Source organism: Salmo salar, chromosome 11 (genome assembly GCF_965601325.2).
Source record: "Salmo salar chromosome 11, fSalSal1, whole genome shotgun sequence".
Taxonomy (NCBI): Eukaryota; Metazoa; Chordata; class Actinopteri; order Salmoniformes; family Salmonidae; genus Salmo; species Salmo salar.
The window spans coordinates 124,717,228-124,789,316 of record NC_138301.1 but is presented as its reverse complement, the minus strand read 5'-3'; the positions used below and the strand labels follow the sequence as shown (position 1 = coordinate 124,789,316).

At 42.1% G+C, this 72,089-nt stretch overlaps 1 protein-coding gene across 3 annotated transcripts; it reads left to right on the top strand.

The window, feature by feature from the left end:
• The first annotated feature begins 17,144 nt into the window (after nt 1-17,144).
• On the top strand, nt 17,145-56,489 carry birc2 (baculoviral IAP repeat containing 2). 3 transcript variants are annotated; one of them, XM_045690312.2, is made up of 17 exons: nt 17,145-17,447; nt 17,815-17,940; nt 19,005-20,222; nt 23,629-23,743; nt 25,488-25,653; nt 28,403-28,518; nt 31,995-32,169; nt 40,865-41,156; nt 41,682-41,781; nt 44,143-44,221; nt 44,512-44,560; nt 45,313-45,425; nt 46,294-46,423; nt 47,575-47,673; nt 48,458-48,610; nt 52,394-52,435; nt 56,152-56,489. In XM_045690312.2, the coding sequence occupies exons 3-17, from the start codon at nt 20,129-20,131 to the stop codon at nt 56,343-56,345; spliced, it is 1,917 nt and encodes a 638-aa protein (XP_045546268.2). In that variant the 5' UTR covers nt 17,145-17,447; nt 17,815-17,940; nt 19,005-20,128; the 3' UTR covers nt 56,346-56,489. The 3 variants fall into 3 exon arrangements, with proteins under 3 accessions (XP_045546268.2, XP_082814475.1, XP_045546269.2); XM_082958349.1 differs by lacking the exons at nt 48,458-48,610; nt 52,394-52,435; nt 56,152-56,489 and adding an exon at nt 48,162-48,393; XM_045690313.2 differs by lacking the exons at nt 48,458-48,610; nt 52,394-52,435; nt 56,152-56,489 and adding an exon at nt 48,014-48,066.
• The last annotated feature ends 15,600 nt before the right edge of the window (nt 56,490-72,089 follow it).

The window sequence follows — 72,089 nt, the reverse complement described above, 5'->3', positions numbered from 1 at the left end:
CTGTTACACCTGCAGAGTGGTGAGTCTTACTACTGATGACCTCCCCTTTAAATGCACCTCTTAAAACTGCTACACCTGCAGAGTGGTGAGTCTTACTACTGATGACCTCCCCTTTAAATGCACCTCTTCAAACTGTTACACCTGCAGAGTGGTGAGTCTTACTACCGATGACCTCCCCTTTAAATGCACCTCTTAAAACTGCTACACCTGCAGAGTGGTTGTAGCCATATGATAACCAGATATCGTTACCCCATTGATTTTTCCAAAAAGATAGATCGGAAGAACAAGCATGAGTCTCTTGTAAAAAGTAAAAGTCTGCATTAAACCGTTTTCAAGACAGGAAAATAGCCTTACGTTTGAGTAAATGACGAATACCCCTGACATTAATTAAACAAAGAGATAAAGACATAAACTTCATCCAACAACCTTGTTATGCTAATATGAGCTTTTCCTAAGAATATATATAACTCAAAAGGATTTCCATCCCATTATTAACCTCTCCAACAAAAACACAAACAAATACTGGTCATAAAGTTACCAAAGTATTGTTACTCCCACAAGGGGGAGACATTGTGTAGACTTTACAATAAGCAGTTATTCTCCCATAGTTAGTGTTTAGTTGACCAGTTCTCAGGTCAGCCTTTTCTCATTCAAGTGTTTGGGTCCATTTTTTATAATAAAAGGCTGCTTTTCACCTGGTAATCAGTTTTTTTTTGGCGTGACAGTTCTGTCCGAGTTAGACTTTGGCTTTCTCTCAAATGTTCTGATTTGGCCGCGTTTCTTTCCCATCGATGAGCACTCTTTCACTGGTTAAAAAAATGCAGTTTTCCCTGCCTTTCGAGCTGCAGCCACCATCGGCCACAGTTTCTCTCTTGTCAATTTGTCTGCTGAGGTCAGATCCTCCGTGAACCTCAATTTTTGCTTGATGGAGGAATTCACAATTCTTCGCTCGCATCCAGAGAAGATCCCGTGTAGATCTGTTGGTGAACCGGATGATGGTTGTCCTCGGTCTCTTGTCTTGATCCTTGAGTCTTCCCAAACGATGAACGATGTCTACATTTCCCTGAAGTTTGGCTTTTGATTCGGGAATGACAGCTCCACAGATGTCAACAACTCTGCATTTGATGTTCTCACCTGCCTGCTCTGGAATTACATGGAGCCTCAGGTTCCACCTGCGCTGGTATCTCTCCGCCTCATTCACCTTTTGCTCGAGTTCAGCCAACTTCTTTTCATTTTCCTGGCAGATAACTTCCACTTTCTTTATGAACATTTTGAAGTTTTTCACTTCTCCAAAGATAAAGTCAACAGATTTTTTTATGGCCTCAGTTTTCATCGTATTCTCCCTAACCGTGACCTCCAAGCCATTTGCCCTTTCATCTATCTTTGCTGTCAAAAGCATTACAATATTATTTTGCATCTCAAGAAGTGACATACCCTCTTGGACTCTCATCTTTTTCCCCTGGGGCTTGACTGGAGTGCCGGGGTCGTAAGGTAACGGCCTGACCTGGGGACTGGAGGGGCGCAAGTTGTGAGCATTGTTGTCCGTGCTCACCACATTTTCCTCTCCCATTGCAGTATTTCCCCCCCACAGTTACATTCTGAAGAGGAGTACCCAAAATCATACCATCTTTTGTGGTTAATTGTCCATCTGACGATCTCTCCATTTCTTTCCTTTTGGTTCTGGTCGTGGCAGTTTCCATGTACATTCGACAAGCTAGTTTTTGAGCTAGCTAGCTAGCTTATCTGGCTATCTAGTGTTGTCGCAAACTTCGTTTTAGAGGTGAATAACTTGCAGAAAGTAATCAATTACTTTGGTAAACAAACTAAACCATATTCATACAGTGTTTTATGACCGTAGAAATGACCCAATGGTCATATTTGGGTAAGGAAATCCAATAATTCCTTCAGCTACCAAAACAAATTATCTGCACTGACCGCCATCTTGCGGTCACAGCAGGTCACGGTGTGTAGGCTGCCTGTTAGCTAGCTAGCTATCTACAGCAGGTTACTGTGTGTAGGCTGCTTGTTAGCTAGCTAGCTATCTACAGCAGGTTGCTGTGTGTAGGCTGCCTGTTAGCTAGCTAGCTATCTACAGCAGGTTACTGTGTGTAGGCTGCCTGTTAGCTAGCTAGCTATCTACAGCAGGTCACAGTGTGTAGGCTGCCTGTTAGCTAGCTAGCTATCTACAGCAGGTTACTGTGTGTAGGCTGCCTGTTAGCTAGCTAGCTATCTACAGCAGGTCACAGTGTGTAGGCTGCCTGTTAGCTAGCTAGCTATCTACAGCAGGTTGCTGTGTGTAGGCTGCCTGTTAGCTAGCTAGCTATCTACTTTACATACTGTAACGACCCTGGGTTTATTAGCGCGGATATCGACTCTGCCGCTTGAGCATGCATTTCCTGCACAGTCGATAGCGTGCTGGACTCCGGGCTAGAAGGTCGAGGGTTCCAGACCTGCTCTCTGCCTATTTCATTACAATACTATAGCTAAGAGAAATATCATCAGCTAGTTAAAGTCATATTAGCTTGTTATCTTGATGTAGGCCTATTTATTATTGTAAATGAAAAACTCGTCCTCCAATGCAATTGTAGATAACAGCAATGGAAGACAGCAAAGACTCCAGCCACCCTAGTCATAGACTGTTCTCTCTGCTACCGCACGGCAAGCGGTATCGGAGCGCCAAGTCTTGTTCCAAAAGGTTCCTTAACAGCTTCTACCCCCAAACCACAAGACTGCTGAACAATTAATCAAAATGGAACACCCGGACTATTTACACTAACAGCCCCCCCACCCCTTTGTTTTAACACTACTCCTACTAACTGTTTATTATCTATGCATAGTCACTTTACCCCTACCTACAAGTACAAATTACCTTGACTAACCTGTACCCCCGGACATTGACTCAGTACCGGTACCTCCTGTATATAGCGTCGTTATTGTTATATAATTGTGTAATTTTTTATACATTTTTTTTTTTTACTTTAGTTTATTTAGTAAATATTTTCTTAACTCTAAGTAAGCATTTCACGGTAAGGTCTGTTGTATTCGGCTCATGTGACAAGTACAATTTGATTTGATTGAGGTTTTATGGGTATTATGACATACTGTGATACTCAATTGCCACGTGTGCTCTAGCCAACAGCGCTATCTGCACTCTGTTGGCTAGAAAGCATGTATAGCCTACATGATGAGATTATTATTATGAACAAATGAGCTGGATCATTTTTACTCGTCAAACGGCAGCCAAGCATCGATTATCATCTCATATAATATAATCATATAATCATATATATATATATCATATAATCATATAATCACATATATATATATATATATATATATCATATCATATCATATAATCACCAGAATAAGTGTCACACCCTTATCTGTTTCACCTGTCTTTGTGATTGTCCCCCACCCCCCTCCAGGTGTCGTCATCTTCCCCATTATCCCCTGGGTATTTATACCTGTGTTCTCTGTTTGTCGGTTGCCAGTTCGTCTTGTTTGTTCTAGTCAACCAGCGGTTTTGTCTCAGGTCCTGCTTGTCCCCAGTCTCTCTCTTTCTCGCCCTCCTGGTTTTGACCCTTGCCTGTCCTGACTCTGAGCCTGCCTGCCTGACCACTCTGCCTGCCTGCGTCCTGTACCTTTGCCCCACCTCTGGATTATTGACCTCTGCCTACCCTGACCCTGAGCCTGCCTGCCATCCGGTACCTTTGCCCCACCTCTGGATTATTGACCTCTGCCTACCCTGAGCCTCCCTGCCATTCGGTACCGTTGCCCCACCTCTGGTTTACTGACCCCTGCCTACCCTGACCCTGAGCCTGCCTGCCTGCCATCCGGTACCTTTGCCCCACCTCTGGATTATTGAGCTCTGCCTGCCTTGACCTTTGCCCCTGTTGGATTATTAAACCATTGATTTAATTCAACGTTGTCTGCATCTGGGTCTTACCTTCATATTATCATTATTATCATATAATATAATCATATAATCACATATATATATATATATCATATAATATAATCATATAATCATATATATCATATAATCATATAATCATATATATATATCATATAATATAATCATATAATCATATATATATCATATCATATAATCATATATATATATATATCATATAATATAATCATATAATCATATATATATATATCATATCATATAATCATATATATATATATCATATAATATAATCATATAATCATATATATATATCATATCATATAATCATATATATATATATATCATATAATATAATCATATAATCATATATATATATAATATAATCATATATATATATATATCATATAATAAGACCCTCGATATTTATTGGAAAGGAGCATCAAGCTCATCACCTTGAACTTTCACCACCCTGTGAAGTTCATCATAATTCATTAAATCTGTGACACTGTTGTCCTGTTGAGAAGCTTTGCTGGTGACACGGTCTGTGATTTATTTAGAATTCAATTCAAATCAAATCAAGTTGTATTTCTCACATGCTCCGAATACAACAGAATACAGTGAAATGCTTACTTACAAGCCCTCAACCAACAATGCTTAAAGAAGTTTTAAGAAAAATGCATAAAAGTTAGTGGCATGTAGAAAATAGAAAATAAATGTAACAAATAATTAAACAGCAGCAGTAAAATACAAGCGAGGCTATATACATTTACATTTAAGTCATTTAGCAGACGCTCTTATCCAGAGCGACTTACAAAATGGTGCATTCACCTTATGATATCCAGTGGAACAACCACTTTACAATAGTGCATCTAAATATTTTAAGGGGGGGGGGGGGGGGTTAGAAGGATTACTTTATCCTATCCTAGGTATTCCTTAAAGAGGTGGGGTTTCAGGCGTCTCCGGAAGGTGGTGATTGACTCCGCTGTCCTGGCGTCGTGAGGGAGCTTGTTCCACCATTGGGGTGCCAGAGCAGCGAACAGTTTTGACTGGGCTGAGCGGGAACTGTGCTTCCTCAGAGGTAGGGGGGCCAGCAGGCCAGAGGTGGATGAACGCAGAGCCCTTGTTTGGGTGTAGGGCCTGATCAGAGCCTGAAGGTATGGAGGTGCCGTTCCCTTCACAGCTCCGTAGGCAATCACCATGGTCTTGTAGCGGATGCGAGCTTCAACTGGAAGCCAGTGGAGAGAGCGGAGGAGCGGGGTGACGTGAGAGAACTTGGGAAGGTTGAACACCAGATGGGCTGCGGCGTTCTGGATGAGTTGTAGGGGTTTAATGGCACAGGCAGGGAGCCCAGCCAACAGCGAGTTGCAGTAATCCAGACGGGAGATGACAAGTGCCTGGATTAGGACCTGCGCCGCTTCCTGTGTGAGGCAGGGTCGTACTCTGCGAATGTTGTAGAGCATGAACCTACAGGATCGGGTCACCGCCTTGATGTTAGTGGAGAACGACAGGGTGTTGTCCAGGGTCACGCCAAGGCTCTTAGCACTCTGGGAGGAGGACACAAGGGAGTTGTCAACCGTGATGGCGAGATCATGGAACGGGCAGTCCTTCCCCGGGAGGAAGAGCAGCTCCGTCTTGCCGAGGTTCAGCTTGAGCTGGTGATCCGTCATCCACACTGATATGTCTGACAGACATGCAGAGATGCGATTCGCCGCCTGGTTATCAGAAGGGGGAAAGGAGAAGATTAATTGTATGTCGTCTGCATAGCAATGATAGGAGAGACCATGTGAGGATATGACAGAGCCAAGTGACTTGGTGTATAGTGAGAATAGGAGAGGGCCTAGAACAGAGCCCTGGGGGACACCAGTGGTGAGAGCACGTGGTGCGGAGACAGATTCTCGCCACGCCACCTGGTAGGAGCGACCTGTCAGGTAGGACGCAATCCAAGCGTGGGCCGCGCCGGAGATGCCCAACTCGGAGAGGGTGGAGAGGAGGATCTGATGGTTCACAGTATCAAAGGCAGCAGATAGGTCTAGAAGTATGAGAGCAGAGGAGAGAGAGTTAGCTTTAGCAGTGCGGAGAGCCTCCGTGACACAGAGAAGAGCAGTCTCAGTTGAATGCCCAGTCTTGAAACCTGACTGATTAGGATCAAGAAGGTCATTCTGAGAGAGATAGCAGGAGAGCTGGCCAAGGACGGCACGTTCAAGAGTTTTGGAGAGAAAAGAAAGAAGGGATACTGGTCTGTAGTTGTTGACATCGGAGGGATCGAGTGTAGGTTTTTTCAGAAGGGGTGCAACTCTCGCTCTCTTGAAGACGGAAGGGACGTAGCCAGCGGTCAAGGATGAGTTGATGAGCGAGGTGAGGAAGGGGAGAAGGTCTCCGGAAATGGTCTGGAGAAGAGAGGAGGGGATAGGGTGAAGTGGGCAGGTTGTTGGGCGGCCGGCCGTCACAAGACGCGAGATTTCATCTGGAGAGAGAGGGGAGAAAGAGGTCAAAGCACAGGGTAGGGCAGTGTGAGCAGGACCAGCGGTGTCGTTTGACTTAGCAAACGAGGATCGGATATCGTCAACCTTCTTTTCAAAATGGTTGACGAAGTCATCCGCAGAGAGGGAGGAGGGGGGGGGGAGGGGGAGGAGGATTCAGGAGGGAGGAGAAGGTAGCAAAGAGCTTCCTAGGGTTAGAGGCAGATGCTTGGAATTTAGAGTGGTAGAAAGTGGCTTTAGCAGCAGAGACAGAAGAGGAGAATGTAGAGAGGAGTGAGTGAAAGGATGCCAGGTCCGCAGGGAGGCGAGTTTTCCTCCATTTCCGCTCGGCTGCCCGGAGCCCTGTTCTGTGAGCTCGTAGTGAGTCGTCGAGCCACGGAGCAGGAGGGGAGGACCGAGCCGGCCTGGAGGATAGGGGACAGAGAAAATCAAAGGATGCAGAAAGGGAGGAGAGGAGGGTTGAGGAGGCAGAATCAGGAGATAGGTTGGAGAAGGTTTGAGCAGATCGAAGAGATGATAGGATGGAAGAGGAGAGAGTAGCGGGAGAGAGAGAGCGAAGGTTGGGACGGCGCAATACCATCCGAGTAGGGGCAGAGTGAGAAGTGTTGGATGAGAGCAAGAGGGAAAAGGATACAAGGTAGTGGTCGGAGATTTGGAGGGGAGTTGCAATGAGATTAGTGGAAGAACAGCATCTAGTAAAGATGAGGTCAAGCGTATTGCCTGCCTTGTGAGTAGGGGGGGGAAGGTGAGAGGGTGAGGTCAAAAGAGGAGAGGAGTGGAAAGAAGGAGGCAGAGAGGAATGAGTCAAAGGTAGACGTGGGGAGGTTAAAGTCACCCAGAACTGTGAGAGGTGAGCCATCCTCAGGAAAGGAACTTATCAAGGCGTCAAGCTCATTGATGAACTCTCCAAGGGAACCTGGAGGGCGATAAATGATAAGGATGTTAAGCTTGAAAGGGCTGGTAACTGTGACAGCATGGAATTCAAATGAGGAGATAGACAGATGGGTCAGGGGAGAAAGAGAGAATGTCCACTTGGGAGAGATGAGGATTCCAGTGCCACCACCCCGCTGGCTCGATGCTCTAGGGGTATGCGAGAACACGTGGGCAGACGAAGAGAGAGCAGTAGGAGTAGCAGTGTTAGCTGTGGTAATCCATGTTTCCGTCAGCGCCAGGAAGTCTAGGGACTGGAGGGTAGCATAGGCTGAGATGAACTCAGCCTTGTTGGCTGCAGACCGGCAGTTCCAGAGGCTGCCGGAGACCTGGGGGTATATACAGGGGGTACCGGTTAGTCGAGGATCAATGCACACTTAACCAGCATGGCTCCCACAGCATTCTGCAGCGATACGCCATCCTATCTGGTTTGAGCTTAGTGGGACTATCATTTGTTTTTCAACAGTACAATGACCCAACACACCTCCAGGGTGTGTAAGGGCTATTTGACCAAGAAGGAGAGTGATGGAGTGCTGCATCAGATGACCTGGCCTCCATAATCACCCGACCTCAACTCAATTGAGATGGTTTGAGATGAGTTGGACCGTAGAGTGAAGGAAAAGCAGCCAACAAGTGCTCAGCGTATGTGGGAACTCCTTCAAGACCATTTGAAAAGCATTCCAGGTGAAGCTGGTTGAGAGAATGCCAAGACTGTTGAAAGCTGTCATCAAGGCAAAGGGTGGCTACTTTTAAGAATCTCAAATATAAAATACATTTTGATTTGTTTTAACACTTTTTTGGTTCCTACATGATTCTTTTTAGTTTTGATTTCTTCAATATTATTCTACAATGTAGAAAATAGTAAAGATAAATAAAAACCCATGAATGAGTAGGTGTGTCCAAACTTGTGACTGGTACTTGTATACAAATATTTAGATACAGACACAACACAGAGATATGAAATGAAAAATTGCTAATTTGAGAAATTTACATCCATATGCATTCATATCCAACTGGCACCATCAATAAAGGACTGATATTGGTCAATTGAGCCACATTTTACGTGTCCTTAAAAACAGCCTATAACAAATTACCAAAACACTATTCCTTGTGTTTCGATGTGTAGCGTATGCAAAACTTTACAGACAATTTTTTATTGTTTTTTTAGGCATTATCTCGGTAGATAATGCAGTCGGCATTTGATTGTAAGGAATTCTAGGTCAGGTGGACAAAAGGACTTTAGTTCCTGTATGTTGTTATGATTACACCATGAGTCGTTAATCATAAGGCATACACCCCCGCCCTTCTTCTTGCCAGAGAGATGTTTGTTTCTGTCGGCGCGATGCGTGAAGAAACCGGGTGGCTGTACCGACTCTGACAACATATCCCGAGTGAGCCATGTTTCCGTGAAACAGAGAACGTTACAATCTCTGATGTCTTTCTGGAAGGCAACTCGTGCCCTAATTTCATCCACCTCATTGTCTAGAGATTGGACATTGACGAGTAATATGCTCGGGAGCGGTGGATGGTGTACTCACCTTCTGAGTCTGACCAGTAGGCCGCTCCGTCTGTTGGTAAATTGACGTCATTTTTACATTCAATAGTTCTTCCCGGCTGTATGTAATAACACTTGAGATTTTCTGGGTTAACAATGTAAGAAAAAATATGTAAACTAATTATGCATAGTTTCCTAAGGACCTGAAGCGAGGCGACCATCTCTGTTGGTGCCATCATGTGACTCACCACCTGGATTCGGTCTTATGTAGCAACATTTTAAATGGTGTTTTTTACATTGGATAAAAGTAGACTCAGAGCTACAAAATGGTATATCACACACTACAGTTTAGGAAACAATGGGAAAGTAATTCTGCTTTGAAAGTTGATAAACTTGTAAACTCACTTTTGAGAAAATGGCCTTTGAATGTTTTGGTACCTACTGGAGAGCTCTTCTTTGTCTCCACCCATTCAGCATCGTTCACACCCTCTTAAGCTTTAGCCCCACCCATCTCGTTTCACTCTCGGAGCGTTCAGACGCTCTGGCCAATGATTTGTTTACCTCTGGATAACATGAAAACAGCCTAACCAGCTCTGCTGGCAACAATTTCATTAAGCTTTTTTGCCGAAGTTTACTGACACCGGCCATATTCAACGGTTGCTGTACACTTTAGCTTAAGACATGTAGCTAGTTAGCAAGATAAACAATGAACCTACCTAGGTAAACAATGAACCTAGCTAGGTAAACAATGAACCTAGCTAGGTAAACAATGACCCTAGCTAGGTAAACAACGTGTAAGATCACACACGTCACATAACGTTAGTTAACGAGCCAGCCAGCTAACGCTAACTAGTTAAAAAACAATGAACATAGTGCCAAATCATGTCGTTATTGCCCTGCATCTGCTGGAGGCTAATCAACCAGGTTTAATGTTGGCTAGCTAACATACGGCTCTAACTAGAAAAGAAAACACCTCTGGTATACGAATAATAAAGTCAGCTAGGGAGCCAGCCAGCTAACGCTAGCTAGCTAGCTAACGGTACACTTTAGCTTGAAATTAAACCACTTTCTGTCAAAATTAAAAATGTGTAGTATCTGAAAATGTAGCTAGCTAACGCTAGACTATCTTACCTGTATACATCATCATGCATGATGGACGCGTCTCCCTGTCACGGACGCCATACCACAGTTGCCCTTAGTTTAAAGATGTAATCCGGAGACAGGTGTTTCCTCCATCTCTTTAGCTATCACACTCTAATTCCACTGATTTCAAAACTTGATCCTCCAGAAAGTGGAGTGCAACACTTATGCAGCTCCACTTTAAAATACATTTTAACAAAAGCTGCGCTCAACAGTATTACCAACACAGACTGACCAGCTCAAATATGGCAGACCAATCTGAACTCCTCTCTCGGCATGTCCAGCCCACTCATTATCTCAGCCAATCATGGCCAGTGGGAAGGTTGCCGGCTTTTTCTGTGGCTAAACCAACTAGGCTCGTAATTTAACAATTTCATTAGCATTTACAGATGGCATACAAGTTTATTATTAAGCACATGAAAGTTCACATGTTCCAGAAGGCATTTCTGCCTCCCCCCCCCCCTCAATTATTATTCTTTTTTTTTTAAATGGCTCTCCTGTGAAGTCGTGACTTCCGACATATGCCTAATTTCCTGAAACGGGTCACATATCAAAAGTAAGTCAAGTCATTGTTTATAGGGAAAATACGAGCAGAAGAGCTAATGTAAACCAGGGAAATAATGCACTACCATGCCCTGTGCCCCCCCCCCCCCCCAAAACCACACAACCCTCCCCTATTTTGGACCACCCCTCCCCCTGTAAATGTCGATCTGTCCCTAAACGAAAATGCTTCTTTGTAAATTATGTGTTATACAGTGGGCTCCAAAATTACTGGCACACCTGACTGGCAATGCACAAACAATACTTAAACATATATAAACAATATAATTATAGAGATAAACTCAAAATACCAACATGTGAAAAATACTGTACTTAATTAAATTACTTAACGTAATTTTGGAGCCCACTGTAAATTATGTCTGAGTGTTTGTATTTGTATTTATTATGGATCCCCATTGGAACTCTTCCTGGGGTTCAGCAAAATTAAGGCAGTTTATACCATTTTAAAAGCATTACAATACATTCACATATTTCACAACAGACTGTGTGCCTTCAGGCCCCTACTCCACCACTACCACACATCTACCGTACTGAGTTCCCTGAATTCCTATCGGACCTTGTAGTCATAGCAGATAATATTCAAATTTTTGGTGACTTTAATATTCACATGGAAAAGTCCACAGACCCACTCCAAAAGTATTTCGGAGCCATCATCGACTCAGTGGGTTTTGTCCAACATGTCTCTGGACCTACTCACTGCCACAGTCATACTCTGGACCTAGTTTTGTCCCATGGAATAAATGTTGTGGATCTTAATGTTTTTCCTCATAATCCTGGATTATCGGACCACCATTTTATTGCGTTTGCAATTGCAACAAATAATCTGCTCAGACCCCAACAAAGGAGCATTAAAAGTTGTGCTATAAATTCTCAGACAACCCAAAGATTCCTTGATGGCCTTCCAGACTCCCTCTGCCTACCCAAGGACGTCAGAGGACGAAAATCAGTTAACCACCTAACTGAGGAACTCAATTTAACCTTGCGCAATACCCTAGATGCAGTTGCACCCACTAAAAACTAAAAACATCTGTCATAAGAAACTAGCTGCCTGGTATACAGAAAATACACGAGCTCTGAAGCAAGCTTCCAGAAAATTGGAACGGAAATGGCGCCACACCAAACTGGAAGTCTTCCGACTTGCTTGGAAAGACAGTACCGTGCAGCATCGAAGAGCCCTCACTGCTGCTCGATCATCCTATTTTTCCAACTTAATTGAGGAAAATAAGAACAATCCGAAATTTCTTTTTGATACTGTCGCAAAGCTAACTAAAAAGCAGCCTTCGCAAATGGAGGATGGCTTTCACTTCAGCAGTAATACATTTATGAACTTCTTTGAGGAAAAGATCATGATCATTAGAAAGCAAATTACGGACTCCTCTTTAAATCTGGGTATTCCTCCAAAGCTCCATTGTCCTGAGTCTACACAACTCTGCCAGGACCTAGGATCAAGGGAGATACTAAAGTGTTTTAGTACTATATCTCTTGACACAATGATGAAAATAATCATGGCCTCCAAACCCTCAAGCTGCATACTGGACCCTATTCCAACTAAACTACTGAAAGAGCTGCTTCCTGTGCTTGGCCCTCCTATGTTGAACATAATAAACGGCTCTCTATCCACCGGATGTGTACCAAGCTCACTAAAAGTGGCAGTAATAAAGCCTCTCTTGAAAAAGCCGAATCTTGACCCAGAAATTATAAAAAACTATCGGCCTATATCGAATCTTCCATTCCTCTCAACATTTTTTGAAAAAGCTGTTGCACAGCAACTCACTGCCTTCCTGAAGACAAACAATGTATACGAAACGCTTCAGTCTGGTTTTAGACCCCATCATAGCACTGAGACTGCACTTGTGAAGGTGGTAAATGACCTTTTAATGACGTCAGACCGAGGCTCTGCATCTGTCCTCGTGCTCCTAGATCTTAGTGCCACTTTTTATACCATCGATCACCACATTCTTTTGGAGAGATTGGAAACCCAAATTGGTCTACATGGACAAGTTCTGGCCTGGTTTAGATCTTATCTGTCGGAAAGATATCAGTTTGTCTCTGTGAATGGTTTGTCCTCTGACAAATCAATTGTAAATTTCGGTGTTCCTCAAGGTTCCGTTTTAGGACCACTATTGTTTTCACTATATATTTTACCTCTTGGGGATGTCATTCGAAAACATAATGTTAAATTTCACTGCTATGCGGACGACACACAGCTGTACATTTCAATGAAACATGGTGAAGCCCCAAAATTGCCCTCGCTAGAAGCCTGTGTTTCAGACATAAAGAAGTGGATGGCTGCAAACGTTCTACTTTTAAACTCAGACAAAACAGAGATGCTTGTTCTAGGTCCCAAGAAACAAAGAGATCTTCTGTTGAATCTGACAATTAATCTGGATGGTTGTACAGTCGTCTCAAATAAAACTGTGAAGGACCTCGGCGTTACTCTGGACCCTGATCTCTCTTTTGAAGAACATATCAAGACTGTTTCAAGGACAGCTTTTTTCCATCTACGTAACATTGCAAAAATCTGAAACTTTCTGTCCAAAAATGACGCAGAAAAATGAATCCATGCTTTTGTTACTTCTAGGCTGGACTACTGCAATGCTCTACTTTCCGGCTACCTGGATAAAGCACTAAATAAACTTCAGTTAGTGCTAAATACGGCTGCTAGAATCCTGACTAGAACCAAAAAATGTGATCATATTACTCCAGTGCTAGCCTCCCTACACTGGCTTCCTGTTAAGGCAAGGGCTGATTTCAAGGTTTTACTGCTAACCTACAAAGCATTACATGGGCTTGCTCCTACCTATCTTTCCGATTTGGTCCTGCCGTACATACCTACACGTACGCTACGGTCACAAGACGCGGGCCTCCTAATTGTCCCTAGAATTTCTAAGCAAACGGCTGGAGGCAGGGCTTTCTCCTATAGAGCTCCATTTTTATGGAATGGTCTGCCTACCAATGTGAGAGACGCAGACTCAGTCTCAACCTTTAAGTCTTTACTGAAGACTCATCTCTTCAGTAGGTCCTATGATTAAGTATAGTCTGGCCCAGGAGTGTGAAGGTGAACGGAAAGGCTGGAGCAACGAACCGCCCTTGCTGTCTCTGCCTTGCCGGTTCCCCTCTCTCCACTGGGATTCTCTGCCTGTAACCCTATTACAGGGGCTGAGTCACTGGCGTACTGGTGTTCTTCCATGCCGTCCATGGGAGGGGTGCGTCACTTGAGTGGGCTGAGTCACTGACGTGGTCTTCCTGTCTGGGTTGGCGCCCCCCCCCCCCCCCCCTCCCTTGGGTTGTGCCGTGGCGGAGATCGTTGTGGGCTATACTCTGCCTTGTCTTAGGACAGTAAGTTGGTGGTTGGAGACATCCCTCTAGTGGTGTGGGGGCTGTGCTTTGGCAAAGTGGGTGGGGTTATATCCTGCCTGTTTGGCCCTGTCCGGGGGTTTCATCGGATGGGGCCACAGTGTCTCCTGACCCCTCCTGTCTCAGCCTCCAGTATTCATGCTGCAGTAGTTTATGTGTCGGGGGGCTAGGGTCAGTCTGTTACATCTGGAATATTTCTCTTGTCTTATCCGGTGTCCTGTGTGAATTTAAATATGCTCTCTCTAATTCTCTCTTTCTCTCTTTCTGTCTTTCTCTCGGAGGACCTGAGCCCTAGGACCATGCCTCAGGACTACCTGGCATGATGACTCCTTGCTGTCCCCAGTCCACCTGGCCGTGCTGCTGCTCCAGTTTCAACTGTTCTGCCTGCGGCTATGGAACCCTGACCTGTTCACCGGACGTGCTTGTTGCACCCTCGACAACTAGTATGATTATTATTATTTGACCATGCTGGTCATTTATGAACATTTTAACATCTTGACCATGTTCTGTTATAATATCCACCCGGCACAGCCAGAAGAGGACTGGCCACCCCTCATAGCCTGGTTCCTCTCTAGGTTTCTTCCTAGGTTTTTGGCCTTTCTAGGGAGTTTTTCCTAGGGAGTTTTTCCTAGCCACCGTGCTTCTTTCACATGCATTGCTTGCTGTTTGGGATTTTAGGCTGGGTTTCAGTACAGCACTTTGAGATATCAGCTGATGTATGTAGGGCTATATAAATACATTTGATTTGATTCTCTGTTTGTCTGTTGCCAGTTAGTTTTGTTCGTCAAGCCTACCAGCAGTTTCCCCTTGCGGCTGTCTTTTTCTACTTCCTGTTTCTGGTTTTCCCCGGTTTTAACCATTCTGACTGCCCTGACCCTGACCCTGACCCTGCCTGCCATTCTGTACCTTGTCACACCATCCTGGATTATTGACCTGCCCTTGACCTGTCATTTTGCCTGCCCCCGTGTTCTAGTAACAAACTTTTGTTTCTTCGACACTGTCAGCATCTGGGTCTTCTCCTGAAACATGATAACGTGTGTGTATAGTGTGTGTGTGTGTGTGTGTCTGTGTGTGTGTGTGTCTGTGTCTATGTTTGTGTTGCTTCACAGTCCCGCTGTTCCATAAGGTGTTTTTTTAATCTGTTTTTAAAATAAAGTTTTATTGCTTGCATCGGTTACTTGATGTGGAATAGAGTTCCATGTAGTCATGGCTCTATGTAGTACTGTGCACCTCCCATAGTCTGTTCTGGACTTGGGGACTGTGAAGAGACCTCTGGTGGCATGTCTTGTGGGGTATGCATGGGTGTCTGAGCTGTGTGCCAGTAGTTTAAAACAGACAGCTCGGTGCTTTCAACATGTCAATACCTCTCATAAATACAAGCAGTGATGAAGTCAATCTCTCCTCAACTTTGAGCCAGGAGAGATTGACATGCATATTATTAATAGTAGCTCTCTGTGTTCATCCAAGGGCCAGCCGTGCTGCCCTGTTCTGAGCAAATTGCAATTTTCCTAAGTCCTTTTTTGTGGCACCTGACCACAAGACTGAACAGTAGTCCAGCTGTTAGAGCCGATTTGGACATATTTGTATAAAAGACAGAACATTCAGAGCTCCATGTATATTTGTGTAAATATGAATGTATATGATGAAATATTAGGTACGTACCTGTATGATTTATATTTACCTGTTTGAGATGTATTCATTTGTTGTTAGTGTAACTTAGTTTTTGTCCTCCCCCCTCTTGCCCATTCATTGTACTGCAGTAAGTGTGTTAGGATAAAAGCAGGAAGTTGGGGGGAGGAGTCCTTGCTAGACGCGGGAGCGGTATAGTTTTTTGACCATACAGACATACAGACATACAGACAGGTCATATTGTGTATTTTCCATATCAAGTAACCTATGTTTTAAGTTGATTGGATATTCATTTTCCTGTTAGATATAAGAAGAATAAACATTTTTGTTGCACCATATCCCTGGATCACATTGAATGTTTGGCCTTTTGGAAACCTTGAGTGTGGACTGTATGCGTACCAAACAACCCCGCTTCAGGCTTGGGCAGTGGCTATGGTAAAGAGGAAAGGAAGCCACTACACCAGGTGTGACAAAACTAGGACCTGTAGAACCTGCCTTGTTGATAGTGTTGTTAAGAAGGTAGAAACTAGGGCCTGTAGGACCTGCCTTGTTGATAGTGTTGTTAAGAAGGTAGAAACTAGGGCCTGTAGGACCTGCCTTGTTGATAGTGTTGTTAAGAAGGTAGAAACTAGGGCCTGTAGGACCTGCCTTGTTGATAGTGTTGTTAAGAAGGTAGAAACTAGGGCCTGTAGGACCTGCCTTGTTGATAGTGTTGTTAAGAAGGCAGAGCAGAGCTTTATTATGGACAGACTTCTCCCCATCTTAGCTACTGTTGTATCAATATGTTTTGACCATGACAGTTTACAATCCAGGGTTACTCCAAGCAGTTTAGTTATCTCAACTTGCTCAATTTCCACCTTATTTATTACAAGATTTAGTTGAGGATTAGTGAATGATTTGTGCAAATACAATATTTGTAGTTTTAGAAATATTTAGGGCTAATTTATTCCTTGCCACCCACTCTGAAACTAACTGCAGCTCTTTGTTGAGTGTTGCAGTCATTTCAGTCGCTGTAGTAGCTGACGTGTATAGTGTTGAGTCATCCTCATACATAGACACTCTGGCTTTACTCAAAGCCAGTGGCATGTCATTAGTAAAGATTGAACAAAGTAAGGGGTCTAGACAGCTGCCCTGGGGAATTCCTGATTCTACCTGGATTATGTTGGAGAGGCTTCTATTAAAGAGCAAGTAACTCTTATCCACAATATAGCAGGGGGTGTAAAGCCATAACACCTACGTTTTTCCAGCAGCAGACTATGATCGATAATGTCAAAAGCTGCACTGAAGTCTAAAAAGACAGCCCTTGCAATAATTGTATCAATTGTATCATGTGCCTCTGGCAACAACAACAAAAATATCTTAAAACTGGTTGGTTAAGGGCTTGTAAGTAAGGTCTACCTACACCTGTTGTATTTGGCAGATGTGACAAATACAATTTGATTTATCAGTAAATTTAAAAAACTTAAAGAAAATCTATGTATACTTTTAAGTATATTTTAGCAATTCCATTAACTTTTTTTTATTTAAGTACATTTAAAACCAAATAATTTTAGACTTTTACTCAAGTAGTATTTTACTGGGTGACTTTCACTTTTACTTGAATCATTTTCTATGAAGGTATCTTTACTTTTACTACAGTATGACTATTGGGTACTTTTTGCACTACTGGGAAAACATCAACGGATAAACTGTCCGTTGACTATGAGGATAACGTCGATCAAAAGTTTCATGCATTAACTTTGCAGATGTTACACTATATCACATTCACACCATATTTGACTAAACCACTCCACAACGTACGTAGCAAATCAAACTGGCAATTCCCCTTGTGTGTAGGCGAGTCGAGTCGAGTCATAAGCATAGATATAAAGTTCCACGTCTAGTCTTTCTGGTTAGTTTACTTCTTCGTTACTGTGATCTGCCTGAAAGCTGTTGGACAAAGGTAAGTTAACCATTTTATTACTCTGTTGTCATGTTCATATTCACACCATAATATGATCGATCATGTGATCTAAAAGTAAAAACCAACAATGTCCATTCATGGACAAGCACACATTTCCTAGAATGGATGTTGTAATCTAGCCTACTGTACATTTTAAACAACTTGATGTGTATAACTTGTTGAAATAAAAAATGTTATTTGATCTTGTAATTAATTATGGTTAAAAAGAAATGTGATTATTATTTTCTGTAAGGAAATATGACATTTTGTTATGTTGTTTCGTTTTGCTATGAAATTACCTGTCATTATGAATGGAATTATAATGATAACTAATAACTTTTCACATTGATGTTTGTTTCTATGTTAGAGGGACTATAGACGGTGGGATTTCTAGAAGTACTTGGTTTGTTCTCGTCGTAACATTTACTGGAAAGGAAGTGACCGCAGAAGGGGATTTCTACAGACTACAAGTCTTTGATCAGAGATATTTGTGGTGAGTCACTGGTCTAAAGCCAGGAGGACTTATTAACAGTTGTATTTAACCAAGGTTTCCAAGGTTTCCCTCTTCTGGTCCTGTTGAGGCTGTAATATTTACTTTAGATCCCCTGTAACCACGTAGCTAGCTAGTTAGCAGTTATGGATAGCATAGCAACAATGTCCCGACGCCATTTAGCTACACAGACAACACCAGCTAACGTTAGCTAACCCTCGTTTTTTTTTAAAAAACAAAACGTTTCACCATCTCAGACATGTTTCTACACCACATTTTAAAATGTGAAATTACAGCAGATCCTGAAGGTTGTACTGGAGGGGAAATTAACTCGTTGAATTTAGCAATATGACTTCCGTGCTCCATATAATGCAATGTAATTTTAGCCTAACTTGACTTAGCTAGCTAGCTACGTAGCAAGTCAGCGTGCTGTATTTCAACATATTTTAAAATATACGCGGTGTGTGTGCGTTTAGGCAACATTATACCTGGTCTGAGGAAACACTACATACATGCTATGATAAAAATCTTCTAAGACCGATTCATTTCCTCCAATTCAAAAGCAGGAAGTGCTGAACCATTACAGGGGAAATTAACCAGTAGGACACTTCCTATTAATGTGATGTCTCTCTGTCCTCTGTCCTACACCCCACTACACCTGCTGTTGTCTTCAGTATGTTTAACCACTAGGACACTTCCTATTAATGTGATGTCTCTCTGTCCTCTGTCCTACACCCCACTACACCTGCTGTTGTCTGAGTATGTTTAACCAGTAGGACACTTCCTATTAATGTGATGTCTCTCTGTCCTCTGTCCTACACCCCACTACACCTGCTGTTGTCTTCAGTATGTTTAACCACTAGGACACTTCCTATTAATGTGATTGTCCTCTGTCCTACACCCCACTAAACCTGCTGTTGTCTGAATGTGGAATTAGCTGAATGTAATTTAGCTGTAATTTGGACCCAGGAAGAGTAGCCACTGCTTCTACACCAGCTAATTGTTGATCCTAATAAATACTTCTACTATAACATTCTACTAATGTAATATTTCTGTCTCCCCTACAGGTGTTATCAACATTTATGCTGTAAAGGAGGACAACTTTTTTTTTATTCTCCCATTTAAACCTTCCTCTCAGACAGATACATTTGTTTGTCTGGTTAATCTCTGCTGCCATGGAAACGTAAACTACCCCAGGAGGGTTGTTCCACTCAGGGGGAGAGGGTTGACCAGCCATACCCAGGGCGTGTGTGTGTGTGTGTGTGTGTGTGTGTGTGTGTGTGTGTGTGTGTGTGTGTGTTCTGTCCATATTCACCAAGCGGACAGAGTGGTGTGGCCTAGTCTGGTGGTTGCAGACAGACAGACACTTCTCTGTGGCTCAGACATGACTGACTACTTGCTTTTTATAAAATCATCTGCTAAATGTCATATCATTTATTATTATAAGGTGTTCTGACATATTGTGATATTATTATGACAGAAGGTATTCTGGCATATTGTGATTTATTATGACAGAAGGTGTTCTGGCAGATTGTGATTTATTATGACAGAAGGTATTCTGGCATATTGTGATTTATTATGACAGAAGGTGTTCTGGCATATTGTGATTTATTATGACAGAAGGTATTCTGGCATATTGTGATTTATTATGACAGAAGGTGTTCTGGCATATTGTGATTTATTATGACAGAAGGTATTCTGGCAGATTGTGATTTATTATGACAGAAGGTATTCTGGCAGATTGTGATTTATTATGACAGAAGGTATTCTGGCATATTGTGATTTATTATGACAGAAGGTATTCTGGCAGATTGTGATTTATTATGACAGAAGGTGTTCTGGCATATTGTGATTTATTATGACAGAAGGTTGGCAGTTTCTCTAATTTTTTCTTTTTTTGATCAGTTCTGAAACCTTCAGTTTCATTTCCAGGCTGATGTGTGAGATGACAGGAAACACACCCTGTTTTCATCAATCGCGTGGCGTGTGTGTGTGTGTGTGTGTGTGTTTATATTCCCCCTGCCCTGGGTTACTCATCCCTCTCTCCCTGAGGAGAATGGACCTTCCTTTTCTCTAATTCTACAAACTCTTCATCAAAAAAAAAAACAATCTAGAAGCTAAATCTACACTCTAATACCTGTATATCTAGATTCTAGGCTGTCTATATCTAGACTGTCTACCCTATTTGTAAATGGACACCCTGGTACATCTCCAGAACAGCCCGTTCCTCATGGGTCTGTGTCGAAACGGAACCCCAGTTAACCTGCAGTATGACAACTCCTCAGGTAGGCCTCACACAGACACAAACACGTTAGACACAAGGAATCCAGTACAGAATAAATATATTCCAAAACATGCATTTTGTTTGCAACAAGACACTAAAGTAAAACTGCAAAAAAATGTGGCAAATGAATCAACTGTATGTCCTGAATACAAAGCGTTTTGTTTTGGGGGAAAATTCAACAACACATCACTGAGTACCACTTCATATTTTCAAGCATTGTGGTGGCTGCATCATGTTATGGGTATGCTTGTCATCAGCACGGACTAGGGAATGGCGCAGCGGTCTAAGGCACTGTATCGCAGTGCTAGAGGCGTCACTACAGACCCTGGTTCGATCCCTGGCTGTATCACACCTGGCCGTGATCGGGGAGTCCCATAGGGCGGCGCACAATTTGCTCAGCGTCGTCCGGGTTAGGGGAGGTTTTTGCCGGGGGGGGGGGGGGGGGGGGCTTTACTTGGCTCATGGCGCTCTAGCGACTCCTTGTGGCGGACCGGGCGCCTGCAGGCTGACCTCGGTCGTCAGGTAGGCCGTCATTGTAAATAAGAATTTTGTTCTTAACCGACTTGCCTATTTTAAATAAAGTAAAATACAAATTGTCTGGCTGGATTAACGTTGGCAGGCGCCTCATTCTTTTGAAGCAAACAGCAGTGGCTGCTATTATCCATGGACATTAGAAACATGGAAATTATCTGTATGACTCATGGGACTAGTGAAAGAAACATATTTGTTCTCATCACCGTATGACTCTGTCAAGACTGCTATTGTGAACCACTAATGTAACTTTGGCTTGGGGAATTCCTGGGGGTGGGAACTGTTTGTCTTGTTCGTCTGTCTAGGCGTACCTGTTTTGTGTACTGTACCTTTCTTAAAAATAATACAAACAAACATTTGAACACAACAACAACAAAAAGTCTCGGGTTGCAAAAAAATGACTAAAAGTATGTGGACACCTGCTAGTCGAACATCTCATTACAAAGTCATGGGAATTAATATGGAGTTGGTCCACCATTCGCTGCTATAACAGCCCTCCACTCTTCAGGGAAGGCTTTCCACTAGATGTTGGATCATTGCTGATATAACAGCCTCCACTCTTCTGGGAAGGTTTTCCACTAGATGTTGGAACATTGCTGCTATAACAGCCTCCACTCTTCTGGGAAGGCTTTCCACTAGATGTTGGAACATTGCTGCTATAACAGCCTCCACTCTTCTGGGAAGGCTTTCCACTAGATGTTGGAACATTGCTGCTATAACAGCCTCCACTCTTCTGGGAAGGCTTTCCACTAGATGTTGGATCATTGCTGATATAACAGCCTCCACTCTTCTGGGAAGGCTTTCCACTAGATGTAGGAACATTGCTGCTATAACAGCCTCCTCTCTTCAGGGAAGGCTTTCCACTAGATGTTGGATCATTGCTGCTATAACAGCCTCCTCTCTTCAGGGAAGGCTTTCCACTAGATGTTGGAACATTGCTGCTATAACAGCCTCCACTCTTCTGGGAAGGCTTTCCACTAGATGTTGGAACATTGCTGCGGGGACTTGCTTCCATTCAGCCACAAGAGCATTGTGGTCGGGCACTGATGTTGGGTGATTAGGCCCTGGCTCGCAGTCGGCGTTCCAATTCATCCCAAAGGTGTTCGATGGTGTTGAGGTCAGGGCTCTGTGCAGGCCAATCAAGTTCTTCCACACCGATCTTCACAACCAATTTCTGTATGGACCTTGCTTTGTTCACGGGAGCATTGTCATGCTGAAACAGGAAACTGTTGCCACAAAGTTGGAAGCACAGAATCGTCTAGAATTTCATTGTATGCTGTAGCGTTAAGATTTCCCTTCACTGGAACTAAGGGGCCCAAACCATGAAAAACAGCCCCAGACCATTATTCCTCCTCCACCAAACTTTACAGTTGGCACTATACATCTGACCTCTGTTATTATTATAATACACTGTATAGTTTACCACCTGACCTCTATTATTATTATTATTATTATACACTGTATAGTTTACCACCTGACCTCTATTATTATTATTATAATACACTGTATAGTTTACCACCTGACCTCTATTATTATTATAATACACTGTATAGTTTAACACCTGACCTCTATTATTATTATTATTATAATACACTGTATAGTTTACCACCTGACCTCTATTATTATTATAATACACTGTATAGTTTACCACCTGACCTCTATTATTATTATAATACACTGTATAGTTTACCACCTGACCTCTATTATTATTATTATAATACACTGTATAGTTTACCACCTGACCTCTATTATTATTATTATTATAATACACTGTATAGTTTACCACCTGACCTCTATTATTATTATTATAATACACTGTATAGTTTACCACCTGACCTCTTATTATTATTATAATACACTGTATAGTTTACCACCTGACCTCTATTATTATTATTATTATAATACACTGTATAGTTTACCACCTGACCTCTATTATTATTATAATACACTGTATAGTTTAACACCTGACCTCTATTATTATTATTATTATAATACACTGTATAGTTTACCACCTGACCTCTATTATTATTATAATACACTGTATAGTTTACCACCTGACCTCTATTATTATTATAATACACTGTATAGTTTACCACCTGACCTCTTATTATTATTATAATACACTGTATAGTTTACCACCTGACCTCTATTATTATTATTATTATAATACACTGTATAGTTTACCACCTGACCTCTATTATTATTATTATAATACACTGTATAGTTTAACACCTGACTTATTATTATTATTATAATACACTGTATAGTTTACCACCTGACCTCTATTATTATTATTATTATAATACACTGTATAGTTTACCACCTGACCTCTATTATTATTATTATACACTGTATAGTTTAACACCTGACTTATTATTATTATTATTATTATAATACACTGTATAGTTTACCACCTGACCTCTATTATTATTATAATACACTGTATAGTTTACCACCTGACCTCTATTATTATTATAATACACTGTATAGTTTACCACCTGACCTCTATTATTATTATAATACACTGTATAGTTTAACACCTGACCTCTATTATTATTATTATCCTGATGTACCCCTGCCTCATTATTATAATACACTGTATAGTTTAACACCTGACTTATTATTATTATTATTATTATATTTAACACCTGTTAGTTTAACACCTGACTTATTATTATTATTATAATACACTGTATAGTTTACCACCTGACCTCTGTTATACACTGTATAGTTTTACATTATAACGCTCATCCAGGTTTCACCTACCTTACTCTGTACACACTCACCTTACACACTACTTACACACACGCTGTACACACTCACCTTACACACACACACACCTTTTTATAAAGTTGTGATTTTTATTTTCTCCTCAGAACTGTTCCGTATCTCCACCTTTGCCCTCTTCCCGTCTGCAGCGGTAACGGAGCGCACCCTGGCCAGGGCAGGATGGTTCTATACTGGTGTGGGAGACAGGGTGCAGTGTTTCAGGTAGGTGATGGTTCTATACTGGTGTGGGAGACAGGGTGCAGTGTTTCAGGTAGGTGATGGTTCTATACTGGTGTTGGGAGACAGGGTGCAGGTAGGTGATGGTTCTATACTGGTGTTGGGAGACAGGGTGCAGGTAGGTGATGGTTCTATACTGGTGTTGGGAGACAGGGTGCAGTGTTTCAGGTAGGTGATGGTTCTATACTGGTGTGGGAGACAGGGTGCAGGTAGGTGATGGTTCTATACTGGTGTGGGAGACAGGGTGCAGTGTTTCAGGTAGGTGATGGTTCTATACTGGTGTGGGAGACAGGGTGCAGGTAGGTGATGGTTCTATACTGGTGTGGGAGACAGGGTGCAGTGTTTCAGGTAGGTGATGGTTCTATACTGGTGTGGGAGACAGGGTGCAGGTAGGTGATGGTTCTATACTGGTGTTGGGAGACAGGGTGCAGTGTTTCAGGTAGGTGATGGTTCTATACTGGTGTTGGGAGACAGGGTGCAGGTAGGTGATGGTTCTATACTGGTGTGGGAGACAGGGTGCAGTGTTTCAGGTAGGTGATGGTTCTATACTGGTGTGGGAGACAGGGTGCAGGTAGGTGATGGTTCTATACTGGTGTGGGAGACAGGGTGCAGTGTTTCAGGTAGGTGATGGTTCTATACTGGTGTGGGAGACAGGGTGCAGGTAGGTGATGGTTCTATACTGGTGTTGGGAGACAGGGTGCAGTGTTTCAGGTAGGTGATGGTTCTATACTGGTGTTGGGAGACAGGGTGCAGGTAGGTGATGGTTCTATACTGGTGTTGGGAGACAGGGTGCAGGTAGGTGATGGTTCTATACTGGTGTGGGAGACAGGGTGCAGGTAGGTGATGGTTCTATACTGGTGTGGGAGACAGGGTGCAGTGTTTCAGGTAGGTGATGGTTCTATACTGGTGTGGGAGACAGGGTGCAGGTAGGTGATGGTTCTATACTGGTGTTGGGAGACAGGGTGCAGTGTTTCAGGTAGGTGATGGTTCTATACTGGTGTGGGAGACAGGGTGCAGGTAGGTGATGGTTCTATACTGGTGTTGGGAGACAGGGTGCAGGTAGGTGATGGTTCTATACTGGTGTTGGGAGACAGGGTGCAGTGTTTCAGGTAGGTGATGGTTCTATACTGGTGTTGGGAGACAGGGTGCAGGTAGGTGATGGTTCTATACTGGTGTGGGAGACAGGGTGCAGTGTTGCAGGTAGGTGATGGTTCTATACTGGTGTGGGAGACAGGGTGCAGGTAGGTGATGGTTCTATACTGGTGTTGGGAGACAGGGTGCAGGTAGGTGATGGTTCTATACTGGTGTTGGGAGACAGGGTGCAGGTAGGTGATGGTTCTATACTGGTGTTGGGAGACAGGGTGCAGGTAGGTGATGGTTCTATACTGGTGTGGGAGACAGGGTGCAGTGTTTCAGGTAGGTGATGGTTCTATACTGGTGTTGGGAGACAGGGTGCAGGTAGGTGATGGTTCTATACTGGTGTTGGGAGACAGGGTGCAGTGTTTCAGGTGATTGTCCTGCCACGCTGGCCCATCCCTCCTCTTCACCACATCATTTAAATGGTTCTACCTACTAGCTGATATTGTGTGTGTGTTCTAATTCTCAGGTGTAACGTGACATCATCTAATTGGTATTTCCCTGCTCCAGGTGTAACGTGACATCATCTAATTGGTATTTCCCTGCTCCAGGTGTAACGTGACATCATCTAATTGGTATTTCCCTGCTCCAGGTGTAACGTGACAGCGGACGGCTGGCAGACAGGTGACTGTCCTACTGAGAGACACAGACAGCTGTCCCCTTCTTGCGTCTTCATCCAGACTCTACCCTCTACTGCCAACCTCCTCTCCTCTTCTCACAGCGCCTTCTCTCCGCTATGCAGCGCACTCGTCACACCGGTGAGATGGTGGTGATGATGATGATGATGATGATGATGATTAAATTGTATTTGTCACATGCGCCGAATACAACAGGTGTCGACCTTATGTGGGTAATGGTGGTGGTGGGGGTTATAGGGGTGGGGGTTATAATGATAGTGATGGTGGTGGGGGTTATAATGATAGTGATGGTGGTGGGGGTTATAATGATAGTGATGGTGGTGGGGGTTATAATGATAGTGATGGTGGTGGTGGGGGTTATAATGATAGTGATGGTGGTGGTGGGGGTTATAATGATAGTGGTGGTGGTGGTGGTGGGGGTTATAATGATAGTGATGGTGGTGGTGGGGGTTATAATGATAGTGATGGTGGTGGTGGGGGTTATAATGATAGTGATGGTGGTGGTGGGGGTTATAATGATAGTGATGGTGGTGGGGGTTATAATGATAGTGATGGTGGTGGGGGTTATAATAATAGTGATGGTGGTGGGGGTTATAATGATAGTGATGGTGGTGGGGGTTATAATGATAGTGATGGTGGTGGGGGTTATAATGATAGTGATGGTGGTGGGGGTTATAATGATAGTGGTTGTGGTGGGGGTTATAATGATAGTGGTGGTGGTGGGGGTTATAATGATAGTGATGGTGGTGGGGGTTATAATGATAGTGATGGTGGCGGGGGTTATAATGATAGTGGTTGTGGTGGGGGTTATAATGATAGTGGTGGTGGTGGGGGTTATAATGATAGTGATGGTGGTGGGGGTTATAATGATAGTGATGGTGGCGGGGGTTATAATGATAGTGGTTGTGGCGGGGGTTATAATGATAGTGGTGGTGGTGGGGGTTATAATGATAGTGATGGTGGTGGGGGTTATAATGATAGTGATGGTGGCGGGGGTTATAATGATAGTGGTTGTGGTGGGGGTTATAATGATAGTGGTGGTGGTGGGGGTTATAATGATAGTGATGGTGGCGGGGGTTATAATGATAGTGATGGTGGCGGGGGTTATAATGATAGTGATGGTGGCGGGGGTTATAATGATAGTGATGGTGGCGGGGGTTATAATGATAGTGATGGTGGTGGGGGTTATAATAATAGTTGGGGTGGTGGGGGTTATAGTGATAGTTGTGGTGGTGGGGGTTATAGTGATAGTTGAGGGGGTTATAGTGATAGATGGGGTGGTGGGGGTTATAGTGATAGTTGGGGTGGTGGGGGTTATAGTGGTGGTGGGGGTTATAATGATAGTTGGGGTGGGGGTTATAGTGGTGGTGGTGGGGGTTATAGTGGTGGTGGTGGGGGTTATAGTGATAGTGGTGGTGGTGGGGGTTATAGTGATAGTGGTGGTGGTGGGGGTTATAGTGATAGTGGTGGTGGTGGGGGTTATAGTGATAGTGGTGGTGGTGGGGGTTATAGTGATAGTGGTGGTGGTGGGGGTTATAGTGATGGTGGTGGTGGGGGTTATAGTGATGGTGGTGGTGGGGGTTATAATGATAGTGGTGGTGGGGGTTATAGTGATAGTTGGGGTTATAATGATAGTTGGGGTGGGGGTTATAATGATAGTTGGGGTGGGGGTTATAGTGATAGTGGTGGTGGTGGGGGTTATAGTGATAGTGGTGGGGGTTATAGTGATAGTGGTGGTGGTGGGGGTTATAGTGATAGTGGTGGTGGTGGGGGTTATAATGATAGTTGGGGTGGTGGGGGTTATAGTGATAGGGGTGGTGGGGGTTATAATGATAGGGGTGGTGGGGGTTATAATGATAGTTGGGGTTATAATGATAGTTGTGGGGGTTATAATGATAGTTGGGGTGGTGGGGGTTATAATGATAGTTGTGGTGATGGTGGTGGGGGTTATAATGATAGTTGTGATGATGGTGGAGGGAGTTATAATGATAGTCGGGGTTATAATGATAGTTGTGGTGATGGTGGTGGGGGTTATAATGATAGTTGTGGTGGGGGTTATAATGATGGTGGGGGTTATAATGATAGCTGTGGTGGTGGGGGTTATAATGATAGTTGTGATGGTGGTGGGGGTTGTAATGATAGTGGGGGTTATAATGATAGTTGTGGTGATGGTGGTGGGGGTTATAATGATAGTTGTGGTGGTGGGGGTTATAATGATAGTTGTGGGGGTTATAATGATAGTTGTGGTGGTGGTGGTGGGGGTTATAATGATAGTTGTGGTGGTGGGGGTTATAATGATAGGATGGGGGTGGGGGTTATAATGACAGTTGTGGTGATGATGGTGGGGGTTATAATGATAGTTGTGGTGGTGGGGGTTATAATGATAGTTGTGATGATGGGGGTGGGGGTTATAATGATGGGGTGGGGGTTATAATGATAGGATGGGGTGGGGGTTATAATGATAGTTGTGGTGGTGGGGGTTATAATGATAGTTGTGGTGGTGGGGGTTATAATGATAGTTGTGGTGGTGGGGGTTATAATGATAGTTGGGGTGGTGGGGGTTATAATGATAGTGGTGGTGATGGTTGTGGGGGTTATAATGATAGTTGTGGTGATGGTGGTGGGGGTTATAATGATAGTGGGGGTTATAATGATAGTGGTGGTGATGGGGGTTATAATGATAGTGGTGGTGATGATGGTGGGGGTTATAATGATAGTGGTGGTGATGATGGTGTTGGTGGGGGTTATAATGATAGTTGTGGGGGTTATAATGATAGTGGTGGTGGTGGGGGTTATAATGATAGTGGTGGTGATGGGGGTGGGGGTTATAATGATGTGGGGGTGTAGTAACGTGTGTTGTCTCTCCCAGGTATCAGGACCTGGCCCCGCCCCCCTCCCTGTCTCAGCCTCTAACCCGGTGTCCGGTGAAGAGCCTTGTGTCCCGCCCCCCTCCAGCCCGCTGAGCTCCCGAGAAGTAGAGGACATGTAAGGCTCTGATTGGCTGTTTCTACGCTCTGATTGGCTGTTTCTACGCTCTGATTGGCTGGCTGCACTAACATTTATTTAAGCGTTTAAAAAAAAATGTATTTGTTAAATGTTCTCTGAAACCTTTCTGTAGATGTTACCAGAGAAATATTAAATAACACTACTTTAATACATGAGACTAATAATTAGGGATGTGACAAATAAACAATTTTTCATAACTTTTAAACCAAAACAAATATTTAAAAGATGAGCAAAAAAGTGCATTAGCAATGCAGAATATGGTCGTACCGCTGCTATTGCATGTGACTGCTAGTGGGCAATGAAGTTTTTTGTAGCGCATTTATGGTTCTAGACTGGTAGGCTGTATTGGCGGTTCTAGACTGGTAGGCTGTATTGGCGGTTCTAGACTGGGAGGCTGTATTCGCGGTTCTAGACTGGGAGGCTGTATTGGGGGTTCTAGACTGGGAGGCTGTATTGGCGGTTCTAGACTGGGAGGCTGTATTGGCGGTTCTAGACTGGGAGGCTGTATTCGTGGTTCTAGACTGGTAGGCTGTATTGGCGGTTCTAGACTGGGAGGCTGTATTGGCGGTTCTAGACTGGGAGGCTGTATTGGCGGTTCTAGACTGGTAGACTAGATGAGAAGTGAACAGTGTGGGATCAGGGGTGTATTCATTCTGCCGATTCTGTTGAAAACGTTTCTTAAACGTACCTGAATTTGTCCAATAGAAACTCTCATTTACAACTGTTGGACTAATGCCTACACCCTGGATCAGCTAGATGCAGGCCAGAGTGTGCAAGATACAGGTGTCCTTCCTGACCCAGTTGCCGGAGAGGAAGGAAACAGCACAGGGTTTTCACCATGAGGCCCTTGGTGACTTTAAAAAATGTTGACGTAATGGCTGTGATAGGACAAAACTGAGGATGGATCAACAACATTGTAGTTAATCCACAATACTAACCTAAATGATAGAGTGAAAAGGAAGCCTGTACAGAATAAATATATTCCAAAACATGCATTCTGTTTGCAACAAGAGACTAAAGAAAAACGGCAAAAAAATGTGGCAAAGGAATTCACTTTATGTCCTGAATACAAAGCGTTATGTTTGAGGAAAATCCAACAACACAAATCCAACAACACATCACTGAGTACCGCTTCATATTTTCAAGCATTGTGGTGGCTGCATCATGTTATGGGTATGCTTGTCATCGACAAGGACTAGGGAATTTTTTAGGATAAAAAGAAATGGAATAGGGGCCTCCTGTGTGGCGCAGCGGTCTAAGGCACTGCATTTCAGTGCTAGAGGCGTACAGAGTGTTTTCTATCCAAATCTACTAATAATATGCATATCCTACCTTCTGGGCCTGAGTAGCAGGCAGTTTAATTTGAGCACGTCATTCATCTGAATTTCCGAATACTGCCCCCTGTCACTAAAAAGTTAACCTTTTATTTAACTAGGCAAGTCAGTTAAGAACAAATTCTTATTTACAATGACGGCCTACCCCGGCCAAATCCTAACCCGGACGATGCTGGGCCAATTGTGTGCCGCCCTATGGGACTCCCAATCACGGCCGGTTGTGATACAGCCTGGAATCGAACCAGGGTCTATAGTGACGCCTCTAGCACTGAGATGCAGTGCCTTAGACCACTGCACCATTCGGCAGCCCCGAGTGATGTAGTAACCAAAAAAGTGAAAAAAAAGTAAACAAATCAAAATATATTTTATATTTGAGGTTCTTCAAAGTAGCCACCCTTTTGCCTCAATGACAGCTTTGCACGCACTTGGCATTCTCTTAACCAGCTTCATGAGGTAGTCATCTGGAATGCATTGTAATTAACAGGTGTGCCTTGTTAAACGTTAATTTGTGGTATTTCTTTCCGTCAATGCGTTTGAGCCAATCAGTTGTGTTGTGACAAGGTAGAGGGTGGTATACAGAAGATAGCCCTATTTGGTAAAAGACCAAGTCCGTATTATGGCAAAAACAGCTCAAATAAGCAAAGAGAAACGAACAGTCCATCATTACTTTAAGACATGAATGTCCGTCAATACGGAACATTTCAAGAACTTTGAAAATTATATGAACTGTAACTCATTAAAATGAAATTGTTTCATGTTGAATTTATTTTAGTTTAGTATTTTTTTAACATGCATTCAGAACTGAAAATGAACCTAACTTGAACGTCTGGAACAGATATATTTTAAATCGTAATTATGCTAACTGGGTAAGGGTTCAGATTTTTGGGAACACACTGAAAAGGAACTGTTTATCAGTCAAATGTGGATTAAAATGACATGAGTTGGAATTAATGCATCATAAGGTAAAGGCTGGAATGAGTTGGGCGTACTGAATTAATGCATCATAAGGTAAAGGCTGGAATGAGTTGGGCGTACTGAATTAATGCATCATAAGGTAAAGGCTGGAATGAGTTGGGCGTACTGAATTAATGCATCATAAGGTAAAGGCTGGAATGAGTTGGGCGTACTGAATTAATGCATCATAAGGTAAAGGCTGGAATCTGTTCTTGATGCTAGAACAGCAACGTGTTGTTGATAATTCCACTCAGTCGATGCGCTACTTGCATTGGCCGGGTTTAGATTCAACATGGCTAACTGTGTTGTGAGAAGGCTGGTCTTGGTTGAGGAAATGTAGGGTAGTTAGCAGTGCTGAAACTGACATCTGGCTACCCATGTACCTAATCTAGCCAGTTTGACTGTGTCATGGTGGAGTAACTAACTAGATGAGCATTTACTTTCTAGTCATTTAGCAGACGCTCTTATCCAGAGCGACTTACAGTAGTGAATGCATACATTTCATACATTTTTTTTTATTTTTTTTCCCCCCGTACTTTTCCGAGGGGGGCCAGTTTTGTATGTATTAGAAATTAGCAGCGTGGCAGTTTCCAAAAGTTTGGTGTTGACAATGAACTTTACTTAGCTAGCTAGCTATGCTTTATGGAAGAATGTACTGTAGCTAGGTAGGATATATTGTTAACATTGAGTTGTGGTTGTCTGAAAAGGGTGGCAAGTGTAATGGTCACTTTAAGGACTCTGTAGTCTCGTTGTTATCCTAGATATTGAGCTACGTCTTGGCAACAAATTGAATTTTTTTCACTAATGCTAACGACCAGGTAAGAACTCTGGTATGTGGTCTACGGTTATGGCCGGATGGCTCATGACGAGGCAGGGAGTGGGTTGTGTATCTCCAATCAAGTTGATTTACAAAGTCTCATTGACATTGGTGTCATTCTGGCTTAGATATGATAGAAGGGAGATTTGAAATGAACATTGAGCTTTAATCAATCAAACCTACTATTGAAATCTAGAGTTGTGCTTTGCCTTCAGCAACCTACTAAGAAGTTGAGGCCCCATTATTATTAATAATAATGCCATATAAAAGGATGATCACAGTGTAATGTGTTGTTTTTACAGGGTCAGCCATAGTAGTACGGCCCCCTATATCTGATGATGTTTCTGTAGGTTTCACCAGAGACCCCCTACCTGTCACAACCCCAGCATGAGGAGAGAGCAGGACCGTCTGGACTCCTTCCACACCTGGACCCTGTCCATCATCACCCCCTCTGAGCTGGCTAAGGCTGGCTTCTATTACCTGGGGCAGGGAGACCGCGTGGCCTGCTTCACCTGTGGAGGACAGGTATACTACTACTACTACTACTACTACTACTACTACTACTACTACTACTACTACTATATACTACATTTTACATGTACATGTTCGTTTTTTAGCTTATCCACAGCCACTTAAAGTAATATTTATATAAACTCGGCAACAAAAAAAAGTCCTCTCTCTGTCAACTGCGTTTTATTTTCAACAAACTTAACATGTGTAAATATTTGTATGAACATAACAAGATTCAACAGCTGAGACATAAACTGAACAAGTTCCACAGACATGTGACTGACAGAAATTGAATAATGTGTCCCTGAACAAAGGGGGGGTCAAAATTAGAGGTCGACCGATTAATTGGTATGGTCGATTAACCTGTCTGGGCTAGGGGGCAGTATTTTTACGGCCGGATGAAAAACGTACCCAATTTAAACAGGTTACTACTCTGGCCCAGAAACTAGAATATGCATATTATTAGTGGATTTGGATAGAAAACACTCTGAAGTTTCTAAAACTGTTTGAATGGTGTCTGTGAGTATAACAGAACTCATATGGCAGGCAAAAACCTGAGAAAAATTCAACCAGGAAGTGTAGGATCTGAGAATTGTAGTTCTTCTTTCTAGTCCCTTTCAAAACTACAGTATCTGTGCTGTTACGTTGCACTTTCTAAGGCTTCCATTGGCTGTCAACAGCCTTCAGAAAGTGGTTTGAGCATTCTCCTGTCACTGGGCAGAGTATAGGAGCTCAGTCACTGAGTGGACTGCCTGGGGACAAAGGGATTGGATATGCTCGATCCCGCGAGTGCACCGTTCCTTCTTTTTCTTCTTGAATGAATATGCTATTGTCCGGTTGGAATATTATCGCAATTTTACGTAAAAAATATAATAAAGATTGATTTTAAACAGCGTTTGACATGCTTCTAAGTACGGTAATGGAACATTTTGACTTTTCGTCTCTGGTTCTGCGCTCGCGCGTTACCCTTTGGATAAGTGATCTGTACACACAAACAAAACGGAGGTATTTGTACATGCATATGGATTATTTCGAACAAAAACAACATTTCCTGTGAAAGTAGCAGTCCTGGGAGTGCATTCTGACGAAGATCAGCAAAGGTAAGAGAATATTTCTAATACTAATTCTGAGTTTAGTTTGCCCCAAACTTGGCGGGTGTCTGTATAGCTCTCTGTGATGGCTGAGCTATGTACTCAGAATATTACAAAATGTGCTTTCTCCGTAAAGCTATTTTAAAATCTGACACAGCGGTTGCATCCAGGAGTAGTCTATCTATAATTCTTTAAATAATTGTTATATATTTTGTCAACGTTTATGATGAGTATTTTTGTAAATTGATGTGCACATTCACCGGTGGTTTTGGTGGGAATACATTTTCTGAACATCAAGCGCCAATGTAAAATGCTGTTTTTGGATATAAATATGAACTTTATCGAACAAAACATACATGTATTGTGTAACATGATGTCCTAGGAGTGTCATCTGATGAAGATCGTCAAAGGTTAGTGCTTCATTTAGCTGTGTTTTGGGTTTTATTAACACATGTCCTTGCTTGGAAAATGGCTGTGTGATTATTTTTGTCTATGTACTCTCCTAACATAATCTAATGTTTTGCTTTCGCTGTAAAGCCTTTTTGAAATCGGACAATGTGGTTATATCAAGGAGAAGTGTATGTTTGAGAAAGTTGAATTATGACATTTTGTTGTTTCTGAATTTTCCGCCCTGATATTTCACTGGCTGTGTCCCGCAGGTGGGACGCTAGCCCACGTAGCCCATAGAAGTTAATTAGAGCAGATTTTACGTTTTCATAACAATCGGTAATCGGCCTTTTTTGGACGCCGATTACATTGCAATCCATGAGGAAACTGCGTGGCAGGCTGACCACCTGTTACGCGAGTGCAGCTTCAAAATTACCTTGTGGCTGCAATGAGCCAAGGTAAGTTGCTAGCTAGCATTAAACTTATAAAAAAAACAATCTTCACAATCACTAGTTGACTACACATGGTTGATGATATTACTAGGTTAACTAGCTTGTCCTGCGTTCCATATAATCAATCACTAGTTGACTACACATGGTTGATGATATTACTAGGTTAACTAGCTTGTCCTGCGTTCCATATAATCAATCACTAGTTGACTACACATGGTTGATGATATTACTAGGTTAACTAGCTTGTCCTGCGTTCCATATAAACAATCACTAGTTGACTACACATGGTTGATGATATTACCAGGTTAACTAGCTTGTCCTGCGTTCCATATAAACAATCACTAGTTGACTACACGGTTGATGATATTACTAGGTTAACTAGCTTGTCCTGCGTTCCATATAATCAATCACTAGTTGACTACACATGGTTGATGATATTACTAGGTTAACTAGCTTGTCCTGCGTTCCATATAATCAATGCGGTGCGTGTTAATTTATCGTCTGACACCATTTTAAAAGGTAATTTACCACATGCGGTCTCAGTAATATGATGGGGTCTGAAACCAGATTGGAGTATTTCCTATAGATTATTTGCCTTCAGGAAGGCAGTGAGTTGCTGCGCAACAGCTTTTTCAAAAACATTTTAAAGGAATGTGAGATTGCATCTTTATCATTTTAAAACATACATGCATACATACATAAATACATACATGCATGCATACATACAGTTGAAGTCAGATGTTTACATAGCCAAATACATTTAAACTCAGTTTTTCACAATTCCTGACATTTTAATCCTAGTTAAAATTCCCTGTTTTAGGTCAGTTAGGATCACCACTTTATTTAAGAATGTGAAATGTCAGAATAATAGTAGAGAGAATGATTTACTTCAGCTTTTATTTCTTTCATCACATTCCCAGTGGGTCGGAGGTTTACATACACTCAATTAGTATTTGGTAGCATTGCCTTAAAATTGTTTAACTTGAGTCAAACGTTTTGGATAGCCTTCCACAAACATCCCACAATAAGTTGGGTGAATTTTGGCCCATTCCTCCTGTAGGGGGTGGGTCCCAAAGACCCATTATTGATTTTAGGGGACCTTAAGAGTCATATGTTCTTCTGCAGGCCTTAGAGAGAGAGATACTGTTGCTATGTGTCTAAAAACTGCCACTATACGTTTTACTAGCCATCTATATTAGTCTTTGTGGTTAAGCCCTTGTGAGAGAGCAAGCTGGGTCTGAGTCAGACCGAAACTAGACAAAGGGAAGTAACAACGGTTTGATCTTGTGAGACCGTGGACAATCCAAATCAATTCTGTACTAAGTTGCCTTAAGGGTAACCTCAGCTTATTGTTACAAACATACATTGACGTAGGGGATCATACCACTAGGGAGTGGTATGGGGAGTGATCACATGTATAAATCAGCGGTGCCTTTAGGTGGGAACTTACTGGGAAACATGAATGTTCCTGATGGTCAACTTCTGTCTGCAATTGATAAAGGTTTTTGATTTACTTAAAGAAGATATTGTCTGACTGCTGATTTTCACCAATAAGCCAAAGATTGACAAGGAAGGAACACCGACACTCCTGACAGAGCTGGTGTAACCGAGTCAGGTTTGTAGGCCTCCTTGCTCGCACACGCTTTTTTTCAGTTCTGCCCACAAATCTTCTATAGGATTTGAGGTCAGGGCTTTGTGATGGCCACTCCAATACCTTGACTTTGTTGTCCTTAAGCCATTTTGCCACAACTTTGGAAGTATGCTTGGGGTCATTGTCCATTTGGAAAACCCATTTGCGACCAAGCTTTACCTTCCTGACTGATGTCTTGAGATGTTGCTTCAATATATCCACATAATTTTCCTTCCTCATGATGCCATCTATTTTGTGAAGTGCACCAGTCCCTCCTGCAGCAAAGCACCCCCACAACATGATGCTGCCACCCCCGTGCTTCACGGTTGGGATGGTGTTCTTCGGCTTGCAAGCATCCCCCTTTTTCCTCCAAACATAATGATGGTCATTATGGCCAAACAGTTCTATTTTTGTTTCATCACACCAGAGGACATTTCTCCAAAAAGTACGATCTTTGTCCCCATGTACAGTTGCAAACCATAGTCGGGCTTGATGTCAAGCAAAGAGGCACTGAGTTTGAAGGTAGGCCTTGAAATACATCCACAGGTACACCTCCAATTGACTCAAATGATGTCAATTAGCCTATCAGAAGCTTCTAAAGCCATGACATCATTTTCTGGAATTTTCCAAGCTGTTTAAAGGCACAGTCAACTTAGTGTATGTAAACTTCTGACCCACTGGAATTGTGATACAGTGAATTATAAGTGAAATAATCTGTCTGTAAACAATTGTTGGAAAAATGACTTGTGTCATGCACAAAGTAGATGTCCTAACCGACTTGCCAAAACTATAGTTTGTTAACAAGAAAATGGTAGAGTGGTTGAAAAATGAGTTTTAATGACTCCAACCTAAGTGTATATAAACTTCTGACTTCAACTGTTCAATTTGTTCATTACAATATCATCAAATTGATCAGAAATACAGTGTAGACATTGTTCATGTTGTAAATTACTATTGTAGCTGGAAACGGACAGCATCTCGAGTCGCCTCTTCACTATTGACGTTGAGACTGGTGTTTTGTGGGTACTATTTAATGAAGCTGCCAGTTGAGGACTTGTGAGGCGTCTGTTTCTCAAACTAGACACTCTAATGTAGTTGTCCTCTTGCTCAGTTGTGCACCGGGGCCTCCCACTCCTCTTTCTATTCTGGTTAGAGCCAGTTTGCGCTGTTCTGTGAAGGGAGTAGCACACAGCGTTGTATGAGATCTTCAGTTCCTTGGCAATTTCTCGCATTGAATAGCCTTCATTTCTCAGAACAAAAATAGACTGACGAGTTTCAGAAGAAAGGTCTTTGTTTCTGGCCTTTTTGAGCCTGTAATCGAACCCACAGATGCTGATGCTCCAGATACTCAACTAGTCTAAAGAAGGCCAGTTTTATTGCTTCTTTAATCAGACAACAGTTTTCAGCTGTGCTAACATCAATTGCAAAAGGGTTTTCTAATGATCAATTAGACTTTTAAAATGATAAACTTGGATTAGCTAACACAACGTGCCATTGGAACACAGGAGTGATGGTTGCTGATAATGGGCCTCTGTACGTCTATGTAGATATTCCATTAAAAATCAGCCGTTTCCAGCTACAATAGTCATTTACAACATTAACCTGTTTGGGATAGGGGGCAGTATTTTCACGGCCGGATGAAAAAACGTACCCGATTTTTAAACTGGTGACTACTCTTGCCCAGAAACGAGAATATGCATATTATTAGTAGTTTTGGATAGAAAACACTCTGAAGTTTCTAAACTTTTTTGAATGGTGTCTGTGAGTATAACAGAACTCATATGGCAGGCAAAAACCTGAGAAAATTCCAAGCAGGAAGTGGCCTGTCTGAGAAATTGTTGTTGTTCTTTTGATTCTCTATCGAAACTACAGTATCTGTGGGGTTACGTAGCACTTTCTAAGGCTTCCATTGGCTCGCTAAAGCCTTCAGAAAGCAGATTGAGGCGTCTCCTGTCTCTGGGCAGAGTATAGTAGCTCAGTTTCTCAGTGGTCTGCCTGGTGACAAAGAGATTGGATATGCGCATTCACGTGAACACGCTGTTTTTTCTTTTCCTCTTTAAATGAATACACTATTGTCCGGTTGGAATATTATCGCTATTTTACGAGAAAAATACCCTTAAATTGATTTTAAACAGCGTTTGACATGCTTCTAAGTACGGTAATGGAACATTTTTTATTTTTGTTTTGTCTCGAAATGCGCTCGCGCGTTACCCTTTGGATAGTGACCTGAACGCACGAACAAAACGGAGGTATTTGGACATAACTATGGATTATTTGGAACAAAAACAACATTTCTTGTGGAAGTAGCAGTCCTGGGAGTGCATTCTGACGAAGATCAGCAAAGGTAATACAATTTTTCGAATAATAATTCTGAGTTTAGTGTCCCCCAAACTTGGTGGGTGTCAAAATAGCTAGCCGTGATGGCCGAGCTATGTACTCAGAATATTGCAAAATGTGCTTTCGCCGAAAAGCTATTTTAAAATCTGACATAGCGATTGCATAAAGGAGTTCTGTATCTATAATTCTTAAACTAATTTATGTATTTTGTCAATGTTTATGATGAGTAATTTAGTAAATTCACAGCAAGTTTTGGGTGGGAATACATGTTCTGAACATAACACACCAATGTAAAAAGCTGGTTTTTGATATTAATACGAACTTGATTGAACAAAACATGCATGTATTGTATAACATAATGTCCTAGGGTTGTCATCTGATGAAGATCATCAAAGGTTAGTGCTGCATTTAGCTGTGTTTTGGGTTTTATTAACACATGTCCTTGCTTGGAAAATGGCTGTGTGATTTATTTTTGTCTATGTACTCTCCTAACAATCTAATGTTTTGCTTTCGCTGTAAAGCCTTTTTGAAATCGGACAATGTGGTTACCATCAAGAAGTGTATGTTTGAGAGAGTTGAATTATGACATTTTGTTGTTTTTGAATTTGCCGCCCTGATATTTCACTGGCTGTGTCCAGCAGGTGGGTAGCCCATAGAAGTTAACAATGTCTGAACTGTATTTCTGTTCAATTTGATGTTATTTTAATGGACAAAAATGTGCTTTTCTTTGAAAAACAAGGACATTTCTAAGTGACCCCAAACTTTTGAACGGTGGTGTATATAAAAAAATATTTTTTTTTCTGGGTCAAGGTTTGGCTTTTTCAGGAGAGGATTTATTTCTGCCACTTTGAGTGATTTTTTTGTTTTTGGTGGATAGGTCAGACATGTATGTTCAACATAGGAGGGCCAAGCACAGGAAGTAGCTCTCCAAGCACAGGAAGTAGCTCTTTCAGTAGTTGGAATAGGGTCCAGTAGCAAGGTTTAGAGGCCATGACTATTTTTGTGAATGTGTTGAGAGATAAAGGATTAAAAAAAATTTAACTTTAGTGTCTCCATATATCCGAGGTCCTGGCAGTTCTTTTCAGACTCAGGACGACTGAGTTTTTTGGGGAAATAATAATCTGAGTTTGTTATGAGGGGCCACAGTGGCTCTCCGGTCTGCGTATCGGCATCCATTTTGGGGCGGAGACGAATGTTTGCAGTTTTTAATAGGATGTGAGACAGACTAACAAATCAATAGGAGCCCCTGGCCGTTAATCTGACCATGATAACGAGCTGGCCGGTAATCTGACCATGATAACGAGCTGGCCGGTAATCTGACCATGATAACGAGCTGGCCGGTAATCTGACCATGATAACGAGCTGGCCGGTAATCTGACCATGATAACGAGCTGGCCGGTAATCTGACCATGATAACGAGCTGGCCGGTAATCTGACCATGATAACGAGCTGGCCGGTAATCTGACCATGATAACGAGCTGGCCGGTAATCTGACCATGATAACGAGCTGGCCGGTAATCTGACCATGATAACGAGCTGGCCGGTAATCTGACCATGATAACGAGCTGGCCGGTAATCTGACCATGATAACGAGCTGGCCGGTAATCTGACCATGATAACGAGCTGGCCGGTAATCTGACCATGATAACGAGCTGGCCGGTAATCTGACCATGATAACGAGCTGGCCGGTAATCTGACCATGATAACGAGCTGGCCGGTAATCTGACCATGATAACGAGCTGGCCGGTAATCTGACCATGATAATGAGCTGGCTGCTTAGTTAATTTAGAAATCAAACAAAATCTACAGGAGTTAAATGTTCTGTTAATGGGAATTACCATAATGTAAATGTTCTGTTAGTATGAATTACCATAATCTAAATGTTAATATGAATTACCATAATCTAAATGTTCTGTTAGTGTGAATTACCATAATCTAAATGTTAATATGAATTACCATAATGTAAATGTTCTGTTAATGGGAATTACCATAATGTAAATGTTCTGTTAGTATGAATTACCATAATCTAAATGTTAATATGAATTACCATAATCTAAATGTTCTGTTAGTATGAATTACCATAATCTAAATGTTCTGTTAATATGAATTACCATAATCTAAATGTTCTGTTAATATGAATTACCATAATGTGCTTTCTGTCATTCTGACCACCCTAATGGGTGACGCACCCAATGCATATGGGTCTGGTAAATTTTCTCAAATGGCGGGTAAATGAAAAATCTTCCCGGTCACTTTGTCCGGAGAGCGAGAGATACGATTTGATTTGAATCTCTTTCCTCTCGGTGTGTCTCTCTCTAGCTCAGTAACTGGGAGCCAGGGGATTACTGTCTCCTCTCTGTTCCTGTAGCTCAGTAACTGGGAGCCAGGGGATTACTGTCTCCTCTCTGTTCCTGTAGCTCAGTAACTGGGAGCCAGGGGATTACTGTCTCCTCTCTGTTCCTGTAGCTCAGTAACTGGGAGCCAGGGGATTACTGTCTCCTCTCTGTTCCTGTAGCTCAGTAACTGGGAGCCAGGGGATTACTGTCTCCTCTCTGTTCCTGTAGCTCAGTAACTGGGAGCCAGGGGATTACTGTCTCCTCTCTGTTCCTGTAGCTCAGTAACTGGGAGCCAGGGGATTACTGTCTCCTCTCTGTTCCTGTAGCTCAGTAACTGGGAGCCAGGGGATTACTGTCTCCTCTCTGTTCCTGTAGCTCAGTAACTGGGAGCCAGGGGATTACTGTCTCCTCTCTGTTCCTGTAGCTCAGTAACTGGGAGCCAGGGGATTGATTACTGTCTCCTCTCTGTTCCTGTAGCTCAGTAACTGGGAGCCAGGGGACCGGGCCGTATCGGAGCACCAGAGACATTACCCCAACTGTCGCTTCGTCAGAGGAGACCGGGCCGACAACGTGTCCATGGCGGGCGGCGCTAGAGGTGTAGGAGTGCCCCCCGGGGCAGTAGCTCCCGTCTCCAGCCCCCCAGGTCTCAGTAACGTGTCTAATCCAGCCATGCAGCAGCGTGAGGAGCGGTTGCTCACCTTCGTCCACTGGCCTTTACGTATTCCTGTACGCCCCGAACAGCTGGCCAAGGCAGGGTTTTACTACGTTGGTGAGAGAAATATTCAAGATCTACATTCCAATATAACTTTTAGTTAACATGTATTTTTATACAGTTTTTTTGTTTAAACGGGTAAAAGTCATTGGCAACGAATGCCCTGTTAGTATCACCATAGACACGGTTCCTGTGATTGGAGGAAGCTTGGAGCTCCTGGTGTTCCCCTGGGCTTTACCCAAACATTTAGCAGGACCTCTACACCTCCTAATCACACCCTGGGTGTGTTGCAGGGCGTAATGATGATGTGTGTGTGTGTTGCAGGGCGTAATGAGGTGTGTGTGTTGCAGGGTGTAATAATGTGTGTGTGTTGCAGGGTGTAATAATGATGATGGTGTGTGTGTGTTGCAGGGTGTAATAATGATGATGGTGTGTGTGTGTTGCAGGGTGTAATAATGATGATGGTGTGTGTGTGTTGCAGGGTGTAATAATGATGAGAGTGTGTGTGTTGCAGGGCGTAATAATGATGATGGTGTGTGTGTGTTGCAGGGTGTAATAATGATGAGAGTGTGTGTGTTGCAGGGCGTAATGACGACGTGAAGTGTTTCTGCTGTGACGGGGGTCTGAGGTGCTGGGAGTCAGGTGACGACCCCTGGGTGGAGCACGCCAAATGGTTCCCTAGGTAACCACCCCTTACAGCGCTGCCATATTACGTGTGTGTGTTGGTGACAAGCTGATTGAACAACGGGAAAATAGTACCAGACAGAGCCAGTAGTCGACTCACTCATCACCTTCAGACTTGATCACTGCAATGACTGGTAACCTATGTTACTGTGACTATGGTAACCTGTCAGTATATGTTACTGTGACTATGGTAACCTGTCAGTATATATGTTACTGTGACTATGGTAACCTGTCAGTATATATGTTACTGTGACTATGGTAACCTGTCAGTATATATGTTACTGTGACTATGGTAACCTGTCAGTATATATTACTGTGACTATGGTAACCTGTCAGTATATATTACTGTGACTATGGTAACCTGTCAGTATATGTTACTGTGACTATGGTAACCTGTCAGTATATGTTACTGTGACTATGGTAACCTGTCAGTATATATTACTGTGGTGACTATGGTAACCTGTCAGTATATATTACTGTGGTGACTATGGTAACCTGTCAGTATATGTTACTGTGGTGACTATAGTAACCTGTCAGTATATATTAATGTGGTGACTATGGTAACCTGTCAGTATATATTACTGTGGTGACTATGGTAACCTGTCAGTATATATTAATGTGGTGACTATGGTAACCAGTCAGTATATATTAATGTGGTGACTATGGTAACCTGTCAGTATATATTAATGTGGTGACTATGGTAACCTGTCAGTATATATTAATGTGGTGACTATGGTAACCTGTCAGTATATGTGACTATGGTAACCTGTCAGTATATGTTACTATGGTAACCTGTCAGTATATGTTACTGTGACTATGGTAACCTGTCAGTATATGTTACTATGGTAACCTGTCAGTATATGTTACTGTGACTATGGTAACCTGTCAGTATATATTACTGTGACTATGGTAACCTGTCAGTATATATGTTACTGTGACTATGGTAACCTGTCAGTATATATGTTACTGTGACTATGGTAACCTGTCAGTATATATTACTGTGACTATGGTAACCTGTCAGTATATATTACTGTGACTATGGTAACCTGTCAGTATATGTTACTGTGACTATGGTAACCTGTCAGTATATATTAATGTGGTGACTATGGTAACCTGTCAGTATATATTAATGTGGTGACTATGGTAACCTGTCAGTATATGTTACTATGGTAACCTGTCAGTATATTTATGTGACTATGGTAACCTGTCAGTATATATTAATGTGGTGACTATGGTAACCTGTCAGTATATGTTACTGTGACTATGGTAACCTGTCAGTATATGTTACTGTGACTATGGTAACCTGTCAGTATATGTTACTGTGACTATGGTAACCTGTCAGTATATGTTACTGTGACTATGGTAACCTGTCAGTATATATGTACTGTGACTATGGTAACCTGTCAGTATATATTACTGTGACTATGGTAACCTGTCAGTATATATGTTACTGTGACTATGGTAACCTGTCAGTATATATGTTACTGTGACTATGGTAACCTGTCAGTATATATTAATGTGGTGACTATGGTAACCTGTCAGTATATGTTACTATGGTAACCTGTCAGTATATGTTACTGTGACTATGGTAACCTGTCAGTATATGTTACTGTGACTATGGTAACCTGTCAGTATATATTAATGTGTTGACTATGGTAACCTGTCAGTATATATTAATGTGGTGACTATGGTAACCTGTCAGTATATATTAATGTGGTGACTATGGTAACCTGTCAGTATATGTTACTGTGACTATGGTAACCTGTCAGTATATGTTACTGTGACTATGGTAACCTCTCAGTATATGTTACTGTGACTATGGTAACCTGTCAGTATATATGTTACTGTGACTATGGTAACCTGTCAGTATATATGTTACTGTGACTATGGTAACCTGTCAGTATATATTACTGTGACTATGGTAACCTGTCAGTATATGTGACTATGGTAACCTGTCAGTATATATTAATGTGGTGACTATGGTAACCTGTCAGTATATATTAATGTGGTGACTGTGGTAACCTGTCAGTATATATGTTACTGTGACTATGGTAACCTGTCAGTATATATTAATGTGACTATGGTAACCTGTCAGTATATATGTTACTGTGACTATGGTAACCTGTCAGTATATATGTTACTGTGACTATGGTAACCTGTCAGTATATGTGACTATGGTAACCTGTCAGTATATATTAATGTGGTGACTATGGTAACCTGTCAGTATATATTAATGTGGTGACTATGGTAACCTGTCAGTATATATTAATGTGGTGACTATGGTAACCTGTCAGTATATATGTTACTGTGACTATGGTAACCTGTCAGTATATATTAATGTGACTATGGTAACCTCTAGGTGTGTGTACCTGCTCCAGGAGAAAGGTCAGGAGTTCGTCCATCAGATCCAGGCTCGTTTCCCTCGCCTCTTTGAACAGGTAACACCTGCTTCTGTTTATGCACCTTATTCACACCTGGCATCAATGACCTGTGTGTATGCACCGTGGTGTGTGTGTGTGTGTGTGTGTGTGTGTGTGGTGTGTGTGTGTGTGTGTGTGTGTGTGTGTGTGTGTGTGTGTGTGTGTGTGTGTGTGTGTGTATGTGAGTGTGGTGTGTATTGATTAGCTGTCTGGTAGAACATTGTGATGTGAATAAAGATCCATCATATGACTGATCTGAACATCAGTCGAAACAGGAAGTAAACTCTCCTGGCTCCTCCCCCTTACAGCTCCTGACCAATGGGGACAGCATCTCCAGGGAGTTTGTGGACCCACCAAGTGAGTAACAATTCAAGTTTTTTGGACACTTGGTGTCTCGACAATATATAACAAAGAATTATAATATATGAATTTATTATTGTAGTTTTTTTAAATATAGTAGCTGCTTTGTGTTTACAGCTAATCAGTTGAACACCTGACTTGACCATCTTCTAGCCAGTTAGCTGAACAGGCAGAAGAAGAAACTAGGTGTTGTAGGAAAAACACAGACTAAACTCTGACAAATCAAAGTTTATTTGTCACGTGCGCTGAAGACAACATCCGGAGATGAAGTATATATTATACACTGTTGTAGCAAAGCTTGACAGGTTCGCATTACAATATTTGTTTTTAAGAATGTGTGAATCGTTCTGCTCAGCGAGGTGAAGAGCGGAAGAATTAACCCGAGCCTCGGTTTTATCTCCTGGAGAAAGCGGGGCTTCCGGGACCTTTCATCACGTTCAGATGTGGTGATTTTAGAGCTCTTCGTTATGAGGTGGTCGAGCTCCTCTCCATAGCTCTGTTGTAACGAGTGACCCACTGAAAGGGAACCACCGGTTTCCATAGCAGCAACCATAACGCTAACAGTTTCTCTCCTGCTCTTCCCTCCTTCCCTCTCCCTCCCTCCCGCTCGCTCTCTCCCGCTCTCGCCCGTTTTTCCCGCTCTCGCCCCGTCTCTCCCTCCTTCCCTCCCTCCCTCTCTCCCTCTCTCCTTCCCGCTCTCTCTCTCTCTCCCTCCTTCCCGCTCGCTCTCTCCCTCCCTCCCCCTCTAGTGGTCAACCTGGGTCCAGGTGAGGAGCGGTCGGAAGATGCAGTGATGATGAACACCCCGGTGGTTGTGTCGGCTCTGGAGATGGGATTTGAGCGTGACCTGGTCAAGCAGACGGTACATAATGTAATGATATTCCATTACGCTGAGGGACTCCCTGTCCGTCTATAAAAATACACTGAACAGAAATAGAAACACATGTTAAGTGTTGGTTTCATGAGCTGAAATAAAATATCACAGATTTTTTTTCCATACACACAGAAAGTGTATATCTCTCAAATTCTGTGCACAAATGTGTTTACACCCCTGTTAGTGAGCATTTGTCCTTTACCAAGATAATCCATCCACCTGACAGGTGTGGCATATCAAGAAGCTGATTAAATAGCATGATCATTACACAGGTGCACCTTGTGCTGGGGACAAGTAAAGGCCACTCTAGAATGTGCCGTTTTGTCACAACACAATGCCACAGATGTCTCAACTTTTGAGGGAGCGTGCAGTTGGCATGCTGACTGCAGGAATGTCCACCAGAGCTGTTGCCAGAGAATTTAATGTTCACTTCTCTACCATAAGCCGCCTCCAACATTGTTTTAGAGAATTAGGCAGTATGTCCAACTGACCTCATAACCATAGACCGTGTGTGGTGTCGTGTGGACGAGCGGTTTGCTGTTGTGAACAGAGTGGCCCATGGTGGGGTTATGGTATGGACAGGCATAAGGTAAAATCCACTGAAATACCGTGATGCGGCCCATTTTTTATTATTATTATTTTATTTATTTAAAGGTATGTTACCAACAGTCATATCTGTATTCCCAGTCATGTGAAATTCATAGATTAGCACCTAATGAATTTATTTGGGTTAGGGTCCTCATATGAACTGTAATTCAGTAAAATCATTGAAATTGTTGCGTTTTTTATATTATTGTTCAGTATATATTTCCATTAAGCAGAGGGACTCACTGTCCTGTGTGTCTATAATCTACAGGTCCAGGGTAAGATCCTGACCAGCGGAGAGAACTACAAGACGGTCCAGGAACTGGTCTTAGACCTGCTGTCTGCCGAGGACCAAAAGAGAGAGGAGGAGAAAGAGATGCTGGCCGAGGAGATGGCTTCTGGTACGGCTGATATGAGGGAGGGAGGGGAGGGAGGGAGGGGAGGAGAGATGCTGGCCGACGAGATCTTTCTTCTGAAACTCGTCAGTCTATTCTTGTTCTGAGAAATGAAGGCTATTCCATGCGAGAAATTGCCAAGAAACTGAAGATCTCGTACAACGCTGTGTACTACTCCCTACACAGAACAGAGCAAACTGGCTCTAACCAGAATAGAAAGAGGAGTGGGAGGCCCCGGTGCACAACTGAGCAAGAGGACAAGTACATTAGAGTGTCTAGTTTGAGAAACAGACGCCTCACAAGTCCTCAACTGGCAGCTTCATTAAATAGTTCCCACAAAACACCAGTCTCAACGTCAACAGTGAAGAGGCGACTCCGGGATGCTGGCCTTCTAGGCAGAGTTCCTCTGTCCAGTGTCTGTGTTCTTCTGCCCGTCTTAATCTTTTCTTTTTATTGGCCAGTCTGAGATATGGCTTTTTCTTTACAACTCTGCCTAGAAGGGCAGCATCCCGGAGTCGCCTCTTCACTGCTGACGTTGAGACTGGTGTTTTGTGGGAACTATTTAATGAAGCTGCTAGTTGAGGACTTGTGAGGCGTCTGTTTCTCAACCTAGACACTCTAATGTACTTGCCCTCTTGTTTGCTGTAGTCCACGGTCAGCTCCTTTGTCTTGCTGACGTTGAGGGAGAAGTTGTTGTCCTCTGGCTTGGCCCAGGTAATAAGCTTCTGGTGCCAGAGTCCAACTGAATCGAATGCAAACGCCCTCTCCCAACGCCCTCGCCCTCTCCCAACGCCCAACGCCCTCTCCCAACGCCCTCTCCCAACGCCCTCTCCCAACGCCCTCTCCCAACGCCCTCTCCCAACGCCCTCGCCCAACGCCCTCTCCCAACGCCCTCTCCCAACGCCCTCTCCCAACGCCCTCTCCCAACGCCCTCTCCCAACGCCCTCTCCCAACGCCCTCTCCCAACGCCCTCTCCCAACGCCCTCTCCCAACGCCCTCGCCCAACGCCCTCGCCCAACGCCCTCGCCCAACGCCCTCGCCCAACGCCCTCGCCCAACGCCCTCTCCCAACGCCCTCTCCCAACGCCCTCGCCCAACGCCCAACGCCCTCGCCCAACGCCCTCGCCCAACTCTCTCTGCCCTGTCTCCTCTCTCCAGATGGTAATTCGTTCTTGAAGAGACACCAGGCAGCGTTGGTCCAGCGTCTGAAGAGTGTTGAGTCTGTCCTGGAGCACCTCCGAGAGCAGAATGTCATCAGTACGTCTTTACACTACTGAAATACTACTACAGTACTAATGAATATTATTAATGTTGTGAAGAGTGTCGAGTCTGTCCCGGACCTCCTCAGAGAACAGAATGTCATGAGTATGTTATTAATACATGGTATATACTACAAGCTGCTACTATTACAATATTAATGTTTAGTCGGTCCTGGAGCGCCCATCAGTATATCTTTATATTACTACATGTTAAACTACTAGCTACTACTACAGTACTATATTGATGTTATGATACCTCTACAGTAGGTGAGGAGTACAGTAGTCTCCAGGGCCAGTCCTCTCAGCAGCAGCTGACCTTTAACCCCCTGACCTTCTAGGTGGAGAGGAATACAGTAGTCTCCAGGGCTAGTCCTCCCAGCAGCAGCTGACCTTTAACCCCCTGACCTCCTAGGTGGAGAGGAATACAGTAGTCTCCAGGGCCAGTCCTCCCAGCAGCAGCTGACCTTTAACCCCCTGACCTTCTAGGTGGAGAGGAATACAGTAGTCTCCAGGGCCAGTCCTCTCAGCAGCAGCTGACCTTTAACCCCCTGACCTTCTAGGTGGAGAGGAATACAGTAGTCTCCAGGGCCAGTCCTCCCAGCAGCAGCTGACCTTTAACCCCCTGACCTTCTAGGTGGAGAGGAATACAGTAGTCTCCAGGGCCAGTCCTCCCAGCAGCAGCTGACCTTTAACCCCCTGACCTCCTAGGTGGAGAGGAATACAGTAGTCTCCAGGGCCAGTCCTCTCAGCAGCAGCTGACCTTTAACCCCCTGACCTTCTAGGTGGAGAGGAATACAGTAGTCTCCAGGGCCAGTCCTCTCAGCAGCAGACAGCCAGGCTGATAGACTTGGTGCTGACTAAAGGAAACGCAGCAGCTGAGGTCTTCAGGAACTGGATCCAGAAGAACGATGTCTACCTGCTCAGAGACCTCATGGGTAAACCTTACTTCTGACCTTTAACCCCTAACCTGCTCAGAGACCTCATGGGTAAACCTTACTTCTGACCTTTAACCCCTAACCTGCTCAGAGACCTCATGGGTAAACCTTACTTCTGACCTTTAACCCCTAACCTGCTCAGAGACCTCATGGGTAAACCTTCCTTCTGACCTTTAACCCCTAACCTGCTCAGAGACCTCATGGGTAAACCTTCCTTCTGACCTTTAACCCCTAACCTGCTCAGAGACCTCATGGGTAAACCTTACTTCTGACCTTTCAACTCTTACCTCACACCCTAACTTCTTTTCCCCTTCCCCTAACCTGCTAGACTTCACCTTGAACATCCCTCACTGTGGATCGCCCTAGTCCCTTAACTAACCCCTAGTCCCTTTACTCCCTAGCACCCTAACCCCTAGTCCCTTTACTCCCTAGCACACTAACCCCTAGTCCCTTTACTCCCTAACCCCTAGTCCCTTTACTCCCTAGCACCCTAACCCCTAGTCCCTTTACTCCCTAACCCCTAGTCCCTTTACTCCCTAGCACCCTAACCCCTAGTCCCTTTACTCCCTAACCCCTAGTCCCTTTACTCCCTAGCACCCTTCTGCTCCTAATCTTCAGTTTCCTAAGACCCCTAGTTTCCTAATGCCTAGACCCCTAACCCCTAGTCCCTTCTACTCCCAATCCCTAGTTGTTGAATCCTTAGCTCCTAGTCCCTTCTACTCCCCAATCCCTAGTTGTGGAATCCTTAGCTCCTTAACCCCTAGTCCCTTCTACTCCCCAATCCCTAGTTGTTGAATCCTTAGCTCCTTAACCCCTAGTCCCTTCTACTCCCAATCCCTAGTTGTTGAATCCTTAGCTCCTTAACCCCTAGTCCCTTCTGCTCCCAATCCCTAGTTGTGGAATCCTTAGCTCCTTAACCCCTAGTCCCTTCTACTCCCCAATCCCTAGTTGTTGAATCCTTAGCTCCTTAACCCCTAGTCCCTTCTACTCCCAATCCCTAGTTGTGGAATCCTTAGCTCCTTAACCCCTAGTCCCTTCTGCTCCCAATCCCTAGTTGTGGAATCCTTAACCCCTAGTCCCTTCTACTCCCAATCCCTAGTTGTGGAATCCTTAACCCCTAGTCCCTTCTACTCCCCAATCCCTAGTTGTGGAATCCTTAGCTCCTTAACCCCTAGTCCCTTCTACTCCCAATCCCTAGTTGTGGAATCCTTAGCTCCTTAACCCCTAGTCCCTTCTACTCCCCAATCCCTAGTTGTGGAATCCTTAACCCCTAGTCCCTTCTACTCCCCAATCCCTAGTTGTGGAATCCTTAACCCCTAGTCCCTTCTACTCCCAATCCCTAGTTGTGGAATCCCTAGTCCCTTCTACTCCCCAATCCCTAGTTGTGGAATCCTTAACCCCTAGTCCCTTCTACTCCCCAATCCCTAGTTGTGGAATCCTTAGCTCCTTAACCCCTAGTCCCTTCTACTCCCAATCCCTAGTTGTGGAATCCTTAGCTCCTTAACCCCTAGTCCCTTCTACTCCCAATCCCTAGTTGTGGAATCCTTAGCTCCTTAACCCCTAGTCCCTTCTACTCCCAATCCCTAGTGTTGGAATCCTTAGCTCCTTAACCCCTAGTCCCTTCTACTCCCAATCCCTAGTTGTGGAATCCTTAGCTCCTTAACCCCTAGTCCCTTCTACTCCCAATCCCTAGTTGTTGAATCCTTAGCTCCTTAACCCCTAGTCCCTTCTACTCCCAATCCCTAGTTGTGGAATCCTTAGCTCCTTAACCCCTAGTCCCTTCTACTCCCAATCCCTAGTTGTTGAATCCTTAGCTCCTTAACCCCTAGTCCCTTCTACTCCCCAATCCCTAGTTGTTGTATCCTTAGCTCCTTAACCCCTAGTCCCTTCTACTCCCCAATCCCTAGTTGTTGAATCCTTAGCTCCTTAACCCCTAGTCCCGTCTACTCCCAATCCCTAGTTGTGGAATCCTTAGCTCCTTAACCCCTAGTCCCTTCTACTCCCCAATCCCTAGTTGTTGAATCCTTAACCCCTAGTCCCTTCTACTCCCCAATCCCTAGTTGTGGAATCCTTAGCTCCTTAACCCCTAGTCCCTTCTACTCCCAATCCCTAGTTGTGGAATCCTTAGCTCCTTAACCCCTAGTCCCTTCTGCTCCCAATCCCTAGTTGTGGAATCCTTAGCTCCTTAACCCCTAGTCCCTTCTACTCCCCAATCCCTAGTTGTGGAATCCTTAGCTCCTTAACCCCTAGTCCCTTCTACTCCCAATCCCTAGTTGTGGAATCCTTAGCTCCTTAACCCCTAGTCCCTTCTACTCCCAATCCCTAGTTGTGGAATCCTTAACCCCTAGTCCCTTCTGCTCCCAATCCCTAGTTGTGGAATCCTTAACCCCTAGTCCCTTCTACTCCCAATCCCTAGTTGTGGAATCCTTAACCCCTAGTCCCTTCTGCTCCCCAATCCCTAGTTGTGGAATCCTTAACCCCTAGTCCCTTCTGCTCCCCAATCCCTAGTTGTGGAATCCTTAGCTCCTTAACCCCTAGTCCCTTCTGCTCCCAATCCCTAGTTGTGGAATCCTTAGCTCCTTAACCCCTAGTCCCTTCTACTCCCCAATCCCTAGTTGTGGAATCCTTAGCTCCTTAACCCCTAGTCCCTTCTACTCCCAATCCCTAGTTGTGGAATCCTTAGCTCCTTAACCCCTAGTCCCTTCTACTCCCCAATCCCTAGTTGTGGAATCCTTAACCCCTAGTCCCTTCTACTCCCAATCCCTAGTGTTGGAATCCTTAGCTCCTTAACCCCTAGTCCCTTCTACTCCCAATCCCTAGTTGTTGAATCCTTAGCTCCTTAGCCCCTAGTCCCTTCTACTCCCCAATCCCTAGTTGTTGAATCCTTAGCTCCTTAACCCCTAGTCCCTTCTACTCCCCAATCCCTAGTTGTTGAATCCTTAGCTCCTTAACCCCTGGTCATGGGGTGTCCAGCATTCCAGGTTTGGGAAGGATGGTGGGATGTTGTATCGTTCTGAGCTTGTCTGTGAGAATGATTGGTGTGTAGATTAGAGGTTAGGGGGCTAAGAGGTTAGGGGGCTAAGGGGCTAGAGGTCAGGGGTCAGCCTACTAAACCATCAGATTGACCCATCCTTGTATAGAAAGGTTATCACCCAGCTCAGTGCCAGTTCAGTCCAGTTAGTCCCACTTGACCCAGTTCAGTCCAGTTAGTCCCAGTTCAGTCCAGTTAGTCCCACTTCACCCAGCTCAGTCCAGTTAGTCCCAGTTGAGTCCAGTTAGTCCCACCCCCACTTCAGTCCAGTTAGTCCCACTTCACCCAGCTCAGCTCAGTCCAGTTAGTCCCACTTCAGTCCAGTTAGTCCCACTTCAGTCCAGTTAGTCCCACTTCACCAGCTTCAGTCCAGTTAGTCCCACTCCACCCAGCTCAGCTCAGTCCAGTTAGTCCCACTTCGACCCACTTCAGTCCAGTTAGTCCCACTTCGACCCACTTCAGTCCAGTTAGTCCCACTTCGACCCAGTTCAGTTAGTCCCACTTCACCCCACTTCAGTCCAGTTAGTCCCACTTCAACCCACTTCAGTCCAGTTAGTCCCACTTCAGTCCAGTTAGTCCCACTTCAACCCACTTCAGTCCAGTTAGTCCCACTTCAGTCCAGTTAGTCCCACTTCGACCCACTTCAGTCCAGTTAGTCCCACTTCACCCCACTTCAGTCCAGTTAGTCCCACTTCAGTCCAGTTAGTCCCACTTCAGTCCAGTTTAATTGTTGTTCTCAATGCCCCTTTCAGCCCAGGCAAATGAAGCCTCAACACCAAGTCAAGATCTCTCAGGTATATATATACACACACACACACACACACACACACACACACACACACACACACACACACACTGCCTGGCTATACACACACACACACACACACACACACTGTTTCACACACAGTTACACACACACACTGCCTGGCTATATGTGTATATATACACACACACTGTTTCATACACACACTGCCTGGCTATATATACACACACACACACACACACACACACACACACACACACACACACACACACACACACACGCTGCCTGGCTATATATACACATACACACACACACACACACACACACACACACACACACACACACACACACTGCCTGGCTGTAGACACACACACCTCTACATACAGGGCTTTTGTCTGCTTGTAGCTTTGGCTTTGAGACCTGCTGGCCCGTGTAGCTTCGAGACCTGCTGGCCCGTGGAGCTTTGAGACCTGCTGGCCCGTGGAGCTTTGAGACCTGCTGGCCCGTGGAGCTTTGAGACCTGCTGGCCCGTGGAGCTTTGAGACCTGCTGGCCCGTGGAGCTTTGAGACCTGCTGGCCCGTGTAGCTTTGGCTTCGAGACCTGCTGGCCCGTGGAGCTTTGGCTTTGAGACCTGCTGGCCCGTGGAGCTTTGGCTTCGAGACCTGCTGGCCCGTGGAGCTTTGAGACCTGCTGGCCCGTGGAGCTTTGGCTTTGAGACCTGCTGGCCCGTGGAGCTTTGGCTTCGAGACCTGCTGGCCCGTGGAGCTTCGAGACCTGCTGGCCGGTGGAGCTTCGAGACCTGCTGGCCCGTGGAGCTTTGAGACCTGCTGGCCCGTGGAGCTTTGGCTTTGAGACCTGCTGGCCCGTGTAGCTTTGGCTTTGAGACCTGCTGGCCCGTGTAGCTTTGAGACCTGCTGGCCCGTGGAGCTTTGAGACCTGCTGGCCCGTGGAGCTTTGAGACCTGCTGGCCCGTGTAGCTTTGGCTTCGAGACCTGCTGGCCCGTGTAGCTTTGAGACCTGCTGGCCCGTGGAGCTTTGAGACCTGCTGGCCCGTGGAGCTTTGAGACCTGCTGGCCGGTGGAGCTTCGAGACCTGCTGGCCCGTGTAGCTTTGGCTTTGAGACCTGCTGGCCCGTGGAATGAGGCCTTGGAACTGGGATGGATGGGCGGGGTCAGAAGTGTCATCCAATGGGAGGGGTTTAATCTCCTGAGAGCTGCTATTGGCTGTCAGCAGTGATTGACAGTAGGGTGGTTCTGAGGCCTCGTTACCTTGCTCTACTCTGCACTGGTAAGAGAGCGGTGTGTCAGTCTGTGTTTCGTGGCTTGGTGTTTGTCTCTGTCCGTTAGTGCGCTCATCACACGGGATATTCTCAGACAACACTGGCCTGATATTTTGTTGTTGTTGATGCTACTAGGGTGAGAGATGCGTTTGCCAGAGAGAGAGATCTGTCATTTACAAAATGACTCTGACTTGCCAGATGGTGGCGCTATAACCATCTGTTGAAAGGTGACGCCCCGTTTGACCCAAAGCCATGAGATTCAGAACATTAGGATCCTCTCTTCACCAGGAACACGTTTCCCTCGGGTCCACCGTGATGGATTCAACGGCATGTGAAATTTAAAAATAACAACACTACTAATCTGTCACCGAATTAACGATCTGCGGCTTCTATGGACAATGGTCTCTCAACGCACTACTTTCCAGACTAGCACCTAAAACCACATGACCTTTATTGACCAATAAGTATTCACGTGGGCTGGCATATAAATCAGTTAAGGATATTCGTATTGTAACAACCATTTGGTACACGTGTTGCAACCACTGTCAGGACTCAACATATAATAACATCTACGAGGATGTTGATATCGGCCACACGGTGTGGCTGTAATAGCCTCATCTTTAATATACAGCGCCTTCGAAAAGTATTCAGACCCCTTTCCCACATTTTGTTACTTTACAGCCTTATTCTAAAATTGATTAAATCTGGGGGGGGGGGGTTTTACCTTCAATCTACACAAAATACCCCATAATGACAAAGCAAAAACAGATCTTCAGACATTTTTTGCTAATTTTATTAAAAATAAAAAAAGATATCATTTCCATAAGTATTTATTGGGGAGTTTTATTTTTACGTAGGGAGATAGTTTGAAGTTGGACATGCCTCCACCATGCTTCACCGTAAGGATTCTTCCAGATGTGATGTTTGGCATTCAGACCAGAGGTCCATCTTGGTTTCATCAGGCCAGAGTATGTTGTTTCTCATGGTCTGAGTCTTTAGGTGCCTTTTGGCAAACTCCAAGCGGGCTGTCATGTGCCTTTTACTGAGGAGTGGCTTCCGTCTGATTGGTGGAGTGCTGCAGAGATGGTTGTCCTTGGAACTCTGGAGCTCTGTCAGAGGGACCAGCAGGTTCTTGGTCACCTCCCTGACCAAGACTCTTCTCCCCTGGTTGCTCAGTTTGGCCGGGCGGCCAGCTCTAGGAACAGTCTTGGTGGATCCAAACTTCTTCCGTTTCAGAATGATGGAGGACAATGTGTTCTTGGGGACCTTCAATGCTGCAGACATTTTTTTGGTACCCTTCCCCCAGATCTGTGCCTCGACACAATCCTTTCCCGGTGCTCTACGGACAATTCCTTCGACCTCATGGCTTGGTTTTTGCTCTGACATGCACTGTCAACTGTGGGACCTTATATAGACCGGTGTGTGCCTTTCCAAATTATGTCCAATCAAATGAATTTACCGCAGGTGGACTCCAATCATGTTGTAGAAACATCTCAAGGATGATCAATGGAAACAGGATGCACCTGAGCTCAATTTAGTCTCATAGCAAAGGGTCTGAATACTTATGTAAATAAGGTATCTGGTTTATATTTTTAATACAATTGCTAAAATTTCTAAAAACCTGTTTTTGTTTTGTCAATATGGGGTATTGTGTGTAGATTGCTGAGGATTTTTATTTATATAATCCATTATAGAATAAGGCTGTAACATAACAAAATGTGGAAAAAGTCAAGGGGTCTGAATACTTTCCGAAGGCAACTGTTTCACAGTGATGAAATTTGGCACATGCTCCGGATATGAGTCTAGCTAACCCACGTGATATCTCAGACACCACTGGCCCGATTTTGACATAACTTGGATGAATGATGCATCTGTGTACAATATCCAAGATGCAGTAAAAAAAATAATATATAAATTGAATAATGAAGTAAGATTTCTGCGACATACTTGAGTGCGAACCCATTACACCTTGGCGGGTTTTATGCTTCTGGGTTTTCTTGATTTAAATGATGCGTCTTGCCATAGAAATCCATCATTTACAAAATTACACTGGCGGCCCGAGGGGAGCGCTGGGTCACCGGCGGCCCGAGGGGAGCGCTGGGTCACCGGCGGCCCGAGGGGAGCGCTGGGTCATTCGTGGGACGACGGGCTTGCACTAGCATGGGCGGCAGGTAGCCTAGCGGTTAAGAGCTTTGGGCCAGTAACTGAAAGGTTGTTGTTTCGAATCCCCGAGCCAGCAAGGTGGAAAAATCTGCCGTTTTTGCCTTTGAGCAAGGCAGTTAACCAACAACTGTTCCCTGGGTGCCGACGACGTGGACGCCGATTATGGCAGCCCCCTGCACCCTCTCTGATTCAGGAAGACACATTTCAGTTGATCTGCTTAGGCATCTTGTTTACTGTTGTTTTTCACTTTGCATCTCTATTCTTCCCACTCCATCTCCCTTCCCCCACTTCTTCCTCACTCCAGACCTGCCGATGGAGGAGCAGCTACGGCGACTACAGGAAGAGCGGACCTGTAAGGTGTGTATGGACAAGGAGGTGAACATGGTGTTTATCCCGTGTGGTCACCTGGTGGTCTGTAAGGACTGTGCTCCCTCTCTGAGGAAATGTCCCATCTGCAGAGGACTGGTCAAGGGCACCGTCCGAACCTTCCTCTCCTAGAAGACCTCCAGGAAACCTTCCACTCCTAGGAGACCTCCAGGAAACAGGGACCCTTCTAACACTGTCAAACTTCCACTCCTAGGAGACCGATGTTTGACACTGGTAGATCATCTGTACCATGTGTTAATAAAGTTATTTTCATAACCCTTTTCTGAAATGTTTCATTCATTCAGGATAAAAACCCACTGTAGAAACCAAACAAAGATTCATAAGTTACAATTTACCATGTTATAGTATTATAGTGGACAGTAACCATAGTAACCACACCATGTTATAGTATTATAGTGGACAGTAACCATAGTAACCACACCATGTTATAGTATTATAGTGGACAGTAACCACACCATGTTATAGTATTATAGTGGACAGTAACCACACCATGTTATAGTATTATAGTGGACAGTAACCACACCATGTTATAGTATTATAGTAGACAGTAACCACACCATGTTATAGTATTATAGTGGACAGTAACCACACCATGTTATAGTATTATAGTGGACAGTAACCACACCATGTTATAGTATTATAGTGGACAGTAACCACACCATGTTATAGTATTATAGTGGACAGTAACCACACCATGTTATAGTATTATAGTGGACAGTAACCACACCATGTTATAGTATTATAGTGGACAGTAACCATAGTAACCACACCATGTTATAGTATTATAGTGGACAGTAACCACACCATGTTATAGTATTATAGTGGACAGTAACCACACCATGTTATAGTATTATAGTGGACAGTAACCACACCATGTTATAGTATTATAGTGGACAGTAACCACACCATGTTATAGTATTATAGTGGACAGTAACCACACCATGTTATAGTATTATAGTGGACAGTAACCACACCATGTTATAGTATTATAGTGGACAGTAACCACACCATGTTATAGTATTATAGTGGACAGTAACCATAGTAACCACACCATGTTATAGTATTATAGTGGACAGTAACCACACCATGTTATAGTATTATAGTGGACAGTAACCACACCATGTTATAGTATTATAGTGGACAGTAACCACACCATGTTATAGTATTATAGTGGACAGTAACCACACCATGTTATAGTATTATAGTGGACAGTAACCACACCATGTTATAGTATTATAGTGGACAGTAACCACACCATGTTATAGTATTATAGTGGACAGTAACCACACCATGTTATAGTATTATAGTGGACAGTAACCACACCATGTTATAGTATTATAGTGGACAGTAACCACACCATGTTATAGTATTATAGTGGACAGTAACCACACCATGTTATAGTATTATAGTGGACAGTAACCACACCATGTTATAGTATTATAGTGGACAGTAACCACACCATGTTATAGTATTATAGTGGACAGTAACCACACCATGTTATAGTATTATAGTGGACAGTAACCACACCATGTTATAGTATTATAGTGGACAGTAACCACACCATGTTATAGTATTATAGTGGACAGTAACCACACCATGTTATAGTATTATAGTAGACAGTAACCACACCATGTTATAGTATTATAGTGGACAGTAACCACACCATGTTATAGTATTATAGTGGACAGTGACCACACCATGTTATAGTATTATAGTGGACAGTAACCACACCATGTTATAGTATTATAGTGGACAGTAACCACACCATGTTATAGTATTATAGTGGACAGTAACCACACCATGTTATAGTATTATAGTGGACAGTAACCACACCATGTTATAGTGGACAGTAACCACACCATGTTATAGTATTATAGTGGACAGTAACCACACCATGTTATAGTATTATAGTGGACAGTAACCACACCATGTTATAGTATTATAGTGGACAGTAACCACACCATGTTATAGTATTATAGTGGACAGTAACCACACCATGTTATAGTATTATAGTGGACAGTAACCACACCATGTTATAGTATTATAGTGGACAGTAACCACACCATGTTATAGTATTATAGTGGACAGTAACCACACCATGTTATAGTATTATAGTGGACAGTAACCACACCATGTTATAGTATTATAGTGGACAGTAACCACACCATGTTATAGTATTATAGTGGACAGTAACCACACCATGTTATAGTATTATAGTGGACAGTAACCACACCATGTTATAGTATTATAGTGGACAGTAACCACACCATGTTATAGTATTATAGTGGACAGTAACCACACCATGTTATAGTATTATAGTGGACAGTAACCACACCATGTTATAGTATTATAGTGGACAGTAACCACACCATGTTATAGTATTATAGTGGACAGTAACCACACCATGTTATAGTATTATAGTGGACAGTAACCACACCATGTTATAGTATTATAGTGGACAGTAACCACACCATGTTATAGTATTATAGTGGACAGTAACCACACCATGTTATAGTATTATAGTGGACAGTAACCACACCATGTTATAGTATTATAGTGGACAGTAACCACACCATGTTATAGTATTATAGTGGACAGTAACCACACCATGTTATAGTATTATAGTGGACAGTAACCACACCATGTTATAGTATTATAGTGGACAGTAACCACACCATGTTATAGTATTATAGTGGACAGTAACCACACCATGTTATAGTATTATAGTGGACAGTAACCACACCATGTTATAGTATTATAGTGGACAGTAACCACACCATGTTATAGTATTATAGTGGACAGTAACCACACCATGTTATAGTATTATAGTGGACAGTAACCACACCATGTTATAGTATTATAGTGGACAGTAACCACACCATGTTATAGTATTATAGTGGACAGTAACCACACCATGTTATAGTATTATAGTGGACAGTAACCACACCATGTTATAGTATTATAGTGGACAGTAACCACACCATGTTATAGTATTATAGTGGACAGTAACCACACCATGTTATAGTGGACAGTAACCACACCATGTTATAGTATTATAGTGGACAGTAACCACACCATGTTATAGTATTATAGTGGACAGTAACCACACCATGTTATAGTATTATAGTGGACAGTAACCACACCATGTTATAGTATTATAGTGGACAGTAACCACACCATGTTATAGTATTATAGTGGACAGTAACCACACCATGTTATAGTATTATAGTGGACAGTAACCACACCATGTTATAGTATTATAGTGGACAGTAACCACACCATGTTATAGTATTATAGTGGACAGTAACCACACCATGTTATAGTATTATAGTGGACAGTAACCACACCATGTTATAGTATTATAGTGGACAGTAACCACACCATGTTATAGTATTATAGTGGACAGTAACCACACCATGTTATAGTATTATAGTGGACAGTAACCACACCATGTTATAGTATTATAGTGGACAGTAACCACACCATGTTATAGTATTATAGTGGACAGTAACCACACCATGTTATAGTATTATAGTGGACAGTAACCACACCATGTTATAGTATTATAGTGGACAGTAACCACACCATGTTATAGTATTATAGTGGACAGTAACCACACCATGTTATAGTATTATAGTGGACAGTAACCACACCATGTTATAGTATTATAGTGGACAGTAACCACACCATGTTATAGTATTATAGTGGACAGTAACCACACCATGTTATAGTATTATAGTGGACAGTAACCACACCATGTTATAGTATTATAGTGGACAGTAACCACACCATGTTATAGTATTATAGTGGACAGTAACCACACCATGTTATAGTATTATAGTGGACAGTAACCACACCATGTTATAGTATTATAGTGGACAGTAACCACACCATGTTATAGTATTATAGTGGACAGTAACCACACCATGTTATAGTATTATAGTGGACAGTAACCACACCATGTTATAGTATTATAGTGGACAGTAACCACACCATGTTATAGTATTATAGTGGACAGTAACCACACCATGTTATAGTATTATAGTGGACAGTAACCACACCATGTTATAGTATTATAGTGGACAGTAACCACACCATGTTATAGTATTATAGTGGACAGTAACCACACCATGTTATAGTATTATAGTGGACAGTAACCACACCATGTTATAGTATTATAGTGGACAGTAACCACACCATGTTATAGTATTATAGTGGACAGTAACCACACCATGTTATAGTATTATAGTGGACAGTAACCACACCATGTTATAGTATTATAGTGGACAGTAACCACACCATGTTATAGTATTATAGTGGACAGTAACCACACCATGTTATAGTATTATAGTGGACAGTAACCACACCATGTTATAGTATTATAGTGGACAGTAACCACACCATGTTATAGTATTATAGTGGACAGTAACCACACCATGTTATAGTATTATAGTGGACAGTAACCACACCATGTTATAGTATTATAGTGGACAGTAACCACACCATGTTATAGTATTATAGTGGACAGTAACCACACCATGTTATAGTATTATAGTGGACAGTAACCACACCATGTTATAGTATTATAGTGGACAGTAACCACACCATGTTATAGTATTATAGTGGACAGTAACCACACCATGTTATAGTATTATAGTGGACAGTAACCACACCATGTTATAGTATTATAGTGGACAGTAACCACACCATGTTATAGTATTATAGTGGACAGTAACCACACCATGTTATAGTATTATAGTGGACAGTAACCACACCATGTTATAGTATTATAGTGGACAGTAACCACACCATGTTATAGTATTATAGTGGACAGTAACCACACCATGTTATAGTATTATAGTGGACAGTAACCACACCATGTTATAGTATTATAGTGGACAGTAACCACACCATGTTATAGTATTATAGTGGACAGTAACCACACCATGTTATAGTATTATAGTGGACAGTGACCACACCATGTTATAGTATTATAGTGGACAGTAACCACACCATGTTATAGTATTATAGTGGACAGTAACCACACCATGTTATAGTATTATAGTGGACAGTAACCACACCATGTTATAGTATTATAGTGGACAGTAACCACACCATGTTATAGTATTATAGTGACAGTAACCACACCATGTTATAGTATTATAGTGGACAGTAACCACACCATGTTATAGTATTATAGTGGACAGTAACCACACCATGTTATAGTATTATAGTGGACAGTAACCACACCATGTTATAGTATTATAGTGGACAGTAACCAGCACCATGTTATAGTATTATAGTGGACAGTAACCACACCATGTTATAGTATTATAGTGGACAGTAACCACACCATGTTATAGTATTATAGTGGACAGTAACCACACCATGTTATAGTATTATAGTGGACAGTGACCACACCATGTTATAGTATTATAGTGGACAGTAACCATAGTAACCACACCATGTTATAGTATTATAGTGGACAGTAACCACACCATGTTATAGTATTATAGTAGACAGTGACCACACCATGTTATAATATTATAGTGGACAGTAACCACACCATGTTATAGTATTATAGTGGACAGTAACCACACCATGTTATAGTATTATAGTGGACAGTAACCACACCATGTTATAGTATTATAGTGGACAGTAACCACACCATGTTATAGTATTATAGTGGACAGTAACCACACCATGTTATAGTATTATAGTGGACAGTAACCACACCATGTTATAGTATTATAGTGGACAGTAACCACACCATGTTATAGTATTATAGTGGACAGTAACCACACCATGTTATAGTATTATAGTGGACAGTAACCACACCATGTTATAGTATTATAGTGGACAGTAACCACACCATGTTATAGTATTATAGTGGACAGTAACCACACCATGTTATAGTATTATAGTGGACAGTAACCACACCATGTTATAGTATTATAGTGGACAGTAACCACACCATGTTATAGTATTATAGTGGACAGTAACCACACCATGTTATAGTATTATAGTGGACAGTAACCACACCATGTTATAGTATTATAGTGGACAGTAACCACACCATGTTATAGTATTATAGTGGACAGTAACCACACCATGTTATAGTATTATAGTGGACAGTAACCACACCATGTTATAGTATTATAGTGGACAGTAACCACACCATGTTATAGTATTATAGTGGACAGTAACCACACCATGTTATAGTATTATAGTGGACAGTAACCACACCATGTTATAGTATTATAGTGGACAGTGACCACACCATGTTATAGTATTATAGTGGACAGTAACCATAGTAACCACACCATGTTATAGTATTATAGTGGACAGTAACCACACCATGTTATAGTATTATAGTAGACAGTAACCACACCATGTTATAGTATTATAGTGGACAGTAACCACACCATGTTATAGTATTATAGTGGACAGTGACCACACCATGTTATAATATTATAGTGGACAGTAACCACACCATGTTATAGTATTATAGTGGACAGTAACCACACCATGTTATAGTATTATAGTGGACAGTAACGACACCATGTTATAATATTATAGTGGACAGTAACCACACCATGTTATAGTATTATAGTAGACAGTAACCACACCATGTTATAGTATTATAGTGGACAGTAACCACACCATGTTATAGTATTATAGTGGACAGTGACCACACCATGTTATAGTATTATAGTGGACAGTAACCACACCATGTTATAGTATTATAGTGGACAGTAACCACACCATGTTATAGTATTATAGTGGACAGTAACCACACCATGTTATAGTATTATAGTGGACAGTGACCACACCATGTTATAGTATTATAGTGGACAGTAACCACACCATGTTATAGTATTATAGTGGACAGTGACCACACCATGTTATAGTATTATAGTGGACAGTAACCACACCATGTTATAGTATTATAGTGGACAGTAACCACACCATGTTATAGTATTATAGTGGACAGTAACCACACCATGTTATAGTATTATAGTGGACAGTAACCACACCATGTTATAGTATTATAGTAGACAGTAACCACACCATGTTATAGTATTATAGTGGACAGTAACCACACCATGTTATAGTATTATAGTGGACAGTAACCACACCATGTTATAGTATTATAGTGGACAGTAACCACACCATGTTATAGTATTATAGTGGACAGTAACCACACCATGTTATAGTATTATAGTGGACAGTAACCACACCATGTTATAGTATTATAGTGGACAGTAACCACACCATGTTATAGTATTATAGTAGACAGTAACCACACCATATTATAGTGGACAGTAACCACACCATGTTATAGTATTATAGTGGACAGTGACCACACCATGTTATAGTATTATAGTGGACAGTAACCACACCATGTTATAATATTATAGTGGACAGTAACCACACCATGTTATAGTATTATAGTAGACAGTAACCACACCATGTTATAGTATTATAGTGGACAGTAACCACACCATGTTATAGTATTATAGTGGACAGTGACCACACCATGTTATAGTATTATAGTGGACAGTAACCACACCATGTTATAGTATTATAGTGGACAGTAACCACACCATGTTATAGTATTATAGTGGACAGTAACCACACCATGTTATAGTATTATAGTGGACAGTAACCACACCATGTTATAGTATTATAGTGGACAGTAACCACACCATGTTATAGTATTATAGTGGACAGTGACCACACCATGTTATAGTATTATAGTGGACAGTAACCACACCATGTTATAGTATTATAGTGGACAGTAACCACACCATGTTATAGTATTATAGTGGACAGTAACCACACCATGTTATAGTATTATAGTGGACAGTAACCACACCATGTTATAGTATTATAGTGGACAGTAACCACACCATGTTATAGTATTATAGTGGACAGTAACCACACCATGTTATAGTATTATAGTGGACAGTAACCACACCATGTTATAGTATTATAGTGGACAGTAACCACACCATGTTATAGTGGACAGTAACCACACCATGTTATAGTATTATAGTGGACAGTAACCACACCATGTTATAGTATTATAGTAGACAGTAACCACACCATGTTATAGTATTATAGTGGACAGTAACCACACCATGTTATAGTATTATAGTGGACAGTAACCACACCATGTTATAGTGGACAGTAACCACACCATGTTATAGTATTATAGTGGACAGTAACCACACCATGTTATAGTATTATAGTAGACAGTAACCACACCATGTTATAGTATTATAGTGGACAGTAACCACACCATGTTATAGTATTATAGTGGACAGTAACCACACCATGTTATAGCATTATAGTGGACAGTAACCACACCATGTTATAGTATTATAGTGGACAGTAACCACACCATGTTATAGTATTATAGTGGACAGTAACCACACCATGTTATGGTATTATAGTGGACAGTAACCACACCATGTTATAGTATTATAGTGGACAGTAACCACACCATGTTATAGTATTATAGTGGACAGTAACCACACCATGTTATAGTATTATAGTAGACAGTAACCACACCATGTTATAGTATTATAGTGGACAGTAACCACACCATGTTATAGTATTATAGTGGACAGTAACCACACCATGTTATAGTGGACAGTAACCACACCATGTTATAGTATTATAGTGGACAGTAACCACACCATGTTATAGTATTATAGTGGACAGTAACCACACCATGTTATAGTATTATAGTGGACAGTAACCACACCATGTTATAGTATTATAGTGGACAGTAACCACACCATGTTATAGTATTATAGTGGACAGTAACCACACCATGTTATAGTGGACAGTAACCACACCATGTTATAGTGGACAGTAACCACACCATGTTATAGTATTATAGTGGACAGTAACCACACCATGTTATAGTATTATAGTGGACAGTAACCACACCATGTTATAGTATTATAGTGGACAGTAACCACACCATGTTATATCAATAGTATTATAGTGGACAGTGACCACACCATGTTATAGTATTATAGTGGACAGTAACCACACCATGTTATAGTATTATAGTGGACAGTAACCACACCATGTTATAGTGGACGGTAACCACACCATGTTATAGTATTATAGTAGACAGTAACCACACCATGTTATAGTATTATAGTGGACAGTAACCACACCATGTTATAGTATTATAGTGGACAGTAACCACACCATGTTATAGTGGACAGTAACCACACCATGTTATAGTATTATAGTGGACAGTAACCACACCATGTTATAGTATTATAGTAGACAGTAACCACACCATGTTATAGTATTATAGTGGACAGTGACCACACCATGTTATAGTATTATAGTAGACAGTAACCACACCATGTTATAGTATTATAGTGGACAGTAACCACACCATGTTATAGTATTATAGTGGACAGTAACCACACCATGTTATAGTATTATAGTGGACAGTAACCACACCATGTTATAGTATTATAGTAGACAGTAACCACACCATGTTATAGTATTATAGTGGACAGTAACCACACCATGTTATAGTATTATAGTGGACAGTAACCACACCATGTTATAGTATTATAGTGGACAGTAACCACACCATGTTATAGTATTATAGTGGACAGTAACCACACCATGTTATATCAATAGTATTATAGTGGACAGTGACCACACCATGTTATAGTATTATAGTGGACAGTAACCACACCATGTTATAGTATTATAGTGGACAGTAACCACACCATGTTATAGTATTATAGTGGACAGTAACCACACCATGTTATAGTATTATAGTGGACAGTAACCACACCATGTTATAGTGTTATAGTGGACAGTAACCACACCGTGTTATAGTATTATAGTGGACAGTAACCACACCATGTTATAGTATTATAGTAGACAGTAACCACACCATGTTATAGTATTATAGTGGACAGTGACCACACCATGTTATAGTATTATAGTGGACAGTAACCACACCATGTTATAGTGGACAGTAACCACACCATGTTATAGTATTATAGTAGACAGTAACCACACCATGTTATAGTATTATAGTGGACAGTAACCACACCATGTTATAGTATTATAGTGGACAGTAACCACACCATGTTATAGTATTATAGTGGACAGTAACCACACCATGTTATAGTATTATAGTGGACAGTAACCACACCATGTTATAGTATTATAGTAGACAGTAACCACACCATGTTATAGTATTATAGTGGACAGTAACCACACCATGTTATAGTATTATAGTGGACAGTAACCACACCATGTTATAGTGGACAGTAACCACACCATGTTATAGTATTATAGTGGACAGTAACCACACCATGTTATAGTATTATAGTGGACAGTAACCACACCATGTTATAGTATTATAGTGGACAGTGACCACACCATGTTATAGTATTATAGTGGACAGTAACCACACCATGTTATAGTATTATAGTGGACAGTAACCACACCATGTTATAGTATTATAGTAGACAGTAACCACACCATGTTATAGTATTATAGTGGACAGTAACCACACCATGTTATAGTATTATAGTGGACAGTAACCACACCATGTTATAGTATTATAGTGGACAGTAACCACACCATGTTATAGTATTATAGTGGACAGTAACCACACCATGTTATAGTATTATAGTGGACAGTAACCACACCATGTTATAGTATTATAGTGGACAGTAACCACACCATGTTATATCAATAGTATTATAGTGGACAGTGACCACACCATGTTATAGTATTATAGTGGACAGTAACCACACCATGTTATAGTATTATAGTGGACAGTAACCACACCATGTTATAGTATTATAGTGGACAGTAACCACACCATGTTATAGTATTATAGTGGACAGTAACCACACCATGTTATAGTATTATAGTGGACAGTAACCACACCATGTTATAGTATTATAGTGGACAGTAACCACACCATGTTATAGTATTATAGTGGACAGTGACCACACCATGTTATAGTATTATAGTGGACAGTAACCACACCATGTTATAGTGGACAGTAACCACACCATGTTATAGTATTATAGTAGACAGTAACCACACCATGTTATAGTATTATAGTGGACAGTAACCACACCATGTTATAGTATTATAGTGGACAGTAACCACACCATGTTATAGTATTATAGTGGACAGTAACCACACCATGTTATAGTATTATAGTGGACAGTAACCACACCATGTTATAGTATTATAGTAGACAGTAACCACACCATGTTATAGTATTATAGTGGACAGTAACCACACCATGTTATAGTATTATAGTGGACAGTAACCACACCATGTTATAGTATTATAGTGGACAGTAACCACACCATGTTATAGTATTATAGTGGACAGTAACCACACCATGTTATAGTATTATAGTAGACAGTAACCACACCATGTTATAGTATTATAGTGGACAGTAACCACACCATGTTATAGTATTATAGTGGACAGTGACCACACCATGTTATAGTATTATAGTGGACAGTAACCACACCATGTTATAGTATTATAGTGGACAGTAACCACACCATGTTATAGTATTATAGTGGACAGTAACCACACCATGTTATAGTATTATAGTGGACAGTAACCACACCATGTTATAGTATTATAGTGGACAGTAACCACACCATGTTATAGTATTATAGTGGACAGTAACCACACCATGTTATAGTATTATAGTGGACAGTAACCACACCATGTTATAGTATTATAGTGGACAGTAACCACACCATGTTATAGTATTATAGTGGACAGTAACCACACCATGTTATAGTATTATAGTGGACAGTAACCACACCATGTTATAGTATTATAGTGGACAGTAACCACACCATGTTATAGTATTATAGTGGACAGTAACCACACCATGTTATAGTATTATAGTGGACAGTAACCACACCATGTTATAGTATTATAGTGGACAGTAACCACACCATGTTATAGTATTATAGTGGACAGTAACCACACCATGTTATAGTATTATAGTGGACAGTAACCACACCATGTTATAGTATTATAGTGGACAGTAACCACACCATGTTATAGTATTATAGTGGACAGTAACCACACCATGTTATAGTATTATAGTGGACAGTAACCACACCATGTTATAGTATTATAGTGGACAGTAACCACACCATGTTATAGTATTATAGTGGACAGTAACCACACCATGTTATAGTATTATAGTGGACAGTAACCACACCATGTTATAGTATTATAGTGGACAGTAACCACACCATGTTATAGTATTATAGTGGACAGTAACCACACCATGTTATAGTATTATAGTGGACAGTAACCACACCATGTTATAGTATTATAGTGGACAGTAACCACACCATGTTATAGTATTATAGTGGACAGTAACCACACCATGTTATAGTATTATAGTGGACAGTAACCACACCATGTTATAGTATTATAGTGGACAGTAACCACACCATGTTATAGTATTATAGTGGACAGTAACCACACCATGTTATAGTATTATAGTGGACAGTAACCACACCATGTTATAGTATTATAGTGGACAGTAACCACACCATGTTATAGTATTATAGTGGACAGTAACCACACCATGTTATAGTATTATAGTGGACAGTAACCACACCATGTTATAGTATTATAGTGGACAGTAACCACACCATGTTATAGTATTATAGTGGACAGTAACCACACCATGTTATAGTATTATAGTGGACAGTAACCACACCATGTTATAGTATTATAGTGGACAGTAACCACACCATGTTATAGTATTATAGTGGACAGTAACCACACCATGTTATAGTATTATAGTGGACAGTAACCACACCATGTTATAGTATTATAGTGGACAGTAACCACACCATGTTATAGTATTATAGTGGACAGTAACCACACCATGTTATAGTATTATAGTGGACAGTAACCACACCATGTTATAGTATTATAGTGGACAGTAACCACACCATGTTATAGTATTATAGTGGACAGTAACCACACCATGTTATAGTATTATAGTGGACAGTAACCACACCATGTTATAGTATTATAGTGGACAGTAACCACACCATGTTATAGTATTATAGTGGACAGTAACCACACCATGTTATAGTATTATAGTGGACAGTAACCACACCATGTTATAGTATTATAGTGGACAGTAACCACACCATGTTATAGTATTATAGTGGACAGTAACCACACCATGTTATAGTATTATAGTGGACAGTAACCACACCATGTTATAGTATTATAGTGGACAGTAACCACACCATGTTATAGTATTATAGTGGACAGTAACCACACCATGTTATAGTATTATAGTGGACAGTAACCACACCATGTTATAGTATTATAGTGGACAGTAACCACACCATGTTATAGTATTATAGTGGACAGTAACCACACCATGTTATAGTATTATAGTGGACAGTAACCACACCATGTTATAGTATTATAGTGGACAGTAACCACACCATGTTATAGTATTATAGTGGACAGTAACCACACCATGTTATAGTATTATAGTGGACAGTAACCACACCATGTTATAGTATTATAGTGGACAGTAACCACACCATGTTATAGTATTATAGTGGACAGTAACCACACCATGTTATAGTATTATAGTGGACAGTAACCACACCATGTTATAGTATTATAGTGGACAGTAACCACACCATGTTATAGTATTATAGTGGACAGTAACCACACCATGTTATAGTATTATAGTAGACAGTAACCACACCATGTTATAGTATTATAGTGGACAGTAACCACACCATGTTATAGTATTATAGTGGACAGTAACCACACCATGTTATAGTGGACAGTAACCACACCATGTTATAGTATTATAGTGGACAGTAACCACACCATGTTATAGTATTATAGTGGACAGTAACCACACCATGTTATAGTATTATAGTGGACAGTAACCACACCATGTTATAGTATTATAGTGGACAGTAACCACACCATGTTATAGTATTATAGTGGACAGTAACCACACCATGTTATAGTATTATAGTGGACAGTAACCACACCATGTTATAGTATTATAGTGGACAGTAACCACACCATGTTATAGTATTATAGTGGACAGTAACCACACCATGTTATAGTATTATAGTGGACAGTAACCACACCATGTTATAGTATTATAGTGGACAGTAACCACACCATGTTATAGTATTATAGTGGACAGTAACCACACCATGTTATAGTATTATAGTGGACAGTAACCACACCATGTTATAGTATTATAGTGGACAGTGACCACACCATGTTATAGTATTATAGTGGACAGTAACCACACCATGTTATAGTGGACAGTAACCACACCATGTTATAGTATTATAGTAGACAGTAACCACACCATGTTATAGTATTATAGTGGACAGTAACCACACCATGTTATAGTATTATAGTGGACAGTAACCACACCATGTTATAGTATTATAGTGGACAGTAACCACACCATGTTATAGTATTATAGTGGACAGTAACCACACCATGTTATAGTATTATAGTGGACAGTAACCACACCATGTTATAGTATTATAGTGGACAGTAACCACACCATGTTATAGTATTATAGTGGACAGTAACCACACCATGTTATAGTATTATAGTGGACAGTAACCACACCATGTTATAGTATTATAGTAGACAGTAACCACACCATGTTATAGTATTATAGTGGACAGTAACCACACCATGTTATAGTATTATAGTGGACAGTAACCACACCATGTTATAGTATTATAGTGGACAGTAACCACACCATGTTATAGTATTATAGTGGACAGTAACCACACCATGTTATAGTATTATAGTGGACAGTAACCACACCATGTTATAGTATTATAGTGGACAGTAACCACACCATGTTATAGTATTATAGTGGACAGTAACCACACCATGTTATAGTATTATAGTGGACAGTAACCACACCATGTTATAGTATTATAGTGGACAGTAACCACACCATGTTATAGTATTATAGTGGACAGTAACCACACCATGTTATAGTATTATAGTGGACAGTAACCACACCATGTTATAGTATTATAGTGGACAGTAACCACACCATGTTATAGTATTATAGTGGACAGTAACCACACCATGTTATAGTATTATAGTGGACAGTAACCACACCATGTTATAGTATTATAGTGGACAGTAACCACACCATGTTATAGTATTATAGTGGACAGTAACCACACCATGTTATAGTATTATAGTGGACAGTAACCACACCATGTTATAGTATTATAGTGGACAGTAACCACACCATGTTATAGTATTATAGTGGACAGTAACCACACCATGTTATAGTATTATAGTGGACAGTAACCACACCATGTTATAGTATTATAGTGGACAGTAACCACACCATGTTATAGTATTATAGTGGACAGTAACCACACCATGTTATAGTATTATAGTGGACAGTAACCACACCATGTTATAGTATTATAGTGGACAGTAACCACACCATGTTATAGTATTATAGTGGACAGTAACCACACCATGTTATAGTATTATAGTGGACAGTAACCACACCATGTTATAGTATTATAGTGGACAGTAACCACACCATGTTATAGTATTATAGTGGACAGTAACCACACCATGTTATAGTATTATAGTGGACAGTAACCACACCATGTTATAGTATTATAGTGGACAGTAACCACACCATGTTATAGTATTATAGTGGACAGTAACCACACCATGTTATAGTATTATAGTGGACAGTAACCACACCATGTTATAGTATTATAGTGGACAGTAACC

Coding starts and splice junctions, on each gene's coding strand:
- birc2 (XM_045690312.2), top strand. CDS start 20,129: ATGGACACCCTGGTACATCTCCAGAACAGCCCGTTCCTCATGGGTCTG. Junction 25,654..28,402: donor GCAGCGCACTCGTCACACCG/GTGAGATGGTGG, acceptor TGTCTCTCCCAG/GTATCAGGACCTGGCCCCGC. Junction 28,519..31,994: donor TCCCGAGAAGTAGAGGACAT/GTAAGGCTCTGA, acceptor ATGTTTCTGTAG/GTTTCACCAGAGACCCCCTA.